We start from the raw sequence: 70,850 nt of genomic DNA, 5'->3' as shown, positions 1-70,850 counted from the left end.
AGGGGGATGCTATGGGTGGACTGATGGCAGAGGCCTGGGTGGCACCGGCCTATCGTCTCTGACCCCAAATCCCTGGGCAGATGGTCTGAGAACACGGACTTTTTCCAGTGCTGGAAAGATGATCTGACACAGATACCGCCCATTTCCTAATGCCCCCCCCCCCCAACAAGGTGTGGGGCCACCCCTGTAATCAAACACATTCACATGTCTGCCGCAGAGCACACGAACAAAGGTGATGACACCTCGCCAAATCCCAGGTCCTCGTCTTGCTACCGGGGCTATGCTCCCAGGGTGGTCCTGAGAATTTGATGCCTCCCACGATACATGCCTGCCTGCAGCGCCCCAGACACAGGTGTCCCGCCCCCGCCCTTCGCACTTGCTGCTCCTTTCCAGAATATTCCTTTCCAGGATGGCTGTTTCACTTCCAGGTGGGCTCTGCTCGAAAGCCACCTCCTCAGGGAGGCTCCCCCTGGCCATGCCCATCTTCTCCTGCCACCCCCTGCACTCTTCTTCCTCTTCCTTCTCAGCGTCTACCACCTGACCTACAACTTAGTCAATAACTCGTTTATCAATAGCCTGCTCTCCCTCCGTGGAGTCTGAGCTCATCGAGGGCAGGGCTCCTTTCTGCCGCCTGCTATGCCCGCAGCACCTAGGACAGTACCGCATGGGCAGGGGTGGGGGCGGCGGGGGCCCTGCCAGTCTCATTTCCTTCTGTTTGAGCACCCGGTACATCAGAAAGGCTCAATAAGGCTGAGCTGGTACCATCCTCATTACTGACGTTACTGATGCTTCTGTTCTTTCTATTATCATTATTATTATTATTATATTGTGATGTTCCTGAGCTGATCCCGGACCTTGGTTCTCCAGCCTGTGAAATGGGCATCCTGAGGAATGGGGCACCAGAAGCCGCCCCAGGGGCCGCTGCAGGAGAGACAAAGAAAGCCACCCGCCCACCTGGGGGAGCCTGCGCCCCTCACTGGAGAGAGAGGCCCAGGAGAAGCTTGGAGAACGCCAGCCCCAGCGAGCAGGGCTGCCAGAAGGCCATACATAATTCATTGCCAAATGGGGCTGCGGGCGGCTCTCCGCGCCGTGCGCCGGGGGCTCACTCTGCGCCTGGCACTTTGCTGACTGCTCCTCACACGTCCCCTCATTGCATCTTCGCGGGTTTGCCGGGTGCGATCCCGCCCCTCCCCCTGGCTCACCGAGGGGGAACCTGAGGTTCAGAGGATGCGGTGACCGCCGGAGTCACAGAGCTTCTCAGGGGCCAAGCTGGGCCTCAAGTCATCAGACTGGATTGCGATCCAGCAGCCCCGGTCCCCGCCTCTCTGTGGAGGGAAGAGGCAGCCCTGGGGAGGGCCTGGGGGGACAGAGGCGGACACCCGCATGCAAGGCAGGTGAGGAGAGGGGGGAACAGGCTGGATAACAGCAGGGTCTGCCATCCAGGGGCAGGCATTGTGTCCCCAACCTGCAGCCCACCTCCCCGTGCCCTCCACCCCTTCTGTGGCCATCAAGAGCACTGGCTCTGAAGTTTCAAGGGCTCAGTTTGCTCAGCTGTACAATGGGAATAGTAAGACCTACCCTTGGGCGGGCAGCAGAGGGACGGACAGACGGGAGCCGGCTCCAAAAGCAGCATCTGCCGAGGGGAAAAGCCAGTCCCCAAAAGTTACATACTCTGCGATTCTGTTTAGGTTGCATTTTGGAAAATAGCCACATTTTAACAATGTAGGACAGATGAGACATTGTCAGAGATTGGGGCGGCTGGATGGGGTTGAACTGGGGTGTGGTTCTAAGGGAACAATAGCCGAGAGCCTTGGGGGGATGGAAATGTTCTGTGTCCTGATGGGATGGAGGACACAGAGCCCTGTGACAAAACTGTACAGAACTCAGGACATGTGCCCAAGAGGAGGACTAGAAGCCGGGGGGAGTGGGGATGCGTTGGTGTGACCGTATCCCCGCCGTAATGTCATCCCTGGTTTTGTCAGACCTTTCTATGGGGGGAAATGGGGGGCAGGGTGCCTGGGCTCTCTCAACATTATTTCCCACAATGGCATCTCAATCTACACTTAGCTCAATAAGAATTTCGATTATAAAATGTCTCCTGGGTGCCTGGGTGGCTCAGTGGGTTAAGCCTCTGCCTTCAGCTCAGGTCATGATCTCAGGGTCCTGGGATCGAGCCCCACATTGGGCTCTCTGCTCAGCAGGAAGCCTGCTTCCCCCTCTCTCTCTGTCTACTTGTGATCTCTCTCTTGGTGTCAAATAAATAAATAAATAATCTTTAAAAAAAGATGTCTCCTGCTGGGGTACCTGGATGGCTTGGTCCATTGAGCGTCTGCCTTTGGCTCGGGTCATGATCCCCAGGTCCATGGATCGAATCCCACATCGGGCTCCCTGCTCAGTGGCGAGTCTGCTTCTCCCTCTCCCTCTCCCTCTGTGATTTCTCTCTCTCTCTCTCTCAAATAAATAAATGAAATCCTCTGGGAAAAAAAGAAAACGTCATCTGTCTATGCCTCAAAAGGGTTAAGGGAGTTGTTGCAAGCAGTACTCCCAGCCAGGCTAGGGACCAGGGGGCATTTGCCAGGCAGCTGGAGTTTTCCTCAGTGAATTGTTCTTCCTGCCTCACTCTGAGCGTCCCCAGTCTTCATTCCAGAATGTTCCTGTCTTCTTCCACCTTCCCATAGACAGGAATTCAATACTGCCCCATGAGACTCTAGATTAGACTCTGAAAGAGAACAAGGAAGGCCTTTGTCATCAGTCCGCCGTCTGCATCAGGCGGGGAACCCCGGCCATGCTCAGAGGCTCTCAGTCAGGATTGTGAGAACAGTGACCTCCACTCCTCCCCCACCCCCACGGTATCCTGCCTCGGGGAGAGTTAGGGGCTGTGCAAAGCATGTTGAGTATCAGGCAAGTGGGTCCTAGACCTAGCCGAGCTCGCTTCGCCAAGTAATTCTAGACAATCCCTACTCGCTCTTTGGTACTTAACTTCCTCATTCAAAGCACAAAGAAATTGGACTAGATGATCCTTAAGGGACCCCAGGGCCCATGATGCTGGCCAAGGAGGACTTTCTTTCACATTCTATGTACCTAAATGAGAAGAGCTTGGCCTCACGCCTGCCTCTGGTCCTTCCTGTGTGTGACCTTGGGCCCTCCCTGCTCTTCAGCATCAACAGAGCCAGAGGGTCACACAGCTCAGGTCATTCAGTCATTCAACAGACAGCCATGGAGTTCTTTCTTTGCCAAACAGTGGCACAGACACTGGAAGAAAAAAAGTGGGGAACAAAATACTGTCCTGGCCTTCGTGGAATTTGCGGTCTAGAATAAATCAAGAATTGCAGCTAAGGTTACACCAAGAAGGAGGGTGCTTGTCGGGGAAGGTGTGCTTTAGGCCCATTGTGAGGGCTTCCCTGAGAAGTGACAATTAAGCTGAGATCTGAGCAAGGAATTAACGCTAAGCCAAGGGGGTAGCCACGGGTAGTGGCTGCTCCCAAACAGGGGGCAGTGGGAACTGAGGCCCTGTGCAGACAGACAACAGAAGGGATCCTCTGAGATACAACATGAAGGGGAATTACCAGACTGGACTTGCATTTTGAAAATCTCCTCCCGTTTACCAAGAGGAGATGGGGAGCTCATGGGCCCTCATTGTTGCCTTGAATGATTTTCACCATGGTGTTGCTTCAACGTGGGCCAACATAAAACAAGGCATAAATTCCTTGTAGCTCTCGGACAACCATAAAACCGAGACAAATTGATCAAATACAAAATCAATTCAAATCCGATTAATTTTATGTGACATATTATACCTTTTGTTTGAAACCCTGTCCCCGGCTACAGTGGGAACATGGCCCGGCCACAGCAGCTTCTGAGTTTGTGGGGCAGAACACAGTGACCTTTTGAGTCCCGTCAAACTAGGCAGACAACTGAAGAGAAAAACAGAGGAGGAAATACCAGCAGGAAAGAACTTCACAAGAGAGTATCCCAAGGCCAACAAAGGCAGGGAGAGGCGCTCGGCTTCATGACTCCCCAGGGAAAGCCCAGGACCACGGTGGGCTACCACTTCCGGTACCGGCCTGGCTAAAGTGAAGAAGACTGACAGTATCGAATGTTGGTGGGCATGTGGAGCAACCGGAACCCCCCACACCCGGTGGGAGTGTGAATTGGTTAAACCACCATGGGAAGCGCGTCAGGAGCATGCCCTGCCCTCCAACCCACCATGTCCACCCCCGGGCAGAGACCTGACAGACGTGCTTCCCTTTGTCCACCAAAGGACGTGGACTATTCACAGCAGCACTATTGGTGATAGCCCTTGACGGAATGAACCCAGCTGTCCCACGGCTATAGGAAAAATGTAGGATACAAGAAGTGTTGACTATTCATAGGATGGATACCTAGCCAGCTTTCAAGATGGATGATCCACCGCCATACACAACGATATAAAGGAAGTTCACGACCTTATGTACAAGAGATGTCTTTTATATAAACGACAAAAACAGGTAGAACTGGTCCCTGGCGTCAGGCATCAGGAGATGGAGAGGACCCTCATGGGGAGGAGGGATAATGACGAGGGATTTGGGAGGAGGAGAAAACCAATGGACTAGACAGTAGGGAAGTTGCTAGAAACAGCACTTTGGTTCCTCAGGACTCTGAATTCAACTGAGAGGCCAGATGTGGGGCAAGGGGAAGGGCCTAAGAAATACAACCCGGGGTCCCCTGGTCCCCCTTTCCTTGTCCACACAGACAGCCACCTAGCAAGAGGTAACCCAGGCGTATAGCCCACCCTGGGCAGACAGAACCTGAGGCTCCTCGTCCTCCTCCAGCCCCATGACACTGTCTTGCTGTTCTGCACTGGTGGGAGCCAGGGGTAAGAAAGGGGATGAGTTTACAGGCCAGGGGTCCTCTGGGGGAGAGGCCTTGCCTGCAGTGCTGGACATTGGTAGGCAGCCCCTGGCCCCAGTTTCCAGGGAAGCATGAATCATCCACATTGGCACAAGCTGCCAGCCCCTACAAGCCTCAGGCCAGCTCAGCTCCAGCCCTGACTTTGAGGAGCCATTTGTTGGTGCCTTCCCCTCCTCTCCCCTCCCCTGCTGCTTTAGAGCAGGTAAACAGGGAGGGCCATTCCCTGATAGTGAAAAGTAGACAAATAACCCACTGCAGCCACCCTTGAGAAGGGCTGCGTCTGTCTGCAGGAAGCTCATGCTCCACAAAGGCCGGGGGGCTGAATGCTCAGCAGGGTAGAATGCTGTGTAGACCGCCAACCGGGGCCTCCCCACAGGAAGCTCACGGACAGGCTTCCCAGAAAATGGGATTGTTAAGAAGCACCCACTGCGGGCCCAGCCCTGGACACAGAGCATTGACGCACAACCTCATTTAATTCTCCCACGCACAGACCCCGAACCCAGATAAGACTATTTTTAAAATCAAGTCTGAGAGTATCTACCTTTTGGTTGGAGAGGCTGGTCCTTTTACATTAAATGTGCTTCATGTTGGAACTGGGTGTATGTCTACCACCCCACTGTTTATTATCTATTCGTCCCCGCTCTTCTCCTTGCCTCCTTCACTGCCTTCCGTTGGGCTAATCGAGTATTTATAAGTACTCCATTTTGTCCGTTTACCTTTTAGCTACCCCTCTTTATATCTTCGGTTGCTCTAGGAGGGGTTCCAATACATATTCTTCAATTATCACCATTCACCTTCCAGTAATAAAACACCACTTCATATATTCTGTAAGAACTTTACAGAAGTAGAATTTTATTTTAGCCTCTCTTGTCTTTTGTATTATTGTGGTCATATATTTTGCTTTTGTGTGTTATAAATCCCAGACCGCACTGATATTTTTGCTTTAAAGAGTCCATCATTTTTAAAGAAGTTCAGAAAAGAAAACTTGTCTTCTGTATCCACTCACCTCTCATTACCCATGCCATTACCCCATCAATCTGAAATTCTATCTGGTAAGTCATTTCCCTGAAACCTAAAACCAGGGCACCTGGATGGCTCAGTCGGTTAAGTGTCCAACTCTTGATTTCGGCTCAGGTCATGATCTCAGGGTTGTGGGATTGAGCCCCAGGTAGGACTTCATGCTGGGCATGGAACCTTCTTAAGATTCTCTCTCTCCCTCTGCCCCTCCACCTCTAAAAAATAAATGAATAAATAAATAAATACATACATATATATGTAAGTAAGTAAATAAATTACTTTAAAAAAAAAAAAACCTTAAAACCTTTCTTTGGCATTTCTTTTTCTTCAACAAGGGATTTGAACTCACAACTCTGAGATCAAGACCTGAGCTGAGACCCAGTCCACACTTAACCACTGAACCACCCAGGCGGCCCTGTCATTTCTTATCATATGGGTCTCCTGGCAACAAATTCTCTGCTTTTATTTAACCAAGAATTTAAATCTTTTTCCATTTGGAAAAACATTTCACTCATAGCGTCCTGAATTAACAGGTTTTCCTTTCACCATTTTCCTTTCACCATTTGCTCCATTGTCTTCTGACTTACATTATTTTTATGAGAAGTCTGTTGTCTCTTGCATCATTGTTCTTCTGCGCATAATTTTCTTGGTGTTTTTTTTTTTTGTTAGTTTTTTTCTTTTCTTTTTATTTTTTTCAGCTGCTTCCCAGATTCTCTCTTGATTGTGGTCAGCAGTCTGACCACGATGTGCCTAAGCATGGTCTTCTTTGTAGTTATCATGATTACGGCTTAGTGAACATCCTTGACCATTTTTTCAAACATGGAACATTCTCAGCCAATATTTTTTCATCACATATTATTTTCCTGCCCTACTATCTCTCTTTCTTCCCCTGGGACCCCAGTTACATGTGTGTTAAGACTTCTCAATCCCATCCTACAGGTTATGGAGGTTCTGTTCATTTTTTGTTAACTATTTTTCTCTTTGTGCTTCAGTGTGGTTTATTTCCATTGATTTGTCTTTAAAGATTTATTTATTTACTTGAGTGAGAAAGCTTATGAGCAGGGGGTGAGGTAGAGGGAGAGGGAGAAGTAGACTCCCTGCTGAGCAGGGAGCTGGATGTGGGGCTCCTTCCCAGGACTCTTGAGACCATGATCTGAGCCAAAGGCAGGCACTTAACTGACTGAGCCACCCAGGTGCTCCTATTGATCTGTCTTTAAATTTACTTGTCCTTGGGGCGCCTGGGTGGCTCAGCTGGTTAAGCACTTGACTTCTAGTTTCAGCTCAGTCATGACCTCAGGACCATGACATTGAGCCCCCAAGTTGGACTCTGTGCTCAGCAGGGAGTCTGCTCAAGATTCTCTCTCTCCCTCTTTCTCTCCACCCCATACTCTCTTCCTCTTGCTCTCAAAATAAATAAATTTTTTTAAATAAATCTTTTAAAAATATAAATTTACTGGTCCTTTTTGTTGGGTCTAATCCCATCCAGTGGATGCTTAGATGGCTTTTAATCCCATCGAATAAATGTTTGACTTCTGAGATATTGGTGTAACAGTTTAGAATTTGATCTGATTCTTTTTTTTTTTTTTTAAGATTTTATTTATTTATTTGACAGACAGAGATCACAAGTAGGCAGAGAGGTAGGCGGGGCGGGGAGGGGAAGCAGGATCCCTGATGAGCAGAGAGCCCGATGCAGGACTAGATCCCAGGACCCTGGGATTATGACCTGAGCCGAAGGCAGAGGCTTTAACCCATTGAGCCACCCAGGCATCCCTTGATCTGATTCTTTTTTTTTTTTTTTAGAAAGTTTCCTTATCTCCTTTGTTATTGTTTGAAATATGCTCTCCCCCCAAAAGATATGCTGAAGTCCTAACCCCCAGAACCTCATAATGTGACCTTATTTGGAAATAGGGTCATTACAGATGTAATTAGTTAAGATAACGTCACACTGGAGTAAGGTGGGTCCTCAATCCAGTATGACTAGTGTCCTTGTAAGAAGAGGAAAGAAGGACACTTGGGTGGCTCAGTCATTTAAGCATCTGTTTTCGGCTCAGGTTATGATCTTAGGTTACTGGGATTGAGCCCCATATTGGGCTCTCTGCTCAGTGGGAGTCTGCATCTCCTTCTTCCTCTTCCCCTCTGTCCCTTGCTCATGCTCTCTCTCTCTCTCTCTCAATTAAATAAAATCTTTTTTAAAAAAAAGAAAGAAAGAAAAAAGAAAGAAAGAAAGAAAGGAAGGAAGGAAAGAAGGAAGGAAGGAAGGGTGGGAGAAAGAGACAGAGAAAATACCTTGTGAAGAGGGAGTAGAGATTGGAGTGATTCACATATAAGCCAAGGAGCAGCATCAATGATTGCCAGCCATTACCAGAAGCTAGGAGATAGGCATGGAACAGATTGTTACTCAGGGCCCTCAGAAGAAACTAACCCCATCAACATCTGGATTTCAGACTTCTAGCCTCTGGATCTGTGAGAAAATAAATTTTTGTTTTAAGACACTCAGTTTGAGGTACTTTATTCTGGAAGCCCTAGGAAACTAATGTACTCCTAAAATTTCTCATGTCTTCATCCATTATAATTGCCTTTCCCCATAGACTCTTTAACCAATGTATTATAATGATTTAAAAGTTTGTTTACTGGGGTGCAACTGGGTGGTGTAGTTGGTTGAGTGTCTGTCTTCTCTTGGTTTCAGCTCAGGCTGTGATCTCTGGGTTGTGGGATTGAGCCCCATGTTGGGCTCCACCCAGCACAGAGTCTGCTTGGGATTTTCTTTCCCTCTCCCTGCCCCTCCTGCTTGCGTGCTCTCGTCGACTCTCTCAAATAAATAAATACATCTTTAAATTTAAAAAAAGATAAAGTTTACTTAGTAATTCCAACATCTGTGTTGTCTTTGATCTGTATCTACTGACTTAAAAATTTTTTTTGTCTATGTGTCACATTATCCTGTCTCATTCCATATCTAGTAATTTTTAATTTTATGCTGGACATTGTGTGATACAATGTAGAGGCTCTGGGTTGTGTTATCTTCCTCTGAAGAATTCTGCATATTGTTCTATCAAATTTTTGGCCCTTCTCCTTGGTCTTGTGGAGGCTTGGTGTCAGGCTTCATCAGGACAGACTTCATTAACACTTCTAAGTTATTGTCTCCCAGGTTCTCACTGAAAAGCCTGTGTGTTTTACAAAATACTCCAACTTGATGAAATTTGAACTAGAAAATCTGTTTCCTCAATGCCAAGTAGCTGCAGAAATCTCTGCTCAGCATTTTCAGTCTTCCAGCTGTGTTTTCTCCTTGGAGTCAGGACCCATGCCAGAGTCAGCCAAGGATTTAGGGGAGTTTTCTCCCTCTGTGACTCTCTTTTCTGGGATGTTTCTCTCTCAATTTCCAGCTTCTCTAGAGGTTCCAAACTCCAATTTCCTACTCTTCAGCTAATTCGGTTTCTGATTTCTGCTTATGTTCAATTCCCCTATGCACTGCATCAACCAGAGAATGTCTTCAGGGGAAAAGCCAGATAAATATGTCTCTCATCAGTATGGTTTCCTTGTTTCAAGGGTCATATCTCTTCCAGTTTCTGCCTGCTTCTGGTCACTCTCCAGTAGTTACAAACAAATCTGTTTTATATATTTATCCAGATTCTATCACTATTACCAGCAGCAAGTTAATCTGATATAAGATTCTCATCTACTATCATCAAGTCTGTGCTTTGTAAATCACTACATTATGCTAAGACTTATAACTTAGCGCTCATGTTAGGTCTAGTTTTAGACTTGACATTGGAAGCGATATGGTTTAGTGGGAAGCACAGCCTGTTTTGTTGTGGTCTGGAGCCAGCTAGCCCTGACATTGAGCCTCGACCCTGATACTTCGCTGGACAAAGTCCTTTATCTCACTGAGCTTCAGTGGCCTCGCCTGTGTAACAAGAATAAGAGTCTCCATCTTACAGGATGAGGAATGGAAATAACGGAAGGGAAAGCCCAGCACCAGGCCTGCACATGATCAAGTATTCCACAAATGGGAGCTATTATTACCAGTGAATTACATGATTTGGTTTTTATAAGTAAAGATCCCCAAATGACTTGAGAGTCAGCTCGACCCAATATTGCCTTGAATAAGTTCCCACCCTATTCTGTTGATAGATTTTTAAGATACAAGGTGATGTCCTCAAGTTTGGTCTTCACAGTCAATGTCAAGGGTGTATGGGGAGACCTGCACTATCTGGGATGGAATGAACCACACCTTCTGCATCAGAGAAAGTCCCCATTTAGGGCACCAGTGAGGACCCCTGCTAGCTCATGTCTGGGCTAAGTCAGGTCCTGATTGAACGGGATATGCTGGGCAGGGTGACACACACTCATCAGTGGTGACATGCACTCACCAGGCTTAAACTGCAACCCAAGTAGAAATCAATATACTTGGTATTTAAGGGGATGTCCTCTGATGCAGCACAAGCTGCTGACACAGAGGCCCAAACAGGTGCCTTGGCAGCGGGGCCCACTGTCTTCATGCTGAGCTGCCGAGCCAAGGCTGCGTTCTGGATCAGTTCTGTGGCTTGGGCAAGTCTCTGGCCCTCTCTGAACTTCCTCCACTAAGACATGACCTCTGAGCTCCCTCTTGACACAGGATCAGATCCCTAGTCACAGACTTCCCTCCAGCAGGCCAAGGGAGGTTGGGCACCTCACTTACAACAAACAGATAAACCAAAGCAAACCAAGCAACCGAGCCCAAACTCCCTCTGCCTCAGTTTCCCTGTGGGTAGCCCAGAATGCACATACCCTCCCCTCTCTTCTGCACCAGGTTGTCACGGGGCCCTTGAAAATGACCAAGTACTTGGAAGGTCAGAATAAAATGCACATATTCCACCCCAAATCGACAGCCTTCCATTGTGCTGGGCAACCTCCACAGTCTTTATAAGGGCAAGGAGGGGAAATGGAGCCAGCCCCCCTTGGGAAAAAAAAAAATGAGAGCTTTCAAAGAGAGACAAATAACTTGCAATTTAAATGCATAAGAGACCAGGCTGTGTCACCACATATGCAGATTGATGCAAATGATATGCAAATGGCCCAGAGTCAGCTTGGGTTTGCCAATGTCCTTTGCCAAATAGCCAGTTATGGGGTTCAGCCAGGACCAGTCTGTGCCAGAAGCTCACATCTGGGGCCCAGAGGCCTTGGGGTGAATATCTGGTTGCACTTCCTCCCGAATGCTTTCCAAGACCTAGCAGGATGCAGCCCCTCCCTCTGCCCCTCAGGGCTTGGATCCTACCTCCTGATTCTCTGCAAGGGTGGCACCCTTGCTCCCTTTAGACTGTGAGCTCCGGAGCCCAGGGGCTCCCTCTAGCTCCCCACCACGCCCCCAGCCTGGGGCAGAGCCCGGCACCTAGCAGCCACTCAGGGGCCTCAGGCTGAGCCAATGCAGGAAGGCACGATGGGTGGGGGAGATCATTCCTTTGTGTTGTTGTTTTAAGATTCTATTTATTGGGGCGCCTGGGTGGCTCAGTGGGTTAAGCCGCCGCCTTCAGCTCGGGTCATGATCTCAGGGTCCTGGGATCGAGCCCCGCGTCGGGCTCTCTGCTCGGCGGAGAGCCTGCTTCCTCCTCTCTCTCTGCCTGCCTCTCTGCCTGCTTGTCATCTCTCTCTGTCGAATAAAAAAAAAAAAAAAAAGATTCTATTTATTTATTTGAGAGAGAAAGAGAATGCAAATGGGAGGGGGAGAAGCAGAGAGGGAGAGAGAGTGAATCCCAAGCAGACTCCCCACTGAGCTTGGGAGACATGGGGCTTGATCTCATGACCTAAGCCGAAATCATGAGTCGGATACTTAACCGACTGAGCCACCCATGCACCCCATGGGGGAGTTAATTTCTAAGTCCTGCTTGAACCAAGAAGAGGCTGAGCCCTCTTCAGAGGCTCTGGGTGCTGTCACCCAACAATCCAGCCTCAGTTCCCTGTTGGCAGTGAAGATGAAGGGATTGACATTTGCAAGTGATTTCCCTAATTTGTGAATTAGAAAAGGTTCCACATGGCTGACGTAAGGACATCTCTACTCCTCTCTTTCCTTCTGTCACCCTTTCTGGGGGGAGCCCAGACCTCACCTAGAGGTGGTGTACAAGAAGTATTGGTTGACAACTGAATGAATGCACGAGTGCGTTATGAACAAACAAACAAGGTGTCTCCTGGCTTTCCAAAAACCGCCCATAATCCGAAGCCCATTCTACGCCCCTCCCGGATGTTCAGCCACTGATCTTTGTCTACTGTTGCAGCAATTATGAATTTTCTTTGGTGCAATGTGGTGGACAGTCCTGACCCGTGCTGACGAGCGTGCCACCTCAAGCAGATGCTTTTCGGCCTAAGGTATTTTTCCAAAGCCTCCTGAAGCCACCAGCACAGCTCAGAAGTGTGGGAGAGGGGGCGCCTGGGTGGCTCAGTCCATTAAGCCTCTGCCTTCACCTCCAGGTATGGTTTCAGGGTCCTGGGATGGAGCCCCGTGTCGGGCTCACTGCTCAGCAGGGAGTCTGCTTCTCCCTCTCTCAGCTCAGGCTCTCACTCTGTCTCTCTCAAATAAATAAATAAAATCTTAAAAAAAAAAAAAAAAAAAAAGAAGTGTGAGAGAGTAAAGGTACCCTTAGCAGCCTCTTGCCATGGAGGGCAGGAGCCATTGGACAGATGTTCCCACCTCCCATCCTCTGGGTGACTATTCTGGAAGGCATTCCGTATGCTGCCAGGGTTCCTGGCTGCATATGTCTCTCCTTTGCCTGCAGCTGGGCAGGATACCCACGTTGATCCTCCTCCAAGCCCAGCCCTGCTTTCCTGCCTCCTGGGTCATGTCACTCAGGCTCTGCTCTCAAGGGACCCCAAATTAGGACAGGGTCAGTTCCCCAAATCTGGTCACACCCATGGCTGTGCAATCTCATGGAAAGGCTACTCATGCAAAGGTAGAAAATAGACGGAGGGCAGCTCGCCTTCACGGCCAAAGCAAACGATTTCATTTATAAACCAATGCCAAGTGTGTTGAACAAGCACTCATTCATTCATTCGTTCAGCATAGAATTCTTGGCCTCCTGCTCTGTGCAGGATACAGCAGACAAGGCCTCCCTCTGCACTGCTCACAGCCAAAAGAAATAGGACTCAAGAGGCGCCTGGGTGACTCAGTCGTTAGGCGTCTGCCTTCAGCTCAGGTCACGATCCGGGGTCTTGGGACCAAGCCCCACATCTGGCTCCTTGCTCAGCAGGAAGCCTGCTTCTCCCTCTCCCACTCCCCCTGCTTGTGTTCCCTCTCTTGCTGTGTCCTTCTCTGTCAAATAACTAAAATCTTAAAAAAAAAAAAAAAAGAAAGAAAGAAAAGAAAAGAAATAGGACTTGAGTCATGAATGCAAACCACATAGGTAATTTAAAATTTGGGGGCAGCTTCATTAAAACGAAATTTAAAAAAACTGGTGGCATTCATCCCAATAATATTTGTATTTAACCTAATATATCCAAAATATTATGATTGTGACATGTCACAAATATTACAATTATTACCGGGATTTTTTTTTCATACTTCGAAGTCTTGGAAATCTGGCACGGTTTAACACTCAAGGCACATCGAAATTCAGACCAGCCACATTTCAAGTATTCGCTCAGTGGCGATTAGGTGGCTAGCGGATGCCCCTAGACAGCGCAGGCAAGCCCTGGCCTGGTGTGACTTTGGGCAAGTCCCGCCAGAGTGTGTCCTCACCAGAGAGAGATCTCAGAGGGAATGTGCTACGTAAACACAGTGAGTGGCGGCTGCAACCATTTCATCCATCTATGAAAGGACCCCTCAGGTTTGGGGAAACACATACTCAGCTTTCCTTGTGCAAAAAGATCTCTCTCCAAACTTGGAACATTGGAACCCCAGTCCACCAGGAGAGGAGGGGAGAGTTGGAGAAGGAGTCGGTGACCAAGTCCCCCCCGCACTCCCCTGCTCCATGCCCCCCACAGCCCAGACAGGGCAGCTCAGCTCTTGGGAGGGCTAATTAGAGTCCATTTGTTCCCAAATGACCTGCCACCTCCCTATTAAAATGCCAGAGGAGAGTTCCGCTCCTGTGGGGCAGGGCTGGTGTCTGCCAGGCAGAAGGGTGGCTGAGGTTAGGTTGAGTGATGGGGCTGTAACAGCGGCCTTAATTTTGTGAAATCCGAGGCTGCCATTCGGGGCTGGTTGTGGGGGAACGCTGGCTGGCTCCTTCACACATCAGATACACATTTACCAACGCCTCGCATGTTTGTGCTGTGACCGTGAGGATGCTGGAGACACAGAGAAAACAACAGGGCCTGGGGCCCGGAGAGGGTAAGTCTGGTCTAGCAGGCCCGTCCACAAGCCAGCGGACACAGCACAGCCGGTGTAGGAGGCAATCAGCAAGGTCCGAGAAGGGTGAGAGGGAGGGATGCCCACAGTCTGGCTGGACATCGGATGGTACCCACAGTAGGCTGGTCCCAGCCCAGGCTAGGTCTCGAATGTTCTCTGAGACTCCTGCTCCGAACAGCAGGACGGCCTCCGGAACCCTGACTCGGTTTTGCTGGGGCCTTTGGCAAAATCACCAATTAGCTGAAAACGCAGCAATGGCATTTCTTTTACTGGGCATTCATGGGCCTCTCGTGATGCTCTGCTGTGGGTAGTCAGAGATGCAAAAGAGGTTGGAAACAAACGAAAACCACAGGCCTCCCTTTCTGGTAGAAATGTGAGTTACACAGCAGAAAACCCTCCTGCTACAAAATACGACTTGGAGATGGTGGTTAAAATCTAACAAACATCCTTCTAAATGCATGGCTGAGCCTGCAAGAAAGGAAGTGAGCTCCCCAGGGATAAAAACAAAGACGTAGCTGAAAACCAGAGCAGGAATCAGGAGGGCTCAGCTCGCTGCTGGGCTGCACAGGGGGGAGGTATGACGGTGGGGGGTGGGGGGGAGGGGTGCAGGGCTGTGGGTCTCAGCAGCCTGGGGACTGGATTTTACAGTCCTCATGGGGACAAGAAATAAGACTTTGGGCTCCACAGAGCAGAGAGTTGTAAATGAGACCCACCTCCAAGCCAGCCTCTTCAGACTTCTACTCTCGATGAAAAGGTAGATGAGGATTAAAAACAAACCAAAAAAACAACTCTCCGCTCACACAAATTACCAAGAAACTCTCTGCCACAGCCTGGACTTAGGGTAGGACACAGACTGGGAATGTGGAACCAGAGACTTAGCCTCCAGGGGGCTGGAATTTAAATTTACCCTTCCCAGTGTGTTCCAGAGACCCAGAAGGCAAGAACTTAACACCCACAGGGATCCCTGGCTGGAGATGCCCTGTGCACGAGGCAGAGACAAATGTGAACACTCACCAGAGGGCCTTGAACGTCAACCCAAGCTCAACGCACAGACAAAGGTCCCTGCAGATGAGCTCACAAAGAAAAAATTACAAAACCATGGCAGTAATAAGACAAAGTCAATGATAAAACCAACAGGAGGTTTGGACACCCTCTCTTCCCCCAACCCCAAATCTGCCACAACCTCACATGATAGATCCGTCCAGGAAAGAGACTACAAAACAGCTGTGATTAAAATGACTAAGAAGTTCTGAGAAATATCAAAAAGAATTAAATATAATGAAAAAAGAGCCAGGGTTTCTGGTTAGAGAAAGCAGATCAAACACAGGCATGTATCGCTGCTCCCTCCTGAAACTCCTTTAAAATGGCAGAAAAGGAATTCTTCAAATGCTGCAGTGGCGAAGAAAATGGGGTAATTTTGAAATTGGAAAAGAGATCGATGAATGGGAACCAACTTAATGGATGCGAAGAACTGAGTCCTGAGGCAGCAGTGAGGAAAGTCTAGAACTCCTCAGAAGCTCAGGAATCCAGTACCAGGTACTTCTGGCACCAAGGGGGAAAGAGCAGGGGTTTTGTTGAAAGAGAGTTTACAGAGCAGTTAGTAACCCAGAGCCCATCCCCCAAGCTGACCGCCCTTACTACACCCCAACAATCACAAGAGAAGACAGATGATTTATTCCCCAGAGTGGGTAAAACCAAGGGACTCTGTACTGGAAAAAATCAGACCCAGCTAGGGCCAGGGGCTTCTCACCAAAAATGGGGGAATGAATGAAAGTCTTCAAGTCAAGTCTCCATAGTCCCAACTGGCAAACAGGCTTAGTATGACCCTCCGGGCAGGAGACTGAAATTTCTGAGAAGCCCAGGAGGAAAGACCTAAAGACACAGACATCTGAAGTTTCCCAATATCAGATCACTCAGCAGTGGATTTTTTTTTTTAAGATTTTATTTAATTATTTGACAGAGAGAGAGACAGTGAGAGAGGGAACACAAGCAGGAGCAGTGGGAGAAGGAGAAGCAGGCTTCCTGCTGAGCAAGGAGTGTGATGCTGGACTCGATCCCAGGAACCCGGGATCATGACCTGAGCCAAGGGCAGATGCTTAATGACTGAGCCACCCAGGCGTCCCTCCTGTGGAGTTTTTGGTGGGCAAACCAAACCTCAGCTCTGAGTTTCTGAGCAACCTCTGTGTGCAGAAGATAAGGATCACCAGGCCCAGAAGAGAAGCTCCTAACCCGGAGCCAAACAACAACAAATAGATAAAAAGCAACTTTGGAGGGAACACAGATGATGATGACTAGGAGAAGAAAAATGAAAAAAAAAAAAAAAAAAAAAAACCAAATCACCAGTATCATCAAAGACATGAGACATATAGCACACATGAAACAAGTCCAGTATATTATTAAAAAAGAACATTCTAAGAACAAAAAAATATCTCTTGGGTAGAATAAATGAAAAGCTTAGTGAAAGGATTGGAAGAAAAGTTTGCAGATGAGGTAATAACCCAGAAAGCAGAGGAAAAGCACAAAGGAGAGAAAAGACATGAAAATTAGAGAATCAGCCTGGGAGATCAAACATCCAAATAAGAGGAGTCCCAGAAAGAACAGAGGAAATAGAAGAGAATGGTAATCATCAAATAAGTCATTAAAGTAAATGTCTATGAATTAAATAACATGAGTTTCCAGATGGAAAATGCCCACTAAGTATCCAACCAAGTGGATTAAAATATTTGCACACTGAGACACATCGTTGTGCAATTTCAGATCACTAAGAATAAATGAAAAATCATATAAGCTCTTAGAGAGTGAAAAGTTAGGTTTTACACAAAGCATCAAGAATCAGAATGGCATCACACTTCTTACAGCGCCACTGAAATTAAACCAGAATGGAGCTAATGCCTTTAAAATCCTGAGAAAAATGTATTTCAAACGTTAAGTTCTATACCCAGATAAACTATCAATTAATAGTGACGGTAGAGTAAAAACATTTTCAGAAATGGGGCACCTGGGTGGCTCAGTGGGTTAAAGCCTCTGCCTTCAGCTAAGGTCATGATCCCAGGGTCCTGGGATCAAGCCCCACGTCAGGGTCTCTGCTCCACAGGGAGCCTGCTTCCTTCCCTCTCTCTCTTTCTCTGCCTGCCTCTCTGCCTACTTGTGATCTCTCTCTCTGTCAAATAAATAAAAAATTTAAAAAAAAGATTCTCTCTCTTCTTCTGCCTCTCTTGCCACCCACCCACTCCTTCTCACATTCTATAAATAAATAAATAAATAAATAAATAGAATACTTTTAAAAAATCAACTCCAGGGGCGCCTGGTCACTCAGTGGGTTAAAGCCTCTGCCTTTGGCTTGGGTCATGATCCCAGGGTCCTGGGATAGAGCCCCACATCAGGCTCTCTGCTCAGCGGGGAGCCTGCTTCCTCCTCTCTCTGCCTACTTGTCATCTCTGTCTGTCAAATAAATTTTAAAAATCTTAAAAAAAAAAATCAACTCCTGCTAGCATTTATACCTCTTGACCCCATTGTTTTCCCTGAGGCTGCTGGTGCTTGAACTGCCATGGGATCCACTCAGCTCACAGGTGTGTGCAAGACAGTGCCACAAGATCAATCAGTTGTGATTAACATCAACAAGTGGCCAGCACATTTGTGTACCTTCATACTGGGTCTCTCTCCCTTCATTTTCTCTTGCTCCAGCTTTCCATGGGTTGTATTCCCTCAAGCATCAGTGGCACTTGACTTCCACCTGAGTTCTGTTTACTGAGGCCCCAGAAACCAGACCTTTGATTAGGATTTGGTGTTGGGTTATTCACACATCATGCTTAATTGGGAAAGACTAGATGTTTTCTCTTTAAGGTCAAGAACAATAATGTCTCCCCTCACTACTCTTATTCAACAACCAGTGCAGTAAGACAAGAAAACAAGACATATAGCTTGGAAAGAAAGAAAGAAATCTGCTTCTATTCGCACATAAATAATTGCCCAAGTAAAAAGTCCCATAGAACTAATACGTTTAGCAAAATTACATAAGCCAGTATATTAAAAAGTGTATTCTTATATACTCATAATTAATAATTGGAAATGGTATTTAAGAAATAGTATTGGAAGGGTGTCTAGGTAGCACAGTTGGTTGAGCATCTGACTCTTGGTTTCAGCTCAGGCCATAATCTCAGTCATGAGCTTGAGCCCCACATCAGTCTCCATATTCAGTGCAGAGTTCGCTTAAGACTCTCTCTCCTTTTGCCCCTCCTTGCCTCAAATAAATAAATAAATAAATAAATAAATAAATGTTTTTAAAAAAGAAAGAAAGAAAGAAAAAGAAATAGCCCTGGAAAAAATGAAATACTTGGATATATCTGTATGCTGAATACTAATGAAAGAAATTTTAAAACATCTCAATAAATGGAGAGCTATACTGTGTTCATGGATTGGAGGCCTCAGTTTTGTTAAGCTGTTATCACCAAATTGATGTATAGATTCAATATAATTCCAAATAAAATATTTATGGGCTTTTTGGTAAAAGCCAACAAGTTCATTCTTAAATTTACATGAAAAGGCAAAGGAACTCAAATAACAAAAACAACATCAAAAAAGAACAAAGTTTCAGAACTCACACTAGTTTTCAAGATCTTCTATAAGGCTACTGTAGTTAGTGTGGACATTTCATCCAGGAACATTGTTAAATTCACTTATTAATTCTAATCATTTATTTACTAATTTGTATGGATCTTCTATCAGTACCACGTCTATGGATAGTGACAGTTTGTTCTTTATTTCCAATTGTTATACTTTAAATTTATTTTTCTTGCTTTATTGGAAGTCCCAAACTTTCATCAACAGTAGAATATATAGCCAATTTGTGGTATATTCATGCATTGAAATATGAACCAATGTTAAGACTGATCAAATTAGGGGTGCCTGGGTGGTTCAGTTGTTAGGTGTCTGCCTTTGGCTCAGGTCATGAACCCAGGGTCCTGGGATCAAGCCCTGCATTGGGCTCCCTGCTCATCAGGAAGCCTGCTTCTCTGTCTCCCACTCGTCCTGCTTGTGTTCTCTCTCTTGCTCTGTCTCTCTGTCAAATAAATAAATAAAATCTTTAAAAAAAAACAATGATCAAACTATTGTTATGAAAGACATTATGAATTTCACAAACATAATGTTGAATAAGAGAAGTCAGACACATGGGCACATGGCTAGCTCAGTAAGTAGGGCATATGACTCTTAACTTTGGGGTCCTGAGTTCAAGAGCATGGAGCCTACTTTACAGAGAGAGAGAAAGAGAAAGAGAGAAGTCAGACACAAATGAATATACTGAATATCACTTATAAAAGGTAATGGTAGGGGCACCTGGGTAGCTCAGTGGGTTAAGCCTCTGCCTTCAGCTCAGTTCATGATCTCAGGGTCTTGGGATAGAGCGGGCTCTCTGCTCAGCAGGGAGCCTGCTTTCCCTTCTCTCTCTGCCTACAGATCTCTGGCTATCAAATAAATAAATAAAATCGTTTCTAAAAAAGGTAATGGTAATAAAAGTTAGACTAATAATTATCTTTTTGGAGTTACTAACTGGGAAACAAGAGAAAATTCTTCTGGGATGCTACTAACATTCTAATTCTTGTCCTGGATTGCAATTACAGAAAATATGTTCACTTTGTAAAAAAATCATTAAACTGAACATAAGATTTGTGCTATTTTCTATGAGTATGTTGTTAGTCTTTAATAAAATGTTTAAACAGTTTTGGTTATTTCATATAGATGTCACATTTTAAAATGTGGTAAATACCAAAATGCATAGAAGAGAATAAAAATAACCTATATTCTCCCACCCATGTGTAACTACTGTTCACATTTTGGTGGATTATCCCATACAGTGTTCGTAAGTTCCAAGAGCCTCACTGAAGGCAGAATTTCTGAAGCTATAGATCAAATATAGGGCCATGTGTCATCAGTCCTCTAGTCTTCTAACAAATGGTTACAAATCTAATGGGATGAAATAACATGTTTAACATCAACACACAGTATATATGGGTCCAAAGTCTAGGCAGAGCATAACTTTTTCCCACGTTTAGGGTCTCACATGGCTGCAAAGTGTCAATTAGGCTGTGTTCTTTTTTCTTTTTTCTTTTTTTAAAGATTTTATTTATTTGAGAGAGAGCATGAGAGGGGAGAAGGTCAGAGGGAGAAGAAGACTGCCCACGGGGCTGGGAGCCTGGTACTAGACTCGATCCCGGAACTCCAGGATCATGACCTGAGCCAAAGGCAGTGGCTTAACCACCTGAGCCACCCAGGCATCCCAGGCTGTGTTCTCATCCGAGGCTCAACTGGGGAAGAATCCACTTCCAAATTCACTCAGGTTGTTGGAATATTCATTTCTTGGCAGTTGTAGGACTAAGGGCCCTGGCTTCTTGCTGGCTGTTGTCTGGAGGCCACCTTCAGTTTCTATAGGCCATCCACAGACTTCCTATAATTCCTTGCCACAGTTCTTGCCTACTCTTCCTTTCCCAACAAAACCACATGTTTCGTCAGTCCAGCAGGCACAATCTCTACAGCAAAGCTACTAGCAAGACAGAGTCTTCTCTAACAACATAATCACAACAGTAACACTCCATCACTTTTGCTATATTCCATTGACTAGAAGTAAGACACAGGTACTGGCTACACTCAAAGAGAGGGGGTTACATAAAGGCATGAATGCCAGAGAGCATTAAGGGGGTGGGGGGCAGAGTACCTTAAGAGTCAGATCAGCGCAACAGGTAACAAACTCACTACTGTCAAAATTCAAACGGGAGGGCACCTGGCTGGCTCAGTCGGAACATATGACTCTCGATCATGGGCTTGTGGGTTCAAGTCCCACGTTGGGTGTAAAGATTACTTAAATAAATAGAACTTTAAAAAGAACTCAAATGGTGGAGCCCTTTAAGAAATGCTTTGAAATAAACATGCTTAAAATCCTCAACGAAATAAGGAGAGGAAAAACTGAAATAAATAAATAAATAAATAAATAAAACATATAAATAAGCAGATACGAATCAAGAACAAAAGGGTATAACAACGTGATAACTACTGACATAACAGCTCAACATACAGCGAAAACCCTCAATGAGATACAGAGAGAGATTTCCCCTCCCCAAATAAAGACCAACAAAGGCCATGCTATATAAATAAAAATAAAAATTCCACCAAGATACCTTGTAATTCAGAATATCAAAGATGAAGAGAAAATATTAAAAGCAGGCCTAAGAGGGAAAAGAGGTTATCCAAAAAAGAAATGATATATAAGCCAGTAGGAGAAATCTCAGCCACAAAAGAGGCAAGAAAAGAGTAGAATAATACCTTCAGTGTATTGAGGAAAATTAATTATGAACTTAGAGTAATATACCTAGCTAAACTGTCACTAAAGAATGAAAACGAAAACAACTCCAACTTCCAAAATCCCAGAATTTTTCATCCGTCAAACTCTTGGTGAAAAAAATGCCTAAGGGGTGTTCTCTGCTAGAAGAAATATATACCAAAAGGGAAAGAGTATCAGAAAACAACAGGGAACAAATAAGATTGTCAACGATATTAGTAAATCTATTTACTGTATTAGGATACAGGGTTGGCTGATCCGACCAAGATCTAAGATACTAGTGGCTCACCAAGAGAATTTTCTCTCTCCCTAAGTAACAGTAGGGATGGGAGTAGCTCACATCCCAGCTTCAAGGTGTCAGGGACCCAGGCTCTTTCTGCTTTGCTTCTGCATAATCCCTGTGGTGCTCCTGTATCCAGAATTCAAGATTGCTGACCATTGTGTCTACTTCCTGGTCAATTCCCTTTAAGACCAATTGCACACCTGCCATTCCTCTTTGCATCCCATAGCCCACAGCTACTTCCAAGAGAGGCTGAGAAATGTATTCCTTCACCCTGAGATGAATTCTATCACATTGCAAATAGAGAGAACAGATATGGGGGGACAACCGGCAACTTCCACCACAACCATTGCCTAGAAAAGCCATCTAATCCTAACTAAACTTTTTTTACATTAAAAAATATAATTAAATCAAGAAGGAACTAAATATTTCCAGCCCCCCCCCAAAAAAAGCCTGCAATAAGTTATTTTGTTTTGTTAAGATTTTATTTATTTATTTGTCAGAGACAGAGTGTGTGCACAAACAGGGGGAGTGGCAGGCAGAGGGAGAAGCAGGTTCTCCTCTGAGTGGGGACCCTGATGTGGGACTCAATCCCCAGACCCTGAGATCATGACCTGAGCTAAAGGCAGACGCTTACCCGAGTGAGCCACCTGGGCGTCCCAATAAGTTGCTTTGAAGGGATGAGGTGCACAATTTGAAACTGACACACACACTCACTCACTGTCAAGTGTCTGCAAGAGAATGAAACGTCCATCTAAACTCAAAAGAGTCCATCTGGGACACAGCAAGTAAAGAGTGACACTTCCACAAAGATGGAAGACAGAGCAAGGGGCAGCGTTAAGGACTAGGCTGGCAAGCGGAGCTCTGTCAAGTCCGATTTAGCAGATAGATCATGATCTCAGGGTGGTGGACCAAGCCCTGCGTCAGGCTTGGCACTCAGTGTGGAGCCTGCTTGAGATTCTCTCTCCCTTTCCCTCTGCCCCTCCTGCTTGTTGTGCCCACTCTATCTCTCTCATGAATAAATAATAATAATAATGATAATAATAATAATAATAACCTAAAAAGGTGGCATTGAAATTTCAGATAATAGAGGCACCCAGGTAGCTCAGTGGGTTAAGTGTCTGCCTTCAGCTCAGGTCATGATCTCGGGTCCTGGGATCGAGCCCCATGTCGGGATCACTGCTTGGGAGGGGAGGGGGAGTCTTCTTTTCTCTCTCCCTCTGCCCCTCCCCACAGCTCATGCTCTCTCTCTTACTCTCTCTCAAATAAATACAATCTTTTAAAAAGAGAAAGAAAGAAATTCCCGATAAAAATACCAAAGAATTTATTTCAAGGCTTATGAAGATGCTACATACATAATCGGGTCAATGGGATGTTGGCCTCAGGTCAGACAAAGAGGTCACTGGAGCAGAACAGGGATTCCAGAAACAGACCCCCACACACTGTTGATCGATATCAGCGAAGGCGTCAGCATAAGACAACAGGGAAGACACCTTTCAGCACCTGGTATGAATCACAGGATGTCCACCTGGAAAAATAAGGAGTCTCCACTCCCACCTCACACCTTACGCAAAATCTAAGTCGAAATGGGTCATAGGTCTAAATTTAAAAGGCAAAACAAGGAAACGGTTAGACAAAAATATAGGAGAAAAATCTTCGCCATCTTGGGGACTGCAGACTTCTTAAAAACATGAAAGCATACGCAGGAAGTGAGAAAATTTTTAAACTTTCACTCTTCAAAGACACCCCCGAGAAAACTAAGAGACAAGCCCCAGACTGGGGGGGAAATATTCACAACATAAACACTGGACCAGCCTGGGATCTGAAGTACTTAAGGAACCGCTCTCTGTGCTCAGTAAGAAAAAAGGCGAATAACTCAATCAAAAGATGTGAACAGAGGAGCGCCTGGGTGGCTCAGTCGTTAAGCCTCTGCCTTCAGCTCAGGTCATGATGCCAGGGTCCTGGGATCGAGCCCCACATTGGGCTCTCTGCTCAGCAGGGAAGCCTGCTTCTCCCTCTCCCACTCCCCCTGCTTGTGTTCCCTCTCTCGCTGTGCTTCTCTCTCTCAAATAAATAAATAAAATAAAATAAAAAATAGATGTGAACAGATATTTCACAGAAGAAGATATGCGGATTTCTCCATGTGTATTCTTTCATCCAATAGGAGAATATGTACATTTTTTCATCCGCATGAAAAAATGCTCAACTTCCCTAGCCATCAGGGAAAGGTAAATTTAAAACCACAATGAACTAGCAATTCACACCTACTGGAGAGGCTAAATTTAAAGAAGGCTGACCAGGGGCGCCTGGGTGGCTCCATCGGTGAAGGGTCTGTCTTTGGCTCAGGTCATGATCTCAGGGTCCTGGGATCGAGTCCCTCCTCAGGCTCCCTGCTCAGCAGGGAGTCTGCTTCTCCCTCTCCCTCTGTCTCCCCACAACTTGTAATCACTCTCTCTCTCTAATAAATAGATGAAATCTTTTTGTTGTTGTTTTGTTTGTTTGTTTTTAAAAATTATTTATTTATTTATTTGACAGAGAGAGAGATCACAAGTAGGCAGAGAGGCAGGCAGAGAAAGAGGGGGAAGCAGGCTTCCTGCTGAGCAGAGAGCCCGATGTGGGGCTCGATCCCAGGACCCTGAGATCATGACCTGAGCTGAAGGCAGAGGCTTAACTCACTGAGCCACCCAGGTGCCCCAGATAAGATCTTTAAAAAATAAAAATAAAAATAAAAATAAATACATAAATAAACAAAAAATAAAAAGACTGACTATACCAAGCATCAGAGAGGATACGGAAGAGTTAAAATTCTCTGACAATACAGAAAGGGACGTAACCCTTGGGGAAACCATTTGGCAGTTTCTCACCAAGTTAAACAGAACTACCCTACAACACAGCCAGTCCACTTTCGGGTGTTTATTTATCCAAGAGAAATGAAAACCTGCGTCCACCCAAAGACTCAGACGCAAGTGTTCACAGCAGCCTGATTCATGGACAGCCCCAACCTAGATGGAAAGAACCCCAATGGCCTCCAACGAGTGAATGCAAGACAGGCACGCCCACACCGTGGGACACCACTCTGCAACACAAGGAGCAAAGTAACAAGCCACTGCCACGTGCCTTAACCTGGCTGAGTCTCGAGAACGTCAGGGTGAGGGAAAGAAGCCAGATACAAACAGCACATACCGCGTGAGTCCGATTATGTGAGTTTTGGGGGAAGGCAAACCTAATCCAAAGTGAGAGCAAAAATCACTGGTTCCGGATCTTCCCTCCTGTGGCGCTTTCCCGGGTATAACCGTGTCTCAAAACGCATTAAAATTGCATGAGTATTATATGTAAATTATATATCAATAAAACTGATATTTTAAAAGAACAAAATAACAAGGCAGAGGGGAAGAGGCTTTCGGCACACACCGAAGGGAGGCTCTAGGGCTGTCTTCTCCAGGAGGAGAACAGAGGAGCTGGATATCTTAGACATGCAGTGTCCAACCCGGCAGCCACCAGCCACACGTGGCTACTGAGCACTTGAAATGCACACGGTCCCAGCTGAGATGGGCTGTTACATGTAACATACATACTACATTTCAAGATTTAGCACTGAAAATACAACATGTTTCATTAATAATGCTATACCGATCACATTTTGAAATACTATTTTTGATGTATAATGTTAAATTAAACATATTACTAAAATTATTTCCACCTTCACTTTATGCTTTTTTTTTTTTTTTAAGAGAGAGCCCAGGAGTGTACCCCTGTGCATGCGTACACACGAACGGGGTATTGGTGAGAGGCAGAAGGAGAGGGAGAGAGAGAACTTCAAGCAAGTTCCACACCTAGCACAAGAGCCCCAGGCAGGGCTCAATCCCACGAACCCTGAAATCATGACCTGAGCCAAAATCAAGAGTTAGAGGTTTAACCGACTGAGACACCCAGGTGCCCCTCTTTTTGCTTTTTAATATGGTTACTGAAAAATTTAAAATAATATGTGTGACTCACATTATTTTCCCATTGGACAGCGCTGCTTTAGACATTATTAAGAAAAGAAATGTCTAGGTATCAATATTAAAAATTTAAGGGCAAGTTGGGGTATCTGGCTGGCTCAGTCAGTACAGCATGTGACTCTTGACCTCAGGATTGTGAGTTCAAGCCCCACACTGGGTGTAGAGATTACTAAAAATAAAATATTTTAAAAATAAATATATAGGGGGGCACATGGGTGGCTCAGGTTAAGCCTCTGCCTTCGGCTCAGGTCATGATCTCAGGGTCCTGGGATCGAGCCCCACATAGGGCTTTCTGCTCAGCAAGGAGCCTGCTTCTTCCTCTTTCTCTGCCTGCCTCTCTGCCTACTTGTGATCTCTCTCTCTGTGTGTCAAATAAATAAATAAAATCTAAAAATAATAATAATAAAATAAATATATAGGGGCATCTGGTGGCTCAGTGGGTTAAGCATCTGCCTTTGGCCCAGGTCATGTTTCTGGGGTCGTGAGATGGAGACCCACATTGGGGTCCCTGCTTGGTAGGTAGCCTGTTTCTCTCTCTCACTCTGCCTCTTCCCCCCACTCAGGCTCACGTGCTCTTGCTCTCTCATTAAATAAATAAAATATTTGAGAAAAGGAGGTAAAAATTATTTAAAATTTTAAAAAATAAAATAAAATCCTAAAAACAAACAAAAATTTTAAGAGCAACAAGTGAAACAACAGAAACACATCTGTACTTTCCAAACTATCAAAGAAAAAAGGAGAGTAGAGATTTAACAGACGACAGAACAAAAGACATAATTTTAGAAGATGGGGTATATAGGACAACAGAATAAAATGGTAGAAGTAAGTCTAAATATATCAACAATCATTATAAATGTAAATTGATTTCATTTGTCTCTTAAAAGACAGAGACTGTCATACTGGATCAAAACAAACAAAACAGAATGCAATATTATGCTGGTTAGGAGACACCCTCTAAAGCAAAAGAAAAGAGAAAGGTGGAAAATAAAACAAAGAGAAAAGACACACCAGGCATATGTGCATAAAAAGAAAAGCTGATATAGTAAATATTAATATCAGGCAACATACACCTAAGGCCAACTAACGATAAGAGATAAGGAGGGACCCTATAGAATGACTGAAGCAACAACCCAACAAAAAAGATGCAACATCAATTATGTTTTCTAGACCTCACTACACAGCCTGAAAATAAGTAAAGCAAAAACTAGAAGATTTGCTTTGAAAAGTGGAGAAATCCACAAAAGAAATGGGCATTTGGGCACTCCCCAGAAACTAACAGAGCAGGCAGAGAAAATTTACACATCTATGAAAGATGTGAACGACAGAATTAACAAGTCCGACGGATGCGTCCATACAGTAGCCTGCATGGGTCTGTGCGTCTCTCCCAACCAAAAATGCACATGTCTGGGGCTGAATCGTGTCTCCCACCCCACCCCCCAATCTTATGTTGAAGTCCTAACCCCTAGTACCTGAGAATGTAACTGGACTTGGAGGCAGAGGCTTTACAGAAGTGACTGAGCTGGGGCACCTGGGTGGCTCAGTCACTAAGCGTCTGCCTTCCGCTCAGGTCATGGTCCCAGGACCCTGGGACTGAGCCCCACACCGGGCTCCCTGCTCAGCGGGAAGCCTGCTTCTCCCACTTCTGCTCCCCTTGCTTGTGTTGCCTCTCTCACTCTGTTTCTTTCTGTCAAATAAATAAAATCTTTTTTTAAAAAGTGAGTGAGTTAAGATGAAACCTTTGTGGAGGGGGGGTTGCTCCTCCAGTCCGGTCGGTGTCCTTATGAGCAGAGGAAATCTGGACACAGAGAGAGACACCGGGGATGCGGGAGAGAGGGTGTGAAGACACAGCCAGAAGTCCAGGACATCGGCCTCCGAAGAAACCACACCTGCAGACACCTTGATCTTGGACTTCAGCCTCCCGATCTGAGAGCCAGTGACTCTCTGCCTTTGGAGCCCTCCAGTGTGTGAGAGCTCCGACCCCCGCCCCCAGCAGACTCCCACACCACCTGACTGTCAGGCACAACGTGCACATTTCTAAATACGTACTTGTGTTGGGTCATCACGAAAGCGGAAAGGAATTTTGGAGCGGATGTAAAGCAGACCCCATTCTCTATCCACAATGTGGCAAAATTACAAGTCAGCAACAACAGGGTAGGCGGATTTAAAACAACAACATCTGTATCTTTGAAAACCGAAAAGCACACTCCCAGCGATCTCATGGGTTCGTCGTGAAACGGTTGCAGGAACGTTTCTTTCCTGTCCTGACCTTTCCTCCTGTGTGGACGGAGCTGAATGAGTGTAACACTCTGAGACTCCCTGCCCAGAGGAGGAAATGACAGCTGATTGGTCAGTGTGGGGAAGATAAAGCGGGTTGCTCCAGGGGCCCTTCTCTGAAGGACCTGCCTGCAGGCCTCGGTCATTCTCTCTTCCTGGGGGCCGGGGGCGGGCGGGCACAGCATCACAGTGACTCGGTGTGAAGGCCACCAAATCCCCATTTTCAGTGTTGGGACACCCATTTAGCTGTCACACATACCCTCATCCTCCAACCTTATCTTTAACAGGTTTTTGTTTTGCTTTTTTTAGTAGGCTCCATGGCCAAGGTGGGGTGGGGCTTGAACTCAAGATCCGGAGATCAAGGGGCACCTGGGTGGCTCAGGTCATGGTCTCAGGATCCTGGGGTCCAGCCCCGCATCAGGGTCTCTGCTCAGTGGGGAGCCTGCTTCCCTTCCTCTCTCTCTCTCTCTCTGCCTGCCTCTCTGCCTACTTGTGTACTCTGTCAAATAAATAAAATCTTAAAAAAAAAAATTCTGAGATCAAGGTGATCTGCCCCACTGACTGAGTCATCCAGGAGCCCCATCTTTAACGGTTTTTTAAAAAAAGAGAGAGAGAGGTGTTTCTCCCCTGCCCCCTACCCTTACCTTATCTCTCAGTTCAGAATCTGAAGCTGACCCCCTCAAAGACATCAACAGAAATCACAATGGGAATTATGAAATATGTGGTACTGAGGATAAAAAGATAAAAGCAAAATTAAATTTGGAGATTGGACCTAAACTGACATTTATAGAGAAATATATAGTCTTAAGTGCATTTACTCTAAAACAGGAGCGACTTAAACATACAGGAGTAAAGCTTTCAACTAACTAGAGAAGCGTAAAAAAATAAAAAGAAAAAAAAGGAAAGAAAGAAAGAACTGGAAGGAAATAAACAGTAAAGATAAAAGCATAAATGAAAAGGACATCAACAATCACAAAAATGATCAACAAAGCCAGAAGCTGGTTCTTTGAAAAGACAATAAAATGGACAACCATCTAGCAGGATTAATCAAGGAAAAGAAGAAAGGCACAAATACCTAATATTAAGAATGAAAGGAAGGTAGAACTATACAGATATGGTTGAAGTTTTAAGACTCATAAGAGAATACCATGAGCAACCTTATGTTGCTATATATGAAAATATATGAAATAGAGAATTTCTAAAAATATATAGATGATCCAAGTTTACTCAAAAAAAAAAAAAAAAAAACAACAAAAAACTGGGCGCCTGGGTGGCTCAGTGGGTTAAGCCGCTGCCTTCGGCTCAGGTCATGATCTCAGGGTCCTGGGATCGAGTCCCGCATCGGGCTCTCTGCTCGGCAGGGAGCCTGCTTCCTCCTCTCTCTCTCTCTCTCTGCCTGCCTCTCTGCCTACTTGTGATCTCTCTCTGTCAAATAAATAAATAAAATCTTAAAAAAAAAAAAACTAAACTAAATAAGTCAATGGCCATGAAAGAAAATAAATCAGTGTTTTAAAAATCACCCCTCTCCACCTCCCCCCAAACCCCCTGTGCACAGGCAAAAGCAGGAGGGCAAGAGTAGCCAGAGATCTGGCTTGACCCAGTCCTCACTGAGGTCCACTCTACTCCTACCCTTGCTGCTGTCTGGTTTCTCACACGAGTTCATAAGTTCTCCTTTTTTCCTAAGCAAATTGATCTGGCTTTCTGTCATTGGTGTAATCCAAATGGAGGTGCCCTAGTGTCATGGTAAATTTCAAGAAATAGAAGCCTTGGGGCACCTGGGTGGCTCAGTCGGTTAAGCATCCCGCCCATGAGGTCGTGAGCTCAGGGACTTGGGATCCAACCCTGCACCCAGCTCTGCTCTGCACAGGCAGCCTGCTTGGGATTCTCTCCCTCTCCTTCTTCCCCTCCCCAAGCTCGCTCCTCTCTCTCTCTCTCTCTCTCTCATAAATAAATAAATAAATAAATACATAATAAAGGAACAGGTAAAACTTACATGGTGGGAACAGTAACCAGGCTACTGGGACCTAGAACCTTTCTTCTGGAAGAGTCTGGCAGGCGTGATCAGCCTGAGTCAGCTCCTAGCATGGAAGGAAACCCCTGGAAGGAAGCAGTAGCGCAGAGAATGGACAAGATCTGAGGCCCATTCAGACTGCTTAGAATCGATGGACCCAGCAGTCTCCGCACCGTCAGGGTGTGAACACACCCGTTTCTAATGCCCTCGGGTTGTATATTTCAAGCGCAGTGACAACGGGGGTTAAGTCACATCAGTAACCCGGTAGCTGGTTGCCTGTGTGCAGTAAATATATTTTCAGTCAATGATAACTATTTAATCTGGGCTTAATTAATTAATGTTCACAGAGCATTGGAGATGCTTGGGTGAACGGCCCGCTGAAAGGGACAAGTGTTATTATTCTGTTAGTGGTATTTTAAGACATTTGTATTCATAGGGGTGCTAGATCCAAGAAGATTAAATTTGCTGAAAGTGTACATGAAAATTAGTGTCCTGGTGTGACCCCGCCTCTCTCCACACCCATTCTTTCCTCCTTCCTCCTTCCAGAAAAATCACACTCGGTGTGAATAAGGCACTCATAGACTCTAGCATTTGACTCTTCTGGCTGAGATGTGAAACTTGCACCGAGAGCTCCATGAGGGCTAGCACAGGTCCCCCTTACCCGCAGTCGCACCCCAGTCCCTGCACAGGGCTGCCTGCACCAGCCCGAGCCGTGTATATATATCTCGGTAAAGCGAAGTAGGCCAGGATGTTTGACTCACTTAATCAGAATGTGACGTTCCCGATCACTCACTGTTAGCATTACACACTGTTGGCCTGCCAGGATCCGAGGACCTAGAGAGGTAAGCAGCACCCAGATTTTTTAGGTGCAAAAGTGAGGAGCTTTGAGGGGGGCACTGCCAAGCACCTGTAGGTTGCTGGAGGAGAAGGAGAAACGGTGCGCAAAGATTCTCCTCTCCAGGTTTTCAAGGGACTCCGAGCAGGGAAACCAACGGAAGCCCTCATTCCCAAGGGCCCCAGAGCCCCTCCATTCCTCTGCCCTGCCCCCACTACACTCTCCATTGGGCCAGGGAGGGCAAGCCAGCTCTGGGACTTGGGAAGACCTCGAAGAACGGCTGTGACCTTGGCTCATTCAGGCTGCATTCTTCCCCTCCCCCACACTCTCCATCCTCCCTCCCTTGGAGAATTCCAGCATGAAATTTTGGCCAGAGAATCAAGGGAGTTCTCTCTTGGGCCCCTGGAGGAGAGCCTGGTCCCTTTGATTTCATTGTTCTCTCCAGTCCACCTTCCATTTCCTCTCAAATGCTCCATGAAACTCACAGGTTCAGGGTCATTGCTTCCTTGCGGAGGGCGTGTAGCCCAAGATGATGCTTCAATGTGTGGGCAGACCTGGGTCCTCTTTGAGCCACCGTTTCCCTGTCTGGAAAATGAGTTTTGGATTAGAAGAGCTCCAAGACCCCTTCCAGCTCCCATAGGCTAAGATTCCCTTTTTCTTATGGACTCCACTCCTTAGCAACAGGGCCTTGGGCGAGTCTCCAAAGCAGAGCCCCAGCGGGCTTATCTGTAAAATGGGTACATTGCCTGAGGCAGCCTATTGGCTAGACTGGGATTTTCACTCCTTGCTGGTGGTTTCTTGGGTCTACCAGTGGAAGTGGCTCAGGGCACTTAGTTAAAACTGAGTTCAGACTGTGGTGTCCAGCAAGGCCGGCTTCGGGTTCCAGCTACACCCATGACAAGCACCTAAGATCTCTGACCTTCAGCCTCCTCTTTGGTAAGAAATAGCTGAACAGATCCTCACATCCTCAGATTGCTGGGAGACCATACCTGCCGCCTCATGTCAGGTGCCAAGTGATCACTCATTGCTGACTGTCACTTTGTGGTTGGCCGAGAACTTGAGGGTGGAGAACTTGACCTGGAGCAAGTCACCAGCTCAGAAACAGACCCAGAACCCCTTTGGATGGCAAACCAGTTCTTGAGGCCATAGGAGTGACACCAAGGCACAGTGAGTTCAGAATGTTCTCGACCCCACCCCCTTTCCCATTTGCCCTTGGATCATTTTTGGAGAGGCCCAGGACCCCATGGGCCCAAAGCTTCTGGGAGGGCGTGATTAATCTCTGGAGGGAACCTGCCTCCCTCTGTGGTCTGCCCCTTCCCCTGGCCTGTCACCCCTGGGCTCACAGAAGCCAGGTGAGAGAAGAACTAGCAGATCCTACCTGCTGCTTTGATCCTTCAGAGACAAGCTGCCCCAGCTAGGCGGAGGGCGGTGCCCTCCAGGGTTACAGCCCTCCTGCCAACTCCCTACCCAGCCAAGGAACCAAGCTTCCCCAGGCCCAATTAAAGAACTGCAACCTTGACCTTGACTGATCCAAGTGTGGGCGGTGCCTTAGGGAAGTCAGGCTTGGGATCTTTAGACATGTTCACACCTGGAGTGCCAGGATCCACCCACCAGCCCTATCCTATACAGCCTGCCTTCTGAGCCCTAATGCTCAGGGTTCTTCTGTTGACATTCTCACGGTGCAGGAGGCTCTGGTTACTTGTGGCCTTCTTTATAGTCCTAAGAGTATAAACTATTCCGCCGAGTGAGGGCCATTGTGCTCCTTGCCAAGAGCTTCTGAGGCTGTCCCTTTAAATCTGCCAGCCAGCCCCCATGAGTGGCCCTTGCTGCTCTCCCATCCCTGTTTGACAGCTGGACAAACGGAGGCTCAGTCATTTGCTCAAGGACACACACAGCCAGGAAATGGACGAGCAGAAACCCAAATCTACCAGACCCCCAGGTCCAGCTCTTAACCTGAGTTCCCTGGGCAGTCTCCCCACGTTCCTGGAGGGCAGGGGCTGCTTCCGGTTCAGCCCGGGCTTCCCCCGGGGCCAGTACAAGGCCCCGCGTGAATACAGCGCCTACTGGCCGAATCAGTTCAATGTGAGACAGACAGAGACATCGGAGACAGAAGGAGAGAGGGAGACAGGGAGAGAAAAACTCAGAGTAGATGGGGGGGTCTGTCAGAAGCCCTTCAACTCCCAGCTCCAACGAGACAGGGGAGACTGCAGGTGCTGGAGGGTTTTGACATCACACCCCACCCCCGGTGCTGGGCAAGACCCAAGGGTGTAAACTCCAACGTAGGGGCGGTAATAGGGAGCCGCAGATGGTCGGGGAGCAGGGGAATGACGCAATGCGGGGGCGGGAGGCGGCGGAGGGGGGCGGGTAGCAGAGGGACACTGTTTACACCACGTAATGCTGGAGGCAACAGCCCAGTCCTTCGAGAGAGCTGAGCAGAAGCGGCGAGGCACGAGGGAAGGCGGGGACAGATGCCAGTGGCAGCCCGCCTTCCCAGCGAGAGCGAATGCGACCTATCTAGCCAGCCCTGACGGCGGCAGGACCCGGTGCCAGCCATACGCCGGGCCCTCGCGGGGGCGACGGGGACAGTCGGGGGGGGAGGCCCGGACGCTACAACTGGGGGGAAACGAGGCCCTCTCAGCTGCCTTCTGAGGGAGGGAAGGGGAGATGCGAAAGCGAGGCGACGCCCCCTAAGAGCACAGGCTGGGGCGCGAGGATCAGAGCGGCTCTCGCTGGGGCGCACGGGCTGGGGCGCAGGGACTAGGGCGCACGGGCTGGGGCGCACGCACCGGGGGCACCCCTCGGCCAGGCCGGCCCGCGGCGGACGGCGGCAGGAGGCTCCCCTCGGAGGAGCCGCGTGTGCCGCCGCCCTGCAACCTGATATTTTTCTGCCCGGCCCCCAGAGGAATGTTTCCATTACCCAGACAGCGCCGAGCGCCGCAGCCTTTTCTCTCCCCGGGCCCGGCTCCCCGGCCGCCCCGCGCCGCGCTCCCGGCTCCGCGCTCCCCACGACCCCCACCCCCACCCCCACCCCCGCCCCGCAGCCCCTCCGGGCCGCCTGCGCCGCGGCACTTTGTGCAAATGTAACCTTTCCGCAGGCCCCGCCTCCGCCAGGAAGCCGCGCGCGCCGTTGCCAGGAACGCGGGGCGGCGCGCTCGGAGCTGGAAGGCGGCCCGTTAATCAGCCGCGGCTGACAGAAAATCAGGCAGCCCGGGCGGCCGGCCGGCCTCGGCCCCTCTCCCTCCCGGCGCCTCCGCGCCCGCTCGCTGCGCGCTCGCTCTTTGTGCCCCCCGCCCCGCGTCCCCCCTGCTCGCCCGCGCGTCCCTGCGCCGCCGGGAGCCTCTCCATCACGCCCCCTTCTCCTCTCCGGTTCTCGCATCTTCTCCCCTTTTACCTCTCCTCCCGGGCCTGCGTGCCCCGCGCTCTCCCCCTCCCGCCAGATCGCCTCTGGCTCGCTGCCTTTCCTTCCGGAGAGCAGAAAGTACCAGAAAAGAGGTCCCTTCACACCCCTCCTCGCCAGCCTGTCGTGTGCGAGCCCCACTGGGCCTCTTGGTGCCTACCCTCACCCCCCACCGGCTCCCTGGGAGCTCAGGGACCTCCCCTCCCCCAGAGTGATGTTAAACTGAGCTTTATGGGTGACCTTGGGTTGGAGGGGTCCAAGAAATCCTTCAAATGACACGTTCCACTTTGTGTGCGTTGCTGGGGGGAGGGACCCAAAGGTTTCACGGGTTTTTCAAAGAAGTTGGAGATTCAGAAAGATTAAAAGTCACAACCCGAGAGTTGCTTCCCACGCATCTTTCAATTAATCTATCAAACCGATTTTTATTGAGACTTACTATGTGCCCAGCGCATGCTAAGTCCTAGAGATGCAGCCAGCCATGAACTCCAGGATGAGCCTCCAGGGACAAACTATAAATAAATGTCATTACAGGCACTTTGGGACTTCGAAGGAACTGAGGAGAGCTGGGCAGGAAGGACAGGTGAACCCAATCTGGGCTGGGACAAGGGAGTCTCTGAGGACTTCACAGGTTCTTCAGACACCTACCCAGCCTGCAGCCCCGCCTCCCCACTCCCAGCACATTCCACAACAGCAAGGCCCTTCCCCATTCTGTTCCCACGAGGGCGACTGACAGTGCTCAAGGCATACTTGGGGGAGGGGGTGCTCCCTGACTTCTGCCTACCCTGTGCTCTCTCCAGGGCAGTGGCACCCAGAGAGTGACCAACCCAAGGTTCACTGTGTTATTGTAAACAGGCTGGAAATGTGTCTGTGTTTTGTAGTAAAGACATTGGCTAGCACTTCCGTAGAGGTTGCTGGGCAGCAGGCCCTGTGCTGAGCATTTTACATGCATCGTCTTTCTTTCTTTTTTTTTTTTTTTTTAAGATTTTATTTATTTGACAGACGGAGATCACAGGTAGTCAGAGAGGCAGGCAGAGAAAGGAAGGGAAGCAGGCTCCCTGCTGAGCAGAGAGCCCAATGTGGGGCTCAATCCCAGGACCCTAGAATCATGACCTGAGCCAAAGGCAGAGGCTTTAACCCACTGAGCCACCCAGGTGCCCCCATGCATCGTCTTTCATGACTCCTTTGCCCCTACAACAGGTGTGTTAGGAGCCCCTCCTCTCGCCAGGAACCCCACCAGATGCTGGAGATACGCCCCCCGGGAGCCTGTTGCCCTCATGGAGTTCACAGTCTGCCGGAGAAAAGAGACAACAGACAGACAAATGAATTAATGAATGTCATAGCCTGTGACAAGGCCTGGGGATAAAATAAGCCAGACAATGAAAAGAGGAAGGGGGGCAGCAACCAGTGAGCAAGGCAGGAGGTGGGGTGCTAGCTCTTTCAGGTGGAGGTAGTCAGAGAGGGCCTCCCTGAGGCGGGGGCATTCAATCTGAGACATAAAGGATCAGAGAAGGAGCCTGTCCCCTGAAAAGCTGGAAAAGAATCGCCCAGAGGAACAGTCTGTGAAAAGTTTCCACCATTCTCACCACTGCTATGTGCCCATTTTACAGACTAGGAAGCTGAGGCTTAGAAAAGTAAGATTCCTTCTAGCCTGGGGTCAGTCCACTAGGCCTGGGCAAAGACCTGAGTTAATCCTGTGTCTGCCTCTTCCAAGCAAAGTGACTTTGAGTGATTCACTCACCGTTTCTGAGCCTCAGTTTCCTCCTCTGTGCAAGGATTATAAAGGCATGCCTCTCAAGAGGTTGTAGTCCAGGGAGGTCAAGGACATAGAATGGAGCGGAGGGCTCCAAACCCAGAAAGCGCTCAATTTGATCTTAGCTGTCGCCGGATTGAATAAAGTGTTGCTTGAGAGATGGTTTTTATAACTTGGCAAAAATTAGACCAGATTTTTTCCTTGCTGCTGGGCAACTCAGGAATGGCAATGAGGGGTTGCCTCGATCTTCTGCTAAAGGGTCTGTGGCAACACCGGCCGATGCTCCCTCCTGGCTCACCTCCCCTGCCACCTTGTGTCTGTCTGTCTGTCAGTGTACAGCCCTGGTGGGGGGTGGGTACTCTCTGCAGGTTTACCCTTGGAGAGGTGAGCTCCTGTCCTCAGCCCCCACCGAGCTCCTGGGCTGGGGTGCAGCAGGATGAGGGACACAGGCTGCTCAAAGATGGGGAACCAAATGCTGAGCCTGGGAGAAAGAGGAAAGCCAGGGTCAGTTGGTGGTCCGTTTCCGGTGTGGGCCTGGAGTCGGGCAGACCTCAGGTCTCTTGGCTGTAGTACAGGAAGGATACCAGCACGTTGTAAAGGCCTTGATCAGCTCCGGGCCCCAGGGAGGGCTACGCTCTGTTGGTGAGCCCTATCACTGTGCTTTTTCCAGCCTGGGAGGTTGAGAAGACTTGATAGAGGAAGCACCACTGAGCAGAACCTTGTAGAACAAAGAAATGGAGGACTCAAGCAAAGGGAGTAGCAGGGGAAGGGGCATCTGGGAAATGGCAAATAGGCAGGTGAGAGCTGGTGAGGAGCAGAGGGTGGCCAGGATCAGAGCAGTCTCAAGGTCACACAGGGCAGACCAGTCGGACAACTGGCTGGCAACTGGCGGATGCTTCTGGTTGCCAATGGTGAGCATCCTGACTCAGGCTGGCATGATCAGTAAGGACACCAGAACGAAACATAATGGGCAGCCCAGGGTTGGCAGGCAGGGGAGGAGGGGGCTGTTATCCCTTCTGCAGCAAAAGCTTAATCCTCAGGGCACAGTGGAGGCCACCTGCTGGAGTCCAACAGGAGGGAGAGAAGGCATCCTGCAGCCGTTGGTCCAAAGTCCTTCCCTTCTGAATGTGCCAGCACCGGTCTCAGGAGATGCTGGGCAGTAGTCGGCATAGAACAGAACTCCTGAACCAAGCTACTGTTGAGGATCTGGCTTGCAGAAAACAAGCTCCACCCTTGAGCTGGGGCAGTTCCAGAAGAGTGCTGTCACGTACTGGGGAGATGCGGGGGAATGGGGATGGCGGCAGGAGTCAGATCTCTCTCTCTCTCTCTCTCCCCCAAACTCAGAGCACGAGGGGCTGAGTCAACCTCACCTGAATGACCAAGGCATCCAGCACAGGGCTGGGCATGGAGTGGGAGCTCCAAGAGGGTTTGTTAAATAAATGCTGAATGGTGCTCCATTCCCTAAACTCCAAGAGAATTGTGAGAGTGAGCAGCCATCAGTTAAATAAACAAACCTTCAGCTGAGGCCATCAGTTAAATAAGCAAACCTTCAGCCCAGGGTTTTCAGGGGACTCTCAGGACCCGCTACACTAGAACTGCTAGGGGAATAGGCATGAGCCAAAAAATTTTCCCTGAAGACATCCAGATCAAAATGGCTGGAACCTGTGAATGCTCCCTTACAAGGCAAAAGGGACATGGAAGGCAGGATTAAATTAAGGATCTCGCCATGGGAAGATTATCCTGGCTTGTTTGGACAGGCCCTGAGTGTAATCACGGTGTCCTTATAAGAGGAAGCAGAGGGAGATTTGCACAGAAGAGAAGGGGAGGCGAAAAAAGGCAGAGGCTAGAGTTAAGTGGCCACGTGCCAAGGAATACCAGCAGCCACCAGAAGCTGCAAGTGACAAGCAACAGATCCTCCCCTGGAGCCTCCAGAAGGACCCAGCCCTCCCAATACCTTGCTATTTGCCCCGTGCGACTCAGCCTGGGCTGTGGCCTTTGGAGCGGTGGAAAAATACATCTCTGTTGTTTTAAGTCACCCAGTTTGTGGTCATTCATTACAGGAGACCTGAGACACGGAGACAAGGTGGTAATTAAAATGTGGGTGACTGGGTCCCATCCACAAAGGCACCGGACATGGGGCCGGAGACTCTGCATTTTAGGCAAACTCTTCCTGATGGTTGCACAGCAAAGTGTGAGAAGCAACTGCATTAGAACAGAAAGATGATCCAGGCATAAGCTACACCAGGAAAACACTGGTGAGAATTAACTTCAGCTCATGGCAGTCTCTTTGGGGCCATGAGGACCCAGTCCTGTGCGGCTCACCAGTTCTCTGTCCAGCCTGGCCCAGACCTAACTGCAGCTTCCCCAGGCTGTGAGCCCCCTCAGGGCAGGCCCAGGCCTATCCTGACCACCAGGTGTCCCCACTTGGTTATTATTCCTGACACCCACAAAGGCTCAGTAAACACTGGAAAGGCCCACCAATGTCACTGAACTTCTTTACCCTCAGAGCTATCGGCCTGCATCCTTGGGCCCACAGGGCAGAGCTCAGGAGTGGGGGTCCCCCTATCCTGTCGGAAGGCCAAAGTCCAAGTGTTTGCTTTGAGCACTAATGTCTTTTGTGGGGATGCGTACTCCCCAGTGGGGGAGTGGGGTATGCTGCTCCCCACTGTTAGCCCAGCCCCTACCCCAACTGGCTGCACTTGCCCAGCTACGAGGACTTGTGGGTCTTCCCCCACTCTGCTCCCAGGCATAAAGCAACCTTGCACACCGAGACTGCAGTTTCCCAGCCTGTGGTAGACTGATGGCAAACAGGTCAAGTTCAGCCCTTCTTTCTACCAACCCAGGCTCAGCTGCCACTGCTGGCTACCTCCATATCACTCCCCTCCTCACACACCCTCAATGGCTCCCCATCGTCTACAGCTGCGGGTTCCAAACCTCTGGTTTTCGCAGGGAGTTTCTCTTCACCTGTGATTATAAAACAGTTGAGGGGCGCCTGGGTGGCTCAGTGGGTGAAGCCTCCGCCTTCTGCTCAGGTCATGATCTCAGGGTCCTGGGATCGAGCCTTGCATTGGGCTCTCTGCTCTGCGGGGAGCCTGCTTCCCCCTCTCTCTCTGCCTGCCTCTCTGCCTACTTGTGATCTCTGTCTCTGTCAAATAAATAAATAAAATCTAAAAAATAAAATAAAATAATTGAACGGTTGAATGCTGGGCAGCTCAGGCTGAGGCAGCAGTAAGGGGCAAGACCAGACTCCACCCCACTCTCCCCTCTTCTAGAAGCGCAATGCTGCTGGCAAACCATTAGCCAAACGATAAGAAAGGTATGAACGTGGCCCACAGGTCTCCTACCCTTCCCTGGCTCCCACCCCTCTTTGGCATGCCTCCTGGGCCAAGGGTCACGGCTGCAGGAAACCTCCCCAGGGGAGGCTGCCCTTCTGAGCCCAGCAGGGTCCCCAGCACCCTACAGACGCACCTACAACTGTTTGATCACCACTCCAAGCCGTGCTGGGCACTGGGATATGCGAGGCAGAAGTGCCTGCCTTCACAGAGCAGGAAACTTCCAGTAAGGGCCTCACACCCAAGAAGCAAGTACAGGGCTAAGACGATTGCAGATGGCAATAAGCACCACGAAGCCAACAAAACCAAAGAAAGAAGGGTGCTGCAGCTTAAGTAGACCCAGTGGTGGGCCAGGGCCTCTCTGGGAAGGTGACAGTGAAGCTGAGACTTGAAGGGTCATAAAAAAACCCACCATAGAGATGCACCTGGGGGGCTCAGTCAGTTAAGCATCTGCCTTCAGTTCAGGTCATGATCCTGGAGTCCTGAGATCAAGCCCCACGTCAGGATCGAGTCCGCTTCTCCCTCTGCCCCTCACCCTGCTCATGTGCTCGCTCTCTGAAATATATTAATAAAATCTTTAAAAAAAAAAAAAAAAAAACCCACTGCACCAAGGACAAGCGGCAGAGCATCCCAGGAGCAGGAAGAGCATGTGCAAAGGCCCTGTGTCTCTGTATGCGCCTAGTCAGAAATCAAAGAGTAAACAAGTGTCCCATCAAGTTCTTCCCTCTCTGCCAGAAGACCAGAGCAGCTTCATTTCCTCAGAGCCCGGGACCAGAAGGGACTGGCATGGACAGGCACAGAAGGGACAAACCATGAAATAAACTGAGCAATGAGAAAGGACGTCTTGCAATGAAGTGGTGGATTCCCCAAAATACCAGGCTGAGGAAGGGGAGCCCCGCCGGCAGAAGCACACATTTCCAGGACTTTGGTGTCAGGGCCAGACCATCTACGTGAGGGAGGGCAGACTAGTGGTTCCGCCTGGGGTGGGGTCAGGCCTGGGGAGCGGCGGACACGAGGGAACTTTCTGGAGCACTGGTCCTGTTCAAGATCCTGTTCAGGGCGGCGGTCACACAGATGCAAGACTTGGTGAAGCTGTACAACAAAACTAGAGGACTGGATCGCATGGAAAGGGCCCCTTGAGCAGGTCCTGAAAATAAGATAGAGCCCAGGTTGCCTTCACTGGAAAGAAAGAATCCCACCTCAGCCCGGCCCACCTCAAACAAACCCGGAGGCGCCCAGCAAGCTTTGTCTGAGGTCAGATCCAGGGCGGAAACCAAGAGTCGGGGAGCTCCCTTACTGCAAATACGACCCGAACCCCACCTCCGGGTCCTCTACGTGAGCAGGCGGGGGTCGGTGCGGGGGTCCGTCCTGCCCCCCAGCCCCGCCCCTTTCCAGCTCCTCCCCCTCCCTCCTGGGGACTGAGGCCCGCAAAGTGGGGGTTGGGGGGTCTCTGGGTGGGGATGGGGTGGACCGGGAGACCCGCCATCCGGAATGTCGGGCAGGGAAGGGCCGACTCCCCCCACCCCCGCCTCCCCCCACGCACCGAGCAGCTAGGCTGTAACCCGAGCCTCCGGTTAAGCGGATTTCTCCCGGGGCAGGACCCCCTCTGGTTCTGGAATGCAGCCTGGGGTGTGGGGGCGGGGCCGGGAAGGGGTAACAAAGGGTGAAGCCGCTTTGAAATTCTGCTTCCTGCCCCCCCAACTACCCCCCCCAACCCCGGTCCAGCCCCAGCGCTGAACAAACATGCCCTCTCCTCCCCGCCCGAGTTTGTAGGGAGTTGGGGGGGGGGATGGGCCCTAAGCCGCCAACCCAAGCAGTCTGGAACCGACGGGCGTGGCACCGGCCGACACCCTAAGCCCCCCACCCATCCTCCGGACCCTCCTGCCCCGACTGGCCGCCCCCCCCCCCCCCAACCCCCGCCCGCAGGGGACGACGCGCCCGAAGCTCCGCTCCGGCCCCACCGTGGGGCCGGAGCGGGAGACCCAGCGCCTTTTCCCCAACTTGCTGGGAACCCTAAGGTGGGGCGCGGCCCTCAGGGCCCACGCGCCCGGAGGAGGCACCGGGGGCCTCCTGCAGTAGGTGACTGAAGTCATGGGGTGCCATTACCTGACACCCTCTGGGGACCCGCGCCTGTTCCCTCCTCCCTCCCGCCGGCCGTTGGAGGCCGGCTTGCATGGATTCCATTCTCCTGCCCGGACAGGCTGAGACAGGGGCTGTGAACCGACCCCGGTGTGGTGTGGGTTTTGTTTAATTTCAGTAAGAACAGGCGCCTTCATCCAGGCCTTTCCCGGGACTCCCAGAGCGCAGTGGCGCTGGGACGAGGCTGTAGCCTCTGGGGTTCCACCTTCCAGCAAGAACACCGGGGAGCCGATGGGCCTCAGTGATCTCCAGCCCCGCTCCTCCTTCAGACTTCTGGCAAACGGAGGAGGAAGCCGGACACACCCTCCCCCCTGGGGAGAGGACAGGGGCCCTTGGGAGGAGCCTGCCACCGGGAGGCCCGAGAGTGGTGACACGGTGACCTACACACAAGATGACGCAAACAGGCCCCCAGTGCAGCGGCCCCCGGCCCCAGAGAGCTCCGGGGTCGGTGCTGCCCACCACGGAGCCCCCTGCATGTCCCTTCCACCACTTTCCCAGGAGACACCCTGCCCTTCCCACCACCCCCCTGCAGCTGTCCCAGCCTCGGGGGACCGTGTCCCATCTTCCATGCGCAGTCTGTTTCCCCCTCTCTTCCGGCCTCTCCTCCCTGCCCTCCCCTCTCACCCTGAGAGCCCCCCTCCTTCCAACCCCCTCCTCAGCCTCCCACCGCCCTTCTTGCCTTCCCACAGGGGAACCCCCCCCTCACACACTCCCCCATTGCCATCTGTCCTAGCACATGACTCCCCCAAGCGCAGGGCCGGGACCACCAGATGACTGCGGGATCCTCTCCATCCCTGGAGCCTCCTTCCCTTGGACGGGACGCCCCCCGCCCCCCGGGTGCACCCACTGGACCCCAAGAGGGGACCCTTCTCTCCCCTCTCAGCTTGCACTTCAGGCCTGCCTCAGCCCCTCCTCATCCCGTGGTCCATGGGATGCCCGAGGACTGCCCTTGGGCCAGGCGCTGGGAGGGGGTCGGGGGGACAGCAGGGTGGCCAGCCCATTGGAGGACATCCCCAGCCTAGCCTGTCTATGAAAAGCAGCCAGGGTAGAGATGGGCTCAGACGTCAGCGTCATCCCTGGCAGCGGGGACTGTGACAGAGGTTGGGGCGGGGTGGGGCCCAGGTGCTGACAGGCCCCCCCACAGCGCACCACACCTGCTGCGTGAGGCCCAGCCACAGGGGATCTGCGGGGCCATCTGACCGGTCCTTCGCGGTCTCACCCTCTCCAGGAGGCTTAGTCCACTTCACGGAGCTGAGTCAGGGGATCTCCTCTGCTCCCCCAGGCCCTGGCCACAACACTGACCACTCTGGGCAATCCTTGTGGCCACTGCTCTGTCCTTGCGGCAGCTGGAACTCCAGCCTTCTGCTCATCGACGGGCACAGAGAGAAGCGAGTGAATGTGAGGACGGGTGGGTGGCGGCGGCCGGATGGATGGACGGACACATGGATGGATAAAGGGCCCCTCCACCAACTGCTCCTTACAGGCCCTACTCCTGCAGGTGCTGCCCACCCTCGGGGAGGAATTTCCTCCCCCGCGGCCTTGTGCTGCCCATTAACTCAGTGCCTGGACTTTCCTGGTTAATGAATAATTAAGTTGGACAGGGCCTGACCTCAGGCTGACCTTGAGCCTCCCCCCAGGTCTTCCCCTAGTCTGGTTATGTGACCGCTTCAGAGTGACCCTTCTCCTCTTCCCTATTGTTGTGCTCTGAATCCTGGGGAAGTGCCAGGCACAGAGAAGTCCTTGGCCCCAAGCCTGGAGAGCCCCACCCTGCCCATGAGGCCACCCCCTACCAGGACACAGGGAGCAGGGAGTCCTTTTCCTCCACACTCTTTGCCAAAGCCCAGAAGGGCAGAACTGAGAACTGCCACGTAGATCTTGAGCTGGGCTTTGTCTCTGATGCACTGAGTCCTCTAGGGTCCAGCTGTCCCCCACCTCTCCCCATCCCTCGGCCTCAGTTTCCCCACCAGTCATACAAGGAGGATAGGTTCAGCATGCCTACAACTCATTCCACGATGCTGGGGACACATGTGGGTGTCATGACAGATCCGGATGAGACCTTGGAGACCTCTTCGTTAGGTCCGGTGATGGCCTGGATTCAGCAAGTTGGGGCAGGAGTGGGAAGAAGATACAAGTCTCTTGAGCCATAGTCTTGGCCTCCCTCCCTCTCTGGCCATTTTTCTATTCTATTCATCCATTCATTCCTTCACTTATTCCTTCATTCAGCAGGTATGTCGGGCAGGGCTCAGCAGGAGGGGCCAAGGTCTCACCCCTAGGGAGGCCCAACCTGGGGGACACAGTCACCCCAGGCAGCAGTGGTCCAAAGCAATTCGTGCTAAGGGACAGGTTTGCAGAGGCCGGAAACACCTTCCCCTACCTGAGAGGTGAGAGGGCTTGCTGGGGCAGGTGTCACCTATGCGGAGACCTAGAGGAAAAGTAGAAGAGAAGAAAGATGGCAGGAGCCCCTGGTAGGAGGAAGGGCATGAGCAAAGTCCCAGCAGAGAGAGAGTGGCCCCCTGGGAAAATACAGGCAGTTCCGTTTGGTTGGCCGTACCAAGACCTGATGAACCACAGGCAGGAGCTGGAAATCAACCCAAAGACAGGAGGAGCAAACAGGTTAGAAGCTGGGGCAGGTCACGGTCAGACTAAAATCGAGAAAGATCAGCTCCAGGGGCACCTGGTGGCTCAGTTGCTAAGCATCTGCCTTTGGCTCAGATCATAATAATCACAGGATCCTTGGATTGAGTCCTGCATCAGGCTCTCTCTCAGTGGGAAGTCTGCTTCTCCCTCTTCCACTCGCCTTGCTCTGTTTCCTCTCTCGCTGTGTCTCTCTGTGTCAAATAAATAAATAAAATACTTTTTAAAAGGAAGGAAGAAAGAAAGATAGATTGATCAGCTCAGACTATGCTGCATGGAAAAGGATTTTAAGGGAGCAGAGACCTAGCCCTGGGTGACTATGGGTGTCACCCCAGGTGGGAGGTAATGGGGTCTGGAGCCATGACAGGGGCTGGCAGAGAAGTCAACAGATTCAAGAATGATTAGGAAGTGAATTGCCACACTTGTTGACTGACCATCACTTTGGGCCAAGATGGAATAATAGGCCAGGTTTACTGTCACACTTGAAACAACCAAAAAATTCAGAAGAAAAATACATGAGCTAGTGGCTTTTGAGAAGGAACCATCTAAAAGGATGGAAGAACAGGCCTGTTCCCACCAGCCAGACTGGAAAAGTCACAATTCACAGGGTAGGGGGTGGAGCACTCAGGAGGGTCTTGCCTCAAAGGTGGAGAATCAGCCGCAGACTGAGCGTTGCTAAAACCCACCCAACAAGTCATAAAGTGAGACCCAGAAAGATGTGTTAGTTCCCAAGTAATCTAACTGATTCCTAGAACAAAGCTCAAGAAGATTTATAAGAATAGAAAAGATGCAAAATTTATGATGTCTGTTATCCAATAGAAAATTACCAGACACCACCTTCTCTGAGAAAACACCAAATGGCAGGTGATGCTGGTGCTCCAGGAGGGTGTGGAGGACCCAGGTACCCCAGAATGGGAGGCCAGTGGCTTCCATGGAGGCTTTAGCAGTGATATCCAGGGCCAGAGTCAAGGCCATGGTCAGAAAGGTCACAGATCTCTCAGAGGCACGGCTGAGGACAAGGAGTGGATCCCCAACACCAAGCTGGGTCACCGGCTCAAGGTCACAAAGATCAAGTCTCTGGAGATCTAGCTCCTCTCCCTGACCATCATGGAATCTGAGATCACTGAGTTTTTCCTGGGGGAATCCTTTAAGGATGAGGTTTTGAAGACTATGTTGGTGCAGAAGCAGACACGTGCTGGCCAGCAGACTGTGTTCAAGGCATTTGTTGCCATTAGAGATTATAATGAACACATTGGCCTGGGTATTAAGTGCTGCAAGGAGGTAGCCACTGCCACCTGTGGGGTCATCTTCCTGGCCTAGCTTTCCACCATCTTGTGCAGCAAGAATACTGGCAGAAGAAGATTGGCAAACCCCACACTGTCCCATGTAAGGTGACCAGTCGCTGTGGGTCTGTGTTGGTGTGCCTCATCTCCAACATTAGAGGCACTGGCATTGTCTCAGCCTCTGTGCCCAAGAAGCTACTGATGATGACAGGTATTGAGGACAGTTACCCCTCAGCCAGGGACTGCACTGCCACCCAGGGCAATTACACCAAGGCCACTTTTGATGCCATTCCCAAGACCTACAGCTGTCTCACACCAATCTCTGGAAAGAGACTGTGTTCACCAAGTCTCCCTATCAGGGATTCACTGACCATCTTGTAAAGGCGCATGCCAGAGTCTCTGTGCAGGGGATCCAGCCTCCAGCTGTGGTCACCACATGTTTTATACAAGAAAAATAAAAGGAATTAAAGGCCTGTTAGAAAGAAAGGAAGAAGGGGCATCTGGGTGGCTCAGTGGGTTAAGCTTCTGCCTTCAGCTCAGGTCATGATCTCAGGGTCCTGGGATCGAGCCCCGCATTGGGCTCTCTGCTCAGCAGGGAGCCTGCTTCGCCCTCTCTCTGCCTACTTGTGATCTCTCTCTGTCAAATAAATAAATAAAAATCTTTAGAAAGAAAGGAAGAAAAAGAGAGGAAGGAAGGGAAGGAAGGAGGGAAAGAAGAAAGGGAGAGAGAATCACGACATACAAAGAAGGTGGAAAACATGACCCATAAAGAAAAGAAATTGATCAAGTGGAAACTGACCCAAAACTGACAGGATGTTAGAGTTAGCAGAGGCCGATTCTAAAAGTTTTTATAACTGTATTCTATATTTTCAAAACGTTAAGTAGAGACATGAAGACTTAAAAAAAAAAAAATTGACCTTGAAGAGTTGAAACTTACAATGTCAGAGATAAAAGATACATATGGGGCACCTGAGTGGCTCAGTTGTTGGGCGTCTGCTTTTGGCTCAGGTCATGATCCTGGCATCCTGGGATCGAGCCCCATGTCGGGCTCCCTGCTCAGCAGGGAAACTGCTTCTCCCTCTCCAGCTCCCCCGTGCTTGTGTTCCCTCTCTCGCTATCTCTCTCTGTCATAAATAAATTAAAAAAAATTTTTTTTGAAAAAGAAAGGTACACGGAATGGGATGCATGACAGATTAGACAAGACAGAAGGAAAGATTAGTGAGCTAGAAGACATAGCAGTAAAAGAAAATGATCCAAAATGAAGCAGAAAAAAAAAATTATTTTTAATGGAAAGAGCACCAGCGAGCTGTAGAACTTTTCCAAACAGCCTGATATATGGGTAACTAGAGTTCCAGAGGAAGGGAGAAAGAGAACAGAAAACATATGGGACAAAAGAGTGGCTGAAATTTTCCCAAACTTAATAAAACATATATCCAAGAAGCTCAATGAACCCCAAGCACAGACACTTGGTAATTGACAGGATGGATGTGGAGGGTGAGGAGGAAGAATGGGGCAAGGGTGATGCCCCAGCTTCCTTCCCTGGGTGGGAAGGCCCCGTGTGGGCTGTGGGTACTCAGTGGCAGCAGACACAATGGGTCTGGCGTTGAGAAGGCAAAGTGGAGATGGAAGTCTGGGAGGCCATGGCCAAGGGGGACACCGCCAGGGAGGGCTGGGGGTCAGAGGCAGAGCCCAGGACACACCCCCAGGTCATCAAGAGGCAAAGCCAGGAGAGTCAGCTGGGCAGATGGGACACACAGAGAGAGCACAGGGAAACCGAAGGCGTGTGGAGTCTGGGTGCATTGGTCACCATGCTACATTGGTCTAACATAGCAATGCCATCACCTACACGTGAAGGGTGGTGAGGCTGGCTTGGGTTCCTCCAGGTCCTGGGCTGGCCCAAGGCAGGACTGTCCCACCATATTGCACAGGAAGTGACAGACAGGAGGAGTCCCAGAGAGGGGTGTGACCTGTAGGACAGAGGGGTCTGGAAGAGGGTGGCAAGCGGAAGGCACTTCTCAGGAGAGAGAGGGCTAGCTGGGCAGGAGGTGGGGTGCAGGCGGGGATAACTGAGTTTCCAACTTCACATGCAAGCAGTGGCCAGGTCGGAGCGGACCACAGTGCCAGGACAAGTGGCAGTTCCTGGGAAAGACAGGAGAGTGGAAAGGAAAGGCCAGCATGTTGGCCAGGGGGTCCTCATGGTGTCCTGGAGGAGGGATACTCCAAGCAGGGAGAGGAGGCCCCTGGGAGGCCCCAACGTCTTCTGAGAATGAAGACTTGTGCCCAGGGTGAGTAGCGACCCCAGGGGACAAAGGTGCAGGATCCACAAAAGGGCTGAGTGAGCTGGGGCGGGCTGATAGGTGTGTGCGCACAGGGAGGCAAGCTGTGGTGGGTGGAGGGACATCACAGACTTAGGTTAGGGATCAGGGTGAGCAGCAGAGGGAGAGGGAGGGAGGAAGTGGGCACCTGCTGGTCATGGAGTTCACAGGCTCCATTACGCAGCCCAACCTGAGGGAGGCGCAGAGGGCAGCTGGGCAGTCCTGGCTGGCTTCTGCCTCCTTCTCCAGTGTCCTCTACCCAGCAAGGAGCAGCCAAGGCCAGCCCTGCTCTCTCTCCTCTTCAGCTCTACTGTAACATCAAAAAGCACCCGCCTCCTCCGGCGGTGTGCTGGGCTCCCTGGTGAGTGTGGGATGACCCCGGTGTGTGCTCAGAATGAGCGCGGAGGCAAACACAGACCCAGGCCCGCCAGCGCGAGCAGCCTCGCCCATGTACCAGGCAGCAGCTTCCTGGGCACGTGTGCATGCAGAGGAATTACACACGATCGTACGCAAGCACGGAGGGAACAAGCCACAAAGGTGCGTAGGCACAGCACAGGCACCTGCCCACCTTGTATGCCAACGCGCACGATGCACCCGGCATGCCGACCTGTATCAGACACACAGGCACACACCACCATGTCACACACACCCATGTCACTCCAGCCACCCACGGAAGCCTCCGTTCCAGTGCGTCTAAGCATTCACAAAGAGTTCCCCCACACAGAGATGTGTGCGGAAACAAATATGCAAGGCGCACATATGAACACGTGTGAAGGCGTGCACACACAGAAGCGCATACGTGCCTGGGGGCTGGAACACAGTTATTCGTGCGTATTTGGAGGTACTCACGCTTACACATATGTGTACGCAGACTCGGCAACCCGCGCACACATGCATGGTCATGCCCACGGACGCAGTACACACTCACACACATACACAGATATACACGTGTCTCCCTACATTCCTGCCTGCCTATGAAAGCCTCCCATGAGGCCCTTTCCCACATTCCTGCGGACACACACACACAAATGCACATTTGCACACTACACTGGCCAAGGCTTCCAGGAGCCTGCAGGAGAGGGGGTATTCAAGGCCAGGTCACTCCTCGATTTCACCTTCCTCCCCCCTCCCCCCTTCCTTTCCACTCACACTCACCCACTCACCCACACACGGACTGATGTAGTCAGGTGCTGTCTGAGGGGCAAAACATAGGGCAGGAGGGAGAGCGGACAGAGAGAACACGTGGCCTTGAGGCTGGGGGAGGCAGGTCTCCTTTCAAATCTTGCCTCTAAGGACTGGGGGACCTGGTGAGGTTGCTGCTTTCTCTGTGCCTCAGTTTTCTTTTCTTTTCTTTTTTCTTTCTTTCTTTCTTTTTTTTTTTTTTTAAAGATTTTATTTATTTATTTGAGAGAGGGAGAGGAGGGAGGGGCAGAGGGAGAGGGAGAAGCATGTTTCCTGCTGAGCAGGGAGCCTGATGCAGGGGTTGATCCCCAGGACCCCAGGAGAGGAACTGAGCCGAAGGCAGATGCTTAACTGAGCCACCCAGGTGCCCCTGAGCCTCAGTTTTCTTACCTGGCTCGGGGGAAGATGGTTTGGATGCTTAGGCATTACTGTTTGTCCTCTCTTGGTGGTCCTTCTAGCATGAGGGGTCCTGGGAACCTAAGAACCTGCAGTGGGTGCTCTTCAGGCCCCGGGGAAGCTGGCCCTAGGGCCCTCACCAGTACATACAAACCGCGTGCCCTCTGAACCCATAGGCAGGTCACAGGGTGAGGACTTGATTCTCCTGGGACTCACGGAAGCACACCCTAGGTGATCCGCTGTACGAAACTACAAAGTGAACCCACTTGTATAACCAGCATCCAAATCAAGAAATAGAACATATCCCACTCCCTAGAAGCCAATGAGAGTTGGTTTTGACTTAAAGCAATCCCAGTTGCCACAGGCCAGCATGTCTCTCTGTAGCTTTGTCTTTCCTTGTAGCCAGCAAAGGGACACTGAGGCACAGAAAGATCAGCTACCCGACCAAGTCCCCCAGTCCTAACACCCAACTCAGGACCCCTCTGCCCCAGGCCACCTCACCCTCAGCTCCTCCCATCAGTCAGGGTCCCAGCAGAGTCCCACACGGATGAGTGGTGGGAACTGCCAGCCAGCCCCCACCCTCCGGCCAGCCGAGGGGCCACCACCTCCCCTTGGACGGGAGACCTTGCTCCAGATCTTGAGCCCACCTCTCCATTTTGGGAGCCAGAAAAGCCAGAAGGAAGGGGGCACAGAGCTCTCGAATTTCTATACTGCCCCAATCCTTCCCTTGAGCCCCTTATTGATACGGCTCAAGGTCCCACAGCTTGAAGGCAACACTCGAACACAGGGCTAACCCACTCCAAACCCCATAGCTCCTTCAGCAATGGAGATCATTACTATCATCTTACGGATGAGGAAACAGGCTTAGACAGACCAAGAACAGAACCGGGACTCCCATGCAGGATTTTTGAATGTCAGGCTTCCAGTTGTGGGGCTGAACTTGACCCTGGCATTCCCCTGCTCTAAGCCCTTCACTGGGAACCCACCTCCTTTGTAGGTCTACAGCCCTCCCTGGTCTGATCCTGCCAACCTCACCCTCTTCCCTGCCCAGTAGCGCACTGGTCTTCCCCAGACTGACCACCAAGTGCCTTTTGGACTCCAGGTATCCATATGTGGCTGTGTCATGACTTGCTCAGTACCTATCTTGCTCCAAGAGAGCAGGGACAGGGGCTGTCATGCTTTCAGCGGTGCCCACTGTGTCCAGCACAGTTCCTGGCACACAAGAGGTGGAGGGGTGAAAGAGACAATGGCAGGCAGGCAGGGGACAGGTAGCAGAGGCAAGGTGGGTGAGCCCGAAGGAGCCTTGGGGGCACAAGGTCTAAGCCTCTCTTTGCAGGAGGCCTGGGGAGGGACCGAGACCGGCCTTGCCCAAGGTCACACGCTGGTGAGTGGAGGGTCAGGATTAACACTCAGAACCTCCTCACCCCCACAAGCCTAGTTCTGAGTTGACCACACCCCCAGCACAGGCTCTGGGGTATGTCAGCAGCCCACTGAGAAGACCACTGAGAAGTCTCCCGTCTGAGAGCTGGCTTTGTAGAGTCCTGGGGGCCACGAGCTCACTGTGTGACCATAGATAAAGCGTCGCCCCTCTCTGAGCTTAGTTTTCTCATCCATAAAATGGGGGTATGACACAGCTCCTAGAGGCTTTGTGGTATAAGGGCGAAATAAACCCCCAACGCGCTCCCAGGAAGCGGCCAAGCACAGGCACTTCTCTTGAACCCTCTCACTGTACCCTCGTGATAAGCAAGATGTGGGAACCTCCCTGGTTTATAGATGAGGCTCAGAGAGGTCAGGGCCCCAAAGCCCGTCTTCTAGGGGCAGAACTGGCTCCCACCCTCGGCACCTGCTGCCCTCCCTCGGCAGGAGCCACCCCGCCCCATCCACACCCCCCACCCCCGCGTCCATCCTTCCTCAGAGCCAGCTCGCGGGTTCCCCCGGAGCAGGGCCCGTGGTCGGGGTGGTCGGGTGATGGGGGTGGGGGGCGCTGGCGGTGGGAGGGGGCGCCTGTCCGCGCGGACCGGCGTGGGTCGATACAGCGGCGGGATGAATGGGAGAGGAGAGCAGGGCGGCGGGGGGGAGGGGGGAGGGCTGTCGTGGGGGGCTAGGGGGCAGGAGAGAAGGGAGAGGGCCGCCCCCCGCCCCCGCCCAGCGGGCCCGGCCCGGGCGTGCAGCAGTCAGCGCCGAGCGCGGCCCCGCGGCCCCGCCGAGGGATCGATAACTAATTTCACCGCAGCAGCCGCCCCAGTTTTTTCCCGATAATTGTGCGCCGGCAGCTGCGAGCGAGGCCCCCAGCCCGGCGCACGGCCCCCGCCCGCGCCCGATCAATTGACACCGCCACCGGGCGGCAGGAAAACTCATTTTTCTCTCCCTCCCCGGCTCCCGGTGGGCGCGGGCTAAGCTCCGCCTCGGGCCGGGGCTGGGAGGGGCGGGGCGAGGGGGAGTAGGGGAGGGTCCAGGGAGGGGGATGTGGGCCCGTTCACTGTCAACTTGGGTTTGGGACCCTGGCTTCCAGGGAATCAGAGGAAGCCGGAGGTGGGTGGGGTGTGGAGGGGGGGGTGTGCCTCAGTTTCTCCACTCTACGCGTAGGGGCGTGGCCGAAGGCCTCGGAGCAGGACTTGCCCCGCCCCCTCGGTCCCCCGCCGTCCCCAGCAGGGGGGCGATGCCAACCCGCGCTGCTCAGAGGAAGGTCTGAGCGCGCAGGCGCCGAGGTCTGGACGGGTGGGTTCGAATCCATCCCCCGCGCTTACCACGGTGACCTTGGACTCGTCCTTCCCTTTGGGCCCTTCTTCTCTGAGCCTCAGTTTCCCCATCTTCCCAGAGGGGCCCGACAGAGTCCTGGGCACACAGAGCTGTGGATCAGAGACAGCGAGGTGGCTCCCCAGAAGGCGCTCCGTAAATGGTGGCTCTCAGGGGCTAGCCAGTGGGGAGGAGATCGGCATCCGTTACCCACTGAACACCTACTGTGCGCGGGGTCTGTTGTAGGCGTTGGGGACAGACCAAAATCCCTGCCCCCGTGATACTGACGTTCTCATGAGGGGTTGGCCGATAAACACCTGATTAAGGGAACAGTGAGAAGCTGGGAAATGCCGTGGGGGAGAAATAGAGCAGGGCAGGTAGGATAGGGGATGGGAGAGGAGTGCGCGCGCAGTGCTCCCGCGGGAGAGGCCCCTTTGCAAAGCTCTGAGCTCCCGGCTCTGCTCTCAACCTGCTGGCTGCTCAAGGTCGCGGAAAACCTGCAGACTTGGCATTCTCTGAGGAGGGTGGTCAGGAGGAGGGAGAGAAAGAGGAGGGAGAAAGCAGGATATGTGAGCGGGGGAATCAGAGGGGGGCCTCGGAGGGGGGCCGGAGAGAAGCCAGAGTGCAGGCCGGAGGGGGGCCAGAGAGAAAGGGGCTGCCGACCGAGGGAGAAGGGAAGATCGGAGTTCTGATGGCCAAGGAGTCGAGGACGGTCGGGGTCAGAGGGGACTCGGGTCGCTGACCCGTCCCAGCTGCGCTATGGAGGCTCAGAGAGGGGTAGGGGTCTGCCCTATGCCATTTATGTGTGGGGGACAGAAGTGGGCTACTGGGCCCTGTCTCCAGACCCTGGAGGGGAGAGAAGAGAGACTCCTGGAGGGGAGGGAGTGGTAGTGCGGGGAGCAGCCCATAGTCTAGGTCAGGAAATGCTCCAGAGCCCTGTCCCTGGAGTTTCACTGGTCGCGTTAGCACACCTACAACTTCTTCGGAAGGATTCAGAATGACTGGTTGGGGCTCAGGGAACCCCATCTGCAGACCACATCCTGCCCCCACGGCCTGGGCCTGCCAGGCAAAGGTAAACAGGTTATCAAAATCTGACAGAGAAGTCCTAAGGCTTCTTGCCCACAGGGGTAGGTGAGCCAGGCAGGGGTGGGGACCCAAGGCTGCTGGGGGAGTGGGGGTGCGGCAGGGCTCTCCCCCTGCCTTGCTTTTCTCATCTTCAACGAGGTCAGGCGGCTTGAGGCTCCGAGGCTCTGTCAGTCTTTCTTCCCTCCAAATTCCTGGCACACAGACCCGGCAAGGAGTTGAGAGCAGTGACTCCGCAGAATTGAAAGGGAGATTGCTAGCAAGCAAGGAGGGGTGCGTGGGGCTGGCTGGCTGGGACTCGGAACAGTACGGGCTCTCCGGTTTGTCGGCTGTCCCCCCACTCACCCACCCAGACACCCAGACATTCAGCTCAGTCAACCAGCACGTACTTAGTTCGCACCAGCTGTATGTGAGGCCCTCTGGAGGGGAGTGGGCATTAGGTGTCCCCCTGTCCCAGCCCCCTCCTCTCCCCATGACCCCCACGTTTTCTCTTGGAGTGTGTTGGGAGGAGCACTGGATTGGGAGTCAAGGCTGGACTCAGGCCCCCGTGGTGGCCGAGGCAGGCTCCTTGGGCTCTCTGTGCCCTAGTGTTTTGGGGTGCTGGGCCCAGAACCGACAGGGGATGAATGGTGCCAGGAACCAGCTGTGGTCGCAGGATTGCCCCCCTCGGTTCCTTCCAGTGCTGCCCCGCCCCCGTTGGAATAGAGCTTCTCCTCCTGCAGCTTTGGGTTGAAGAATCAAAGGTCCTGGTTACCTTGGCTGGGGGGAGTGAGAGGGAAGGGGGGAAACCAGGAAGCCCGGAACAGGGCAGATCTCCAGGCACTCGGAGCCGGTGACTCCATCTCCCCGCTCTGGGGTCCTTGTCCCAGAGTTCATCAGGCAAAGAAGGGAGTCACTGTTCAGGCGTGGGCAAGCGACTCCAGATGCAGCAAATTGTCTGCATAACGTCTTTGGGGGTCTGTAGGTAGCCAGCAACTTGAAGGGGACTCTGACGGCCTGGACCCCGTGGAGGACAGGGACTGAGCTGAGTGCTGGGTCTGAGCTGAGTGCCACAATGGGCAGAGAGAACATCTCCTGCATGACTTCAAACCCCTTAATCCACCCTGGGGCTTTCTGGACACCCCTTGTGGCAAACTGAGACACCCTTCCCTGGCCCAGGAACCCACTCAGCAGCCACCCAGCTACAACACTCTAGGGGCCAACCCTTGATGGGGGGGTGCGGGAACAGAGCCACGGGGTAAAAGCCTCCCCCTCTCTTCTTCAGGCACATGGTCCCAAGACATACTTCCGTAAAGAATCTCAGATAGTCCCGGGGGACCGGCCACCTAGACTCCATAATGGCGAGCTCAATCATGTACGTTTGTATCTGCGCCTTCCTGCCGCACTCCCTGCCTCCCCCACCCCTCACTCTTGCTCCTGGGAATATACTTGCAAACAAACTCCCAGGCCCTTCCTTTAGCCTGCTTCCAGGGAACCCAGACCAAAAGAGGCATCACGGACAGCATTGGGTACCCCCCCAATCCATATGATGAAGTCGTAACCCCCAGCAGCTCAGAATGTGACTCTCTGCGGACAGAGAGTCTTTAAAGAGAAAATTAAGGTTCAATGAGGTCATCGGCGGGGAGGGCCCAATCCAATACGCCCGGTGTCCTTTAAGAAGAGGAAATTAGGACATAGACACGCACAGAGGAAGGAGCATGGGAAGACCTGGGAGAAGAGGGCTGTCTACCAGCCAAGGAGAGAGGCTTCGGGAGGAACCAAACCGGCCCACACCGGGATCTGGCACTTCCAGCCTCCAGAACTGTGAGAAAATACATTTCTGTTGTGTAAGCCCCCCAGTATGGGGCACCCCTCGCTGCCCTGGCAAACTGAGACACGGGTATGTTCTGTCACCATCCCATTTTTACCACTGAGAAACTGAGGCTTCGAAAGGCAAAGAACTTACCCAGGGTCACATGGCTGGCAAGTGGCAGGGCCCAAATTCAAACAGGGGTCCTGGGCGGCAGAGGGCCAGCCTTCGACGCTAGGGATGGTAGGGAACCAGGGAGACCCTCTGGCCCAGAACTCCTCCCCTCCTCTCCTGAGTTTGGGAAACCCCTCCCTCCCTCTAGGGCACCCCCACCTCCACCCCCACCCCCAAAACACAGGCTTTGATTGCACTGCCCTTGTGAAGGCCCCTGGAGCTCCCTGCCTCTGGGGCCTCTGGCTTCACTGCAGCTGTAGTACGGAGCCTTTCCAGCTCATTCCTTTCCTCCCCTCCTCTGAAGGCTCTTCCACACCAGCTCACTTGTTCACAGTGCACACACACACACACACACTCTCTCTCTCTCTCTTTCTCTCTCAGTGCTCACCTCCTGTTGACAGCTGCTCTGAGGCTCTTTCTAGCACCTTCCCTAATGCCTGCTGCAGGCTAGCTACAAAGTGGCTTTGGGGGGGTCCCCCGAAACCACACCCTGTCCCTCCCTGTGCCCCTGGTGCCCTTGGGCCCTCTCCTGCCTGAGCAGCATACTCTACTGAGCTCCATCCTGAGCACTGTGGGGGAAGGGTGCGTGCGTGGTCTCACTGACGCCCAGCCCCCTGTAGCAGGGACCAGTGTTGTCTTCATTTCTTTGCCTAAAGACACACAGTGGTGAGTGGTTACAGCTGGGATTCATCCTGGCCAAACTCAGAGAATGGAATTTATCCAAAATGTCAGGGCTAACACAGGACCTCCCCTGAGAGCAGGCTGAAATTTGGGGCAGAGGGCAGGGCTGAGCAGCACAGCCAGGGGGCACCCCGCCCCCAGCCGCCCACGCCACCTGCCTCTTTGGAGCTCCATTCCCAGAAGGACAAGTATGAACCTCCACCCAGTCCACACTCATTCCTCTGTGGCCACCTGCCCCTCAGGCGCCAGGGTGCCCCGCAGAGACCTTCAAAGACCCCATGCAGGGGGAGGGAGACTGGCCATGACCTACCTTATGTGAGCACCCTCTCTGTGCCAAGCTCTACTGTGTCGTAGGGGTGGAAAGAAAGGGAAACCAAGCCCGGCCCGGCCACTTGGTCTAGCGGAGAAAACACACCCTATTACCCCGCCAGCAGCTATCACTTGCTGATTCAGGGCACCTGGGTGGCTCAGGCCTTTAAGTGTCTGCCTTGGGCTCAGGTCATGATCTCAGGGTTCTGGGATCGAGCCCCACATCAGGCTCTGTACTTGGTGTGGGGTATGCTTCTCCCTCTCCCTCCACCCCTCCCCCTGCTCATGCACTGTCTCTCTCTCAAATAAATAAATTATACACACACACACACACACACACACACACACACACCTTTCTGACTCAACAGATGCTGGGAGGGATGAAGGCAGTCACTAATGGGAGTGGCAGGTCTGGAGAATGAGTAGAAGTTACCCAGGTGAAGAGGGTGAGAACAGCATGTGCAAAGGGCCTGTACAGGGAGGCTCAGAGAAGCAGAGAAGGCCTGTGTCCTGGAGCTGGTCGAAACTTCTGGAAGAGGCCGAAAGCACCCCCCCTCCCCGGGCTGGGCTGTGCAGGGCCCCATGAGCCACATTAAAGGCTCTTGACTTTATTCAGCAGAGATCTGTGTTTTGAAGACCCCTGGCCCTGCTCTTGTGATGGAGAATAGGGTCAAAGCATAGAAGCAGATAGAAAGGCAAGAGGTTGGCTTGTGTCCAGGTGAGAGAGGGCTCGGGGAAGAGACAGCTGGCATGAATATTCAAAAAAAAGAGAGAGAGACCCAAGACTCAGCAGAGTAGCAACACAAACACCCAGCCTGGGTTTTAAAGTGGGAGGGCCCTCAAAGATTCCCAGTTTGTGGACACCCGGAGGCTCAGGGAGAGGAACTGGCTTGTCCCCGCACGACTCTGCCGGTTCATTCATTGGACACTTATTGAGCACCTACTAGGTGCCAGGCCCTGTGCTAGAAGCTGGGGATAGTACAGAGGTGAATAAGGCGGGTCAGGTCTGTCCTACTGTGCCAGCGTGCACCAGCACCAAAGGGCATGGTCCTGAGAGCTGGGAGGGAGGAGGAGGGGGGAGGGAGAGCCCGGGAAATGACACCGATGATGACAAAAATATACTTACTGAGCATTTTCCGTTGCCAGACATTGTGTCAAGCCTTCTGTAACCATGATCTCATTAACTGCTGCACGACTGCAAGCAAACGCTGTTGGGCCATTGCACGGACGGCAGGATTAAGGGTCCCAGAGGTGCAGTGACCTACCTGATGTCACACCAGGGCAGGCAGGGCCAGGCCCTCACCCCACCTTCCCACAGGGCCTGCTTTGCCTGCTTCTGGGCCTGACCTGAGCTCCTCCCAAGGCCCCAGAACTGAGGCTGGGGGGTTAGGGGGAGGGGGAGGGAAGGATGCACACAGAGGGGCATCCTGAAGTCCTTCCCCATAGGAACAGTGGCAGAGGCCCCTGTCCCTTCCCCCATTGGGTGGAGGGGCCCGTGCTAGCTGGAGGTCAGAGGGAGGTCAGGGAGGAAGGAAGGAGAGTGTCAGCCCCAAGCTGCAGCCCTCCCCTTCCCACTCACTCTGCTCAACCCTCCCCTTCCAACAACAAAGCAGCCTCAGTAAGTCCACTCAGCACAGGGGAGAGGGGACTGGGGTCGGGAGCTGCACAGTCTGGCCCCACCCCTGCTCCAGCCCCCTCCAAGGCACAGTTGAGGCCAAATCACTGCCTCCCCAACACTAACTGCGCGAGCTGTATGTAATGGCAGTCTCCTTGCTCCCCAATCCAGACACACGCACCCATTCATTCATTCATTCATTCAATAAAGTGTTCGGAGCACCTGCTCTGGGCTGGACCCCGGGCTGGATGCTGGCAACAGGGGAGGACACAGCATTCCGGGTACCTGCCATGGGGCACACATGGCCTCAGAGGGAAGGACACTCACGAGCCATAATTGTACAAGGTAATGCGGAGACCAGGGCTAGGACACAGGAGGGAGGAACCATGTAGTGAAACGGGAGAGACAATCACCCCAGCATGGGTGGCAGTCAGGGAAGGCTCCTTGGAGGAGGTGATTGCTTTCCAAGACCCAAAGACTGAACAGGAGCTAGTCAATGAAGAGGAGAAAGGAAATGGGAACCAGACAGAAGGAACAGTGCGACCACAGGCCTGGACTCCCTTGGGAACATGCCCCTCTTCAGGAATGGATAGGAGGTGGGCGGGGTTGGATCTTAGGGTACACGCTGGGGAATTGGGGTAAGGCTGAGGGGCTGCTGGAGCGACACCGGGCTGGGTCTTGGGGAAGATTTGAACTTCTCCCTTGGGCAATGAAGGCAGTGAGCGGGGGAGTGATGGGTGAAAGGTGAATTTTGGAATGCTCACCCAGGCTGTGTACACACCTGCACTCACATTCCCGTGCAAGCCTGCCCGTGCGTGTGTCCGTGTTCACAGGACCTGCACAGCCAGACACACACAGGGCACCCAGGCAGGCCCAGAGACACACATGTTGGCTCAACAAAACAGAGACTCCCACCAGACAGGCTGGGGTTGTCTCCTGTGGAAACTAGAGATGGAAAGTCCCAGACAAGGACCCTCGGATGACCAGGGGGTTCATGAAGCTCCCCCTCCTGTCCATCGGCTCTGTAATCCTTTACAGCGCAGGGTCATTCATATTATTTCTTTTCTTCCTGGAACATCAGAGTTGGCTAAGACCTGGGTAAGCTGGAGAAGATCTGCTCCGGCCCCTCTGGATCCGTTTCCTGTCGCTGCTGTAACAAAGGACCACCAACGCAGCGGCTTAAACAGCACACATTTATTCTCTTACAGTCTGGAGGTCAGAAGTTCCAAAGTCAAGGTGTCGAAGGGCTGTGTTCCTTTTGTGGGCTCTAGCAGAGAATCTGTTTCCTTGCTTTTTCTAGCTTCTAGAGGAGCCCACAGTCCTCGGCTTGTGACTCCTTCCTCCTTCAAAGCCAGAAGCAAAGCCTCTTCCAATGTCTCTGATTCTGACCTTCCTGTCTCTCTTGGGACCTTAGAGAAGTGGGCAGGAAGCTGGGTCGGGAGCCTGTGGAGGTGGCTGGAGCATGGGTGACTTCAAAACTCCAGGAGGTGGCCTCCCTGAGTCCCCTTGGATCAGGCCAGGCTCCGCCCTGGAGGCCACTGCCCAAGTTCTCAGGCAGGGGCAAGGGGGGATCCCATATGGAGGGGCTCCCCGTCCATTTAGGGGGCACATGGAGACAAGAGCAAAATCGACCGGGTCACTCGTTCATCCTACAGCAAATCCGTGCAAGCGAGCACTGCCGACATAGAGAAACACCAGCTCTGGAGCCAGACAGTCTTGGGTTCAAATCCCAGGTCTGCTACTTATCAGCTGGGGGGCCAGGGACCGCTGATTTGACCAATACTGCCCCCCAGTGTCCCCACCTTGAATTAAGGTGAGGATTAAGTGAATGACTTCAAAGAACAATACTAAATATCTGTCTGCTGTGATGATGATGGTGACGATTACTACCTTTATTCTTGTAAGTCAGGAGGTGGGGTGGGGGTCTCAGGCCCTTAGGGCTCTTTTCTTGTCTTCTAGAAGAGGTAGTCAGAAGAAAGGGTGTTCTAGGCGAGTTCTCCTTCCCGTGCACTTTGGGGCCAGCATCTGCCAGCACCTCGTAAAAACCTAGCTTCCAGTTTTTTCCATTTTCACCTCCTGCCAGGCCAGTCCGTTCCAGGAGGGGTGGGAAGTCCAGGCTGGGATTTTCTTCTGCCCCAACTTAATCCTTCCAGCTCCTGTGGGTCCCGCCCCCTGAGTCCCCTCAGAGGAAGAGTGGGGGCATCTTGGGCTGGATTCTGCAGGTTCCTGGGTCCTACAAGGTCCTGCTCCACCTGACCTGCACCCCCCACCACCCCGGCCCGTGTCGCACCAAACTGCCCCACCCCGCCGCCAACAGTTCCCTCTCCCACTCACACAATCCCTCCCCCTCACCGTACCCTCGGCCCCTCCCACCACTCACCTTCCCCACCCTAGCCTCGGGTTGCTAGGAAGCCTTGCCTCTTCCTCCAGGAAGCCTCCCTGATGCCTGTGGCAGTATTAGAGCCTTTTCTCCGAGCTGCCCAACATAGCGCCCCATCGTAGCCCGTATTTATGGGTCCATTTTGTGTGTTTCTCCCGCTCCATGATGAATGCAGCCTCCCACAGGCTGGCACATAATAGGTGCGCAGTAAACGTTTGTTAAAGGCAGGCATTAAGGAGGAGGTTAGTTCAGACCTTCAGGAAGCAGGAGAAAACAGCCCAGAAACTTGATGGGGGAGGGGGTGGACGGGTCAGCTCTCAGCCTGCCGCCCCCAAAAAGAGCCCTCTGTCGCCCTCCTCTTTCCCCTCTGCCTGCTGAACCCCTGAACCCCACAGACAGCAGATTGGAGGTATTGGGGCGGCGGGAGTGGTGGTAGGGGAGCTGCAGACCGAGTACCCGACGGGAGGGGGGGGGCTGGGGGGGGAGAGACACGGTTGGGAAGGCTGAGCTCTGAGGTCTCCAGAAAAAAAACGAGCTGGCGAGCAGGAGGGGAAGGGAGGCTGAAGCTCACATCTGGCTTTGCCCACCCAGGCGGCAGCTCCTCCTGCGGGCAGCACATTCATCCCTGCATCGCTCCCTCCTCCTCCACCCCTGCTGAGCCCCGCTTCCCGGCTCCTCCTCCTGGGGAGGCACTAGACGGCCCCTTTCGCGGCTGCCCTTGGGTCCGTGAGCTTGTGACGCCAGTTACACGGGCTCTGCGTGTGAAAACCTCAGTTCCTGAGACAGTGGAACCAAAGCGAGGTTCCCGGCCCATTTGCTCCAGCGTCTGACTTACGGAAGCCCCTCCCCCACCCCACCTCCAAAGGATGGTTCCTGGGCCGGCTCCCTCTCCCAGGCGCCCGGGTCCCAGAGTCCTAGGATGGAATCTAGCCTGGGGTGAGGGAAGAGGGAGCTCTTCGAGGCCTCGGAAATCAGCGGACTGGGCAGAGGGTTCGGGAGGGAGCTGCCCAGCGTCAGGGGACTCTGGGGGCGGGGAATCAAGAGGCTGGGGGTTCCTGGTGGCTGTCAGTGGTTGATCCCAAGGGTCCTGTGCGGTGAGGGCAAGGCCCCGCCTGGAGATAGGGAGAAGGGCCACCCAGCTTGGTATTCCAAGGATACGGGGAACCAGGAACCTGCGGTGTACTCTAGGAGCCGGAATTCTCTCTGCGGCCGCCCTCACGCTGGCTCGCCCCAAGGGCTTATTATTCACTGGTGTTATCCCTTTCTCCCCAGCACCTGCCCACCCAGGTCCAGGCAGGCTGCCAGGGTGCCCTCCTGGAGCTCCCAGCTAGGGGTCTGCAGGTGGAGGGTTATGGAGTCTGTGCAGCTGTGGGGGTCGCTGAGGCGGCGGACCTGGGAAGGAGACGGCGGGGGGCGGGGGGCGGGGAGTGGCTGGAAGCGGTTTCTGGGAAAGCCCACACCAAGAGTTGAAGCCCAGGGAGAGGAGCTGACCCCGAGGCCGGGTGGTCAAAGACAGGAAGGGTGTTTCCGGCAGCAGGAACATTAAGTGCTAGGGCCCGAGATGAGGCACCACGGTTATTCTGTAGGAACCCAGCGGCCGAGCGGAAGCGTGGCAACGGGTGGCGGAGGCGGGACACCCACGGGCAGGGCCTTGAACGCCGAGGACAGCCCGCCCTCTCGCTTCTCGGACCCGGCTTCCCGCCCCCCCCCCGGCGCCCCCCCCCCCCCCCCCGCCTCCTCCCCGCTCTCCGCCGCCTTCGGGCGGGCCCGGGTAAGGCCGCGGACGGCCGCGGCTGCCCTTTCAAGTCGGCCTCCCCGAGGCTCCCGGGCCGGCCGGGCGCGGGGGCCGCTGCGCCGACATCAAAGCCCAGAGCCCCCAGCCAGATCCGGTTGCGGCAGGGGCGGGCGAGCCGGGGAGGGAGGCAGGTTTCGGCGGATTCCCCTTTCATCCCGTGGCTCCGCGGGCGCGGACCTCCGGGAGGCCCCGCACGTCCCTGTTGGGCAAGTCCGCGCAGGGCCGCGAGCAGCGCCGCCGGGTCGGGCGGGGCTGTGTGGCTTCCGGCAGGTCCCTGCCCTTCTCCGCGCCTCCGGCACCTTCCCTGCCCCGGAGGCCTTGGCGCTGGGCCTTCCTGGGAGGGGCGTTCGGGGAGACTCGGGAAGTTTGGCTCCCCGAGATCGGGCGGGGGAGCCGGGGCCGGCCGGGGCCGGCCGGGGCGCACCTGCGCCTTGCTCCCACTCGGACCCCCAAAGAGGGGCGATCTCAGAGACCCCCCTGCAGCGTCCCCGCTCCCCGCCGAGCCGGCCATGCCCTCTGGCCTCCGCTTTCCAGATGCCGGAGGGAGGAGACCTCGCTCGTCCTTCTTCACGGTCGAGGCTGCACGCATCCCTTCTTGCGAAACGTCTCTACTTCACTTTTTTTTTTTTTTTTTTTAAGATTTTATTTTATTTATTTGAGAGAGCGAGACCAAGCACACGCCCAAGGGGGGGAGGGAGAAGCAGACTCCCCGCTGAGCGGGGAGACCGACGCGGGCTCCATCCCAGCATCCGAGAGCGTGACCTGAGCCAGTAGCAGCCGCTTAACCGCCTGAGCCACCCAGGCGCCCCATGGCTCTACTTTCTGATGTCACAACAGTAAGAATGACAATGGCCACTCGCTCTCCCACCATAAGCCGCCCAGTGCGGTTGATTATGAACAGCCTTTCTCAGGTGAGCAGCCTGAGGCTCAGAGAGGGAACTCGACTTGCCCCGGGTCCCACAGCCAGGAAACCCAAATCAGACGCAGGCTCGGTGGGCAGAATGCACTTGGTTTCCGTGGATTCCGCCCTCCGCGGTTCCTGCCCGCTGTCGCAGTATTGATCACAACACAGGCACGGAGCAGGGTGAGGCCAGGCTGGGGACAGCGAGAGCAGACACTGATTTGGCACTGGCAGCAGGAGACGGCGTCTCTATCACCCCCATTCTGCAGATGGGGAAGCAGACACCGGGAGGTCATGCAGCCGTCTAAGGAGCAAGGCTGGGAATGGACCTAGTTTCTTGGTTCCAGGGACTTGAGTCTTAGCCGCTGCGGGTGGGGCGTGGTTAGAAAGGCAGAGAGAGCGCTTGACTCCAGAGCACTTACTATGTCAGCCCCGGGCCAGGAACCCGCTGAGTCAGCACCTGAGCCTCAGCTGGGGGGTGCTGCTCTGTGCCTGCTGTTCCAACAGAGGGACCGAGGCACACAGAAGTGAAGGATGGGCCACACCGAATGGGAAACGACAGAGTCAGACTTGGCTCGCAGTCTGTCTGGCTCCCGAGCCCCAGTGCTCGCCTTGACGGCTTTGGTGACAGAGAGGGGGACAATCACGGCCACCTTCCTCCCATCACCAGGGGGCCAACCCACAGAGTCACAGAGCCCTTGAAGGGCTTCTCTGGGCAGGGCCTGATCTGCCAAGAGGGGGCCCTTTTAATGGGCCTCCCCAGGATGCCAGGTGCACTCAGGCTGGTGGGATGGGTCGGGTGCCCGGGTATCAGGCAGATGCCACCCCAACCCAGAGATTTAAAATTCCTCCCTGGAAAATCAGATAATCAAGGAAGTCAAATACCGTGAAATGAGTGTGATCCTTGCCAGAAACCCAGAGGGAGCCTCAGAAAATCATCACATGGCAAGTGTGGGCCTGTGACCCACCCCCACCCCACCTCGTTTCACGGGCAGAGAAACTGAGGCACAGACCCCACCAGGAAGAGTCTCAGAAAGAGGATCCCCTCCTCTTGCCCAGCATCTATTGAAGGCCTCCCTTGTGGCTGGCTGTGTGTTGGAGCCTATTGAGTGCCTACGCTCCCTGAGTTCAGTGCCTGCTGAGAATGGTTCCTTGTGTGCCAGTAGTGTTACCATTATTCAATTCTGATCCTGGAGGGCTCCCCTGAGGAGGAAACATCTAAGCCGAGACCTGAGCTTAAGTAGGAGTCAGTGAAGCTGGTGAGAAGAACATTTCAGGCAGAGGGGGGGAACATGTGCAAAGGCCCTGAGGCATGAAGGTGTTTGGCTCAGAAGAGTAAAGAAGCCAGAAGCCTGTTGCAAGAGTGGCGGGGGGAGGGGGTGTACATGGAGGGAGAAGTCAGGAAGGAGGCAGAGGGGGCAGTATCTGGGGCTCGGAGGAGCCTGGCTGGATGGGGGGAGAGGAGGCAAGCAGTGGGAGTCAAAGCTGGTGACCAGGAGTCGAGCCCACAATGACCACCCCAGGACTTCCAACCTCAGGAGAACCCTGGTTGGGAGCAGGAGAGAGGTGGGAGCTCTCTCCGGTCCTCCTGTTTTTAAACCCTGCTCTGTGGAGCTCCTGAAAGAAAAAAAGAGATCAAAAGGGAAAATTTGCAAGTTAGATTTACCTTCAATTCTATGAAAGCACCCAAAGCTGTTGAAAAATAGTATTAGGGTCTTAACTCCACAAATGTTGGAAATCCCAGCGTGGAAGGCCCAAGGAGGTCACGCCATTCCCTGTCCTTCCTCCATCAGGGCAGCTTGGGCAACCCTGCCTAGCCTGTGGTCTCAGCTCAGGTGGGCAAAGGGGCGGCCTCCCAGGGAGACCCCGGGGCTCCCCAGACTGGGTCTGGGCTTCTCCCAAGTGTGAGTGTGCTGTAGAGAGGGTTGGGCTCTTTCAATCACTTCCGGGGGTGGGCAGATCTTACCCTTGACCTTGGATGGGGGAGGAGGAAAAGGGATCGGGAAGGGAAGAAGCCCATGCAGGTAGCAATCACTCGGAGCAAGCATCTCCCATGTGCCCCCCACTGTCTGTTCCTCCCCTGATGGGAACATCAACTCTGATGACAGGGGGTGCCCCTGGGCTGGTCCCAGGCCAGGGAAATCTCCAGGTGGGTCTCAGCTCAGCTGACCCTGACAAAGTTCTGGACCCATCACCTTGCTCTGACAGTCCCAAATCCGGGCATTTAACCTGGATGCTGTGCACCCCAGTCTCTCTCTGGGTCTGACCCACAGGTTTACTCAGATGCCAGGCAGTGTGTGTGTGTGTGTGTGTGTGTGTGTGTGTGTGTGGTGTTAGGCTAGCAGTGCAGACTGGACAGAGTGCAGGCTGGGCGTAGATCTTGGCTTAGCCACTTGTGAGCCGTGTGACCTTGGGTGAGGGACCCAACTTCTCTGTGCCTCAGTTATGAGGAGGTAATGAGATAATAATGAGAAGGCCCATAGCGTAGCCCCTGGAAAAAGGCAGACAGTAAGATTCCTTTAGGAAGGGGCTCTAAACTGAAGGGAGAGGGTCTCAGAAGGTCCTAGAAACTGTGGGAATCGACTGGAAAGCTTTGTGTGTAGGTACGTTTTTCGGAACAGAGAAGGTCCTTAGTTTTCATCACCGTCTCATGACCCCCCAAAAGCTAAGCACCCTTGAGCCAGCACTGATAGCCTCCCCTGTGCCTGGAGGGCCCCTCTTCGTACAACTTTGGAGGGGCTGCCTGTTGCCTGGCCGCAGGTGGGTGGTAGGTTGTCTGCAGACCCCCACGGGAGCCCACGCCTGGGGGGGGCCATGTGTGCGCAGGGACAATGAGCCCCTGACTCAGGGAGAATTGTTTCTCGGGCTGAGACATCGTGGCACAGTTGTACCTAAACCAGCTCCTTTCTCCAGGATCAGGAGGCTAAAAAACAGGCTTCAAAGGCAAGCTCTGAATAAACAAAACACAATAAAAATAACTCTTGGAACCCAAATGCTGAATCACAGCCCCAGGCGCATTAAACTAGCTGATGCCAGCCCTCCCTGATGACAGGCAAGAGCCTTAGGGCTGGGACCTGAGGGGGGGGGGCATCCTCACTCAGTGCCTTGCCCCCAGCAGGTCACTCCATCCAGCCCCGCCCTCCTGGCCTTCGTGGGACTCCTGGTGGCTTTCTCAGGCAAGAAGGTCCTTTGCCCAATTCTTACCTGCCCAAGTGAGGGGCTTCCCCATCTGGCATCGGGGGCAGTCAGGCATCAGGGGGATTGTCAGGGGGCAGTGCTGTCCTACGGAAGGTGACCCTGCTCCTAGAAGGCAGTGTAGCTTTGAGGATTCCTATCTGGGTTGGGCTGTGTGACCCCAGGATGGTGGCTGTACCTCTCTGAGCCTTGTAGAAATGGGAATCACGCAGTACCCCCTACCCCTTGTGGCAGTCCTGGCAATGAGGACAGGAGAGGGGCTGTGGGGGAGGTCTGGGTGTATGGCCGAGGCCAGGCACTGTGCATGGGTGACCCGAACACCCACGCTTCCTGGGTGAAACTCAGTCCCAAACTTCTTCATCTATGAAATTAAATGACCTTGAAAGAGCTTTCGATGACATCTCAGATTGTGGAGTAAGAACCCTAAGTGCAAAATAGTGTGTACAAGATAGGACGTAGGTAAGATTGATGTTGCAAAATCAAAATAGAGGCATGTTGGGGCGCCGGCAGCGTGGCGCAGCCGTTTAGGCAACCGACTCTTGGTTTCCGCTCAGGTTGTGATCTCAGGGTTGTGAGATGGAGCTCTGCCCTCTGCCCCTCTCCCCCGCTGCTTGTGCTCTCTATCAAATAAATAAATAAATCTTTAAAAATACGGGCATGTCTGTGCTTCCTTGTATGTGCACAGAATATCTCAAGAAGGTGCCCGGGAAATGGGGTTACCGAGTGGGAGGGACCCGGGCCGGGTGGGGGCGGCTGGGAGGGGTTTGGGGCTTGTGCCTTTCCATGCTGTGCCCTACGCCTGCTCTAGCAAGCCAGTCGGAGATACAGGGGTATTTTTTTTTTTTTAAGATTTTATTTATTTGAGAAAGAGAGAGCATGAGCAGAGGCAGAGGGAGAGGCAGAGGCAGGCCCCCCGCTGGGCAGAGAGCCACTCAGGACTCCATCCCAGGACCTGGGGACCATGACCTGAACAGAGAGACAGATGCTTAACCGACTGAGCCACTCAGGCACCCCAGGGGTATTTTTTTTTTAAAGTCCTTTTGGAGCTTTGCTGGTCCCAATCTCCTGCCTGACATTGACCCAGCCCCGAGGGGGCTGCCCTAGGGGATCCGGGGACCCACGACAGGGATTTGGGGTCAGGACAAAGCCCACTCCTTGGCATCATCTCCCAGGATCTGCTTCTCTGCCCAGCCTCACTCTGCCCGGCCAGCTGGAACTTTCCACAAGCCTTCCAACCTGTGTTGGGGGTGGGGGTGGGGGAGTCGTGCCTTCAAGCCAGTGCACCTGCTGGTGGCTCTAACCTCCTCTTGCTGGGCAGTCTAGGTGGCCCCCAGGCACCATTTGCACAGTTTAATATCTGTGTCCAGGACCAGCCACACAATTAGCCAGGGTCCAGCTCAAAATGAAAATGCGAGGCCCCTTGTTTAAAATCAATTGACAATTTCCAGATGACACCAGAAGACCATTAAACAGGGTACAGGACGCTTCTCCTGTGGGGGTCACACATCTGGGAAGCCAGCCCCCTCTGTATCTCCCTCACCAAGACAGGGGCTCCCTGAGGTAGGAATACTGTCTCTCTTGTTCGTAGAGCCTGGTATGCTGTAGATGCTCAATTAACGTGTTCTGGGAAGGAAGGAAGGAAGGAAGGAAGGAAGGAAGGAAGGAAGGAAGGAAGGAAGGAAAAACAGGGGAGCTGAGGAGTGGCAGAGTTTATCAGCCACAGCCACCTGTGCACTGGGGCTACAGCCCTGCTCTCTGGGCTGGAGAAAATCTGAGCCAGCTTCCAGGAGGAGGAAAAAGCTCAGCCTCGGAGGAGGCGGCTGCCCTGTGTGCTCTTGGGACACCTGCCTGTGCTTTCCCCTATCAACGCACTTAATCACTGGTTTCTTCCCTGAAGCTCAGCTGTGTGACCCTGGGAGAGTGGCTTACCCTCTCTGTGCCCTGGTTTCTTTATCTGTAATATTGGGCTGGTGCAATGCCACGCTCGTCATAGAGCAGTGCCTTCCTTCCTGGGTAAGTAGGCTTTAAAACTAGCAGTCCTGGGCGCCTGGGTGGCTCAGTGGGTTAAATCCTCTGCCTTTAGCTCAGGTCATGATCCCAGGGTCCCAGGTCCGAGCCCCACATCGGTCTCCCTGCTCAGCGGGGAGTCTGTTTCCTCCTCTCTCTCTCTCTCTGCCTGCCTCTCTGTCTACTTGTGATCTCTGGCAAATAAATAAATAAAATCTTTAAAAAAAATTTAAAAATAAAACTGGCAGTCTTTAGATCCCATCAGCTTGTGGTACGAGCTCAGTAATGTCCGTCATGATTCCTCTGGGATTCCTAGCCGCATGCTCAGCTCATGTGGATTCCTGCTCACCCTAGTTAATATTACACAATGGCTGTGGCTGTTAGAAGTCACCCACGAGCCTGAGACGACCCAAGAAGGCATCGTTCCCTGGAGAACACAGTCTGGGTGCTCAAGGTGGCTGGAAAGTGCCTGGGCTGACAGGTTCCTGTAGGAAGATACTTTTGGGGGATTTGCCAGGGCGCTGCAGCCAGGAGAGCTGGAAGTCTGCCCAGAGCCCAGTGGGGGGCTCCCTGGGAGCTTGGGGGTGTCACCGCAGTCCCCAGAGCTGCCAGGTGCAGACAATAAACCAGGGAAATCCTGGTGGGTGAGTCATTAGTGGTCCCCAAGGCCCCATGATGGGAGATGGTAGGCAGGCAGCTCCTGGCTACTACTTCTGGGGTCTCGGTGTCACCATGCACCATTCACCATTCTGGAACCATTCTGGGTTCCAGAGCCCAGCCTGGCAGGTCCAATCCCTGCTTCCAGGGACTGGACTCTGCCCAGCACCCAGCACCGGTCCCAGTGGGTCCCTGAGGCACAATGATCACCACCAGGGTCACCCCTGCTTCTTGAGGCTGTTTATTGGGGATGTCGAGGCTTACACAGGGCTGCTTGGAGGCGGCAGCATACACAGTCTCTGTGGAGGGCTTTGATGGCCTTCCACAGGAGCCCCTGGAAGGTGCAGACCATCTGTCACTTAGGACATATTTAGAAGAGAATGACAAAGGGACCCAAAGAGGCAGAAATGTTGGGGAGGGGAGGACACAGGCGGTGGATTTGGATAATGGCAGACAAAGGCAGAGGGACGGGGAGGAGGAGTGGGCAGCCCCTCTTGGCTGGGGGACACCAGCCTGTTCCTCTCTCTAGTCAACAGCCCTCCTGAGCCCCTTGCTCCAAATCCCCCAGGCAGCTGGGCTGCAAAAAAACGGTGCCAGTCACCAACCCCCTACCCTCACTTCCTGTTCCTCTGTCCAGGTCTCACCACGCCCCCACCTCCTGGCCTTGAGAGCCCAGATGTATCCCCGCCCATGCCGTAGGCAGTGGCTCAGGTCCCCTGTTCTGTGCTCCCAAAGCCCCAGGCCTCACACCATAGCACATGACACTCTGTCCTGGGATTGCCCCGTTGAGTCCCTGTCCCCCACCAGACGGTGGCCCCCTGGGAGCGGAGGTGGTCATTCTGGTGCCTGCTTGTGTGCCTCAGGCCCAGCATGTGCACAGCACAGGGTAGCTGCTGCCGCACAAGGAAAGTGGGCGAGTCGGTGAGGCAGCTTCTGCCCCCAGAGCTCCAACCCCCACCCCTGCGCCAAAGAAATCTCTCTCTCCCTGACTTTGCCCTGGTTCGCCCCATGCCCCTTGTGCTGGAGTATGGACCCAGGAAGGAAGGGTCCTCGAGATCGCCCCATTTTGCCCCCCGGGGGATGGGGGAGGAGGGAGCCCAGCCAGCACAGCTGTATGTTGGGGTCAGTCTCCAGACCCCCACTCTTAATCTGTGTGACCTTGAGATAGAGCTTAACCTCTACGGGCTTTGGTTTCCCTCGACAACAAATGGTTATACTAAGAGTAGCTTATGAGAAGAGCTGGAAAGGCTGAATGCTGGGGTGGGACACAGGGGGACCTAGTCTCAGCTCCAGCTCCCATGTCTGTGCCAGCGTGGGCAAATCTCCCTAACTTCTCTGGGCTTTGGAGTCCAGATCAGCAAGCAGGGCTCCGGAGAAGCTCTCCGGTGGAAGGAGTGGTGATTTTCTTGCCTCTCCATCACGTCCTTTTGCCCTGGGTAGGAAGTCATTCCTCCCTCCCTGTCCGGCACCAGCTAGACCCAGCCCCCACTACCCACACGGACCTGACCCAGGTCTCCACAGGGCCCAGGGCGGGGTCAGTGCTTCAGGGAAGGAGTGGGACCCAGGGATACGAATGCTCAGGGTGGAGACAGGAGCAGAAGAGCTGGGGTGGGCAGGGGTAGGGGGAGTACACCTGTCATGCCGCACCCCCTCATAGGGGGACGTTGGGGGTGAGGTGGGGTAGCGGAGGTTATGGGGGAACAGAAGCCACCAAGAAGTCACCACAACCACTTTCCTGGCCTTCCTGACAGGCTGACATGCTGTTGCCTGGAGCCCAGGAGGGGCTGGCCACCTGCCAGCCCTGAGTGGAAATGTACCAGTAAAAAACGGCCCCATTGGGACCCCTGGGGAGAGGACCCCGGGTGCTGTCAGGGAGGAGTGACAGCCTGAGAACCTGGGGACCGCTGGAAAGGGGTCCGTCCCCATGCAGCACTCCCTCCCACCTTCCTTGGTGCTCACCCATGTTCAAGGACCCTCGGTAGGCCCAGGGGCATGGCTGACCGACAGCCTCCGGGAAGACGACGGACAGGGAACGCGGGAGCGGGGTGGGGTCTGTTGGGGGATAACCTCCGCTGCCCCACCACTGGCTCTCCGTCCCCCTATCAGCGGGTGCGGCATGACAGGTGTACTCCCCCTACCCCTGCCCACCCC

The 70,850-nt window shown here is 52.5% G+C and overlaps 1 long non-coding RNA gene and 1 pseudogene across 1 annotated transcript; one reads left to right on the top strand and one right to left on the bottom strand.

The window, feature by feature from the left end:
* Positions 1-10,875: 10,875 nt before the first annotated feature.
* Positions 10,876-33,957, bottom strand: LOC132024344 (uncharacterized). Its single transcript, XR_009406230.1, has 4 exons — positions 33,867-33,957; positions 31,435-31,534; positions 30,876-30,948; positions 10,876-11,530 (listed from the first exon to the last, which is right to left on the bottom strand). It is a non-coding gene; the product is annotated as an uncharacterized LOC132024344 (long non-coding RNA).
* An 11,101-nt stretch (positions 33,958-45,058) lies between these two features.
* On the top strand, positions 45,059-45,942 carry LOC132024942 (small ribosomal subunit protein uS5-like; annotated as a pseudogene).
* Positions 45,943-70,850: the final 24,908 nt, after the last annotated feature.

The sequence above is a fragment of the Mustela nigripes genome, chromosome 9 (genome assembly GCF_022355385.1).
Source record: "Mustela nigripes isolate SB6536 chromosome 9, MUSNIG.SB6536, whole genome shotgun sequence".
In the NCBI taxonomy this organism is placed as follows: Eukaryota; Metazoa; Chordata; class Mammalia; order Carnivora; family Mustelidae; genus Mustela; species Mustela nigripes.
Note: the sequence above shows the minus strand (reverse complement) of the source record. Positions and strands in the feature narration are given on the sequence as shown.